Source organism: Panthera uncia, chromosome E3, assembly GCF_023721935.1.
Source record: "Panthera uncia isolate 11264 chromosome E3, Puncia_PCG_1.0, whole genome shotgun sequence".
In the NCBI taxonomy this organism is placed as follows: Eukaryota; Metazoa; Chordata; class Mammalia; order Carnivora; family Felidae; genus Panthera; species Panthera uncia.
Window position 1 is genome coordinate 9,231,384 of NC_064815.1, and position 71,435 is coordinate 9,302,818.

A 71,435-nucleotide genomic window follows, 5' to 3' on the forward strand; every position below is an offset into this window, starting at 1 on the left:
GATTTTTTCAAATTGCAGGTTGCAATCCATTAGTGGGTGGGGAAATAAATTAAGTGGGTTGTAACCATTTATTTATTTTTAAAAATTTTTTAAAGGTTTATTCATTTTTCAGAGACAGAGCGTGAGCAGGGGAGGGGCAGAGAGACTGACACACAGAATCCGAAACAGGCTCCAGGCTCCGAGCTGTCAGCACAGAGCCCGACGTGGGGCCTGAACTCACAGACGGTGAGATCATGACCTAAGCTGAAGTCAGACGCTCAACCGACTGAGCCGCCCAGGCGCCCTGGGGTTGTAACAATTTAAAAAAATAATTAGGGGGCACCTGGCTGGCTCAAACAGTGGAGCACGTGACTCTTGATCTCCGGAATGTGAGTTCAAGCCCCACACTGGGCATGGAGATTACTTAAAAATAAATAAATAAAAAGTAAAATAGAAGAGAATAGAAAATGTCAAAGTGCATCACATGTAATAAGAATAAGTTTTGGAGGTACCTGGGTGGCTCAGTCATTTGGGCAACCAACTCTTGATTTTGGCTCAGGTCATGATCTCACAGTTCGTGAGTTCGAGCCCCACATCGGGCCCCCTTTGGGTCCTCCCCACTCATGCTCTCTCTCTCAAAAACAAATAAACATTTAAAGTGTATTTCTTCCTGAGAGTCACAGTCTAACTTGGTCACACTTGGCCAAACTTAGCGATTCTGTGTGCAGTTTCTGGAATCAGATGCCGGTGGATCTGAATCCCACTTCTCCTATTTATTGACTGTGTGACCTTGGGCAAGTTACTTAACCTCTCAGTGGCTTCCAACTATGAACAAAGTTGTTATAAACATCCATGTGCAGGGTTTTGTGTGGACATAAGTTTTCAAACCCTTTGGATAAATACCAACAAGTGTGATTGCTAGATTATATGGTAAGAGTATGCTTAGTTTTAGGGTTTTTTTTTTTTTTTAAGTTTTTATTTAAAGTCCAAGTAGTTAACACACAGTGTTATATTAGTTTCAGGTGTACAATATATTGATTCCACAATTCTGTACAACATCCAGTGCTCATCACAACAAGTGCCCTCCCTAATCCCTATCACTTATTTCACCTATCTCTGCCCCCAACGCCCTCAACCAACCTCCCCTCTGGTAACCATCCATGTGTTCTCTATAGTTAAGATTCTGTTTCTTGGTTTGCCCGTCCCTCTCTCTTTTTCCCCTTTGCTCGTCTGTGTTGTTTCTTAAATTCCACATATGAGTGAAATCATCTGGTATCTGTCTTTCTCTGACTTATTTCGCTTAGCATTATACAGTCTAGCTCCATCCATGTCGTTGCAAATGGCATAAATATGCTTAGTTTTGTAAGAAACTACCCAACTGGCTTCCAAAGAGTCTGTACAATATATTTTGCATTCCCACCAGCAATTAATGAGAGTTCCTGTTGCTTCACATCCTCGCCAGCATACATTACCGTCAGCATTCTGGATTTTGGCAATTCTAATAGGAATGTGGTGATATCTTACTGTTATTTTTTTGTCATTCCCTCATGACTTCTGATGCAGAGCAAGCATAATGTTTTCAAGGTTCATCCACGTTGTAACATGTCAGAACTTCATTCCTTTTTATAGCTGAATAATATTCTCAATTATAGTAGAAGAAATAAAGGGAGTAGGTCCTGGGTTTGGTTTTTTTTTGTTTTTTTTTTTTTTTAACTGCTTCAATAACCAAATGGGGGGAAAAAAAGTCACTTGTGTATAATTTTCATGAGGGTGACATCACCTCCCCCGTACAAAGAACTATCCCTAACCAAGCTGTTTTATGGCCCTAATATGCTTCCAGTTAAATTGGCTTTGCTGGAAAGAAGTTCTTTGGGTTTTGTCCCCACTTTCATTGGGCTGGTAACTTGGAGCTGACAAACTGTGTTGAATTTGCGTTATATCAACTTAGCTACGGTGGAACCACCTTTCTCGAACTCCCTTCCTCACAGAGTTCCCTGTCGGCACGGGTTGCAGAAATATTTGTGCAAGATTTGGAAGTCAGAAGTGGACTGGCAGTCATGTTGCTGTCCACACTATGGAGATTTTACTATGTTTTCGCTGTCGTTCTTCCGGTGTAGTTGTGTCCTTTGCTCTCCAAACAACTGATCACTCTAGTCCAGGGAAAAGAGTCAGATTTTATAGAATCTGTTTGAAAATATGTTTTGATGAATGTAAAACTATAACAAAACATATGGATATTCTTTCCAAATTTGAAAATAAACAATAAAGAGAACAAATTGGAAATGTATGAATCACCAGATGAAAGGATTAATTATTCATCTTCCCGTATGAATTCTTCCTGTGAACACTCCCTCAATAAGTCACTTGTTCATATGTCCTTGTCTTAGGTTCTGCTTCTAGAAAATGTGACCTAAGAGATCAGGAATTTCTGGATACCTCGAATGTGTACCTCCTAAGTGCCAGTCTGGGGGTCCTGAATAGACTGGAGATGATAACGGCTCTCACCCACCTCTTCAGGAATAGGTGCTTGTGTTTCCCAAATGCCAAATTCCAACATGTCTATTTCATAAACCCCAAACGTCTCCATGGCCCTTAGATGTTTCTATACTATAAGGTATAGGAAGGCAAGGGAAACAAAGTGAGGGGTGTTATGGCACCTTATAGCGATGTCATCCCCTACCCCTCACCTTAGAATTGTATCAAGAACATGGTGGGGAGGCGGTGGGAGTTGGAAGCAGGAGAAACATCATGGACTTGCATGAATATTTCAGTGCACTGGAATTCTGATTTTGGGACTTGGGATTTGTCCTGCATGCTGGCAGCAAATTGTGAAATCCCTGGGTAGGCAATGCTTCTCTGATATATTGATATGTTTAAGCTCCTGACTCACCTATAGTTAAACAAAAACAAAAACAGCCCACTTGACCTACGGCTGGGGAGTTAGGGGTGATGGCCAAGGGGCGTGTGTTTCCTTTGGGGGGTAATTAAAATATTCTAAAAGTGATTATGGTAATGGGTGCACAAATCTCTGAATGATCTAAAAGCCATTAAACTATACACTTTAAATGAATGACTGTTATGGTGTGTGCTATAGACTGAACACTTGCGTCCTTCCCTGGCTCCCATTCGTGTATTGAAACTTATCCCCGGTGGGATGGTATCTGGAGGTGGGGTCTTTGGGAGGTGGTTAGGTCATGAGGTGGAACCCTCATGAATGGAATTAGGGAAGATAATAAAAGAGACCCTTGAGAGTTCCTTCATCCTTTCCACCATGTGAAGACACAGTGGAAAGTTGGCTGTCTATGAACCAGGAAGCAGGTTCTCACCAGGCACTAAATCTTTTGGTGACTTGATCTTAGAATTCACCTCTAGTACTGTGAGGAAGAAACTTCTGTTGTTCACAAACTACCCAGTCTATGGTACTCCGTTATAGCATTGTGGACTAAGAAAGTGAGTGAATTATATTTCAGAAAGCTTTTTGAAAAAGAAACCCTCCCAGATTTCTTTCCGGCATATTCTAGTCATGACGGCAGCGCTGGGGTGTAGTGTGGGCCACTTGAATGTATGTGGTTAGCGGTCTCTCCCTAATCTATTGGAGAGTGACTACTAAGTCTTGGGAAGTCCTTTACACCAATAATAACCAAAATACCACCCAATTCCCAACATACTCCAAAGCCCTCTTGGCTGTCACATTGGTCTTTGCCCCTCTCCACCCCATTCCGTCTAGGCCAACATATATCAACCTTCAAGGTAGACCAGCAGGCCAGCTTTCCCCCAGCCCCTCCTACCACCACTAGATCTTGGTTTCCTCTATCTGCTAGAGCGAGAGTCCTCCTCATTCCCTGAGCTTTGTGAAAGAGCTTTCAGATCTTCAATTCTGAGAACTCCTGAGAAGAAAGTGGCTTCTAGACCATGAATTGTAGATCATTATAGATCACTGAGTCTCTATTGCCTAACTATCTTTTGGTTCCAAGTGTTAAGAACAATTATCCATGAGTTTGAAAAAGAGTAAAAAGATGGCTGTATAACTTTTCAAACTTAAATCAGAACACTATCTGCTTAAAGGCTATCTGATTTTCTAGGGGATGTAACTGTTTGACTTTGTTATTGATTAGGCCCCAGTTCTATAAAGGTAGGTGTTAACTTGTAGAAAATTGACAAGTTGCAAATGATTTTTGTCCTGTGGAGAAGGTAATCTCAAAGATCATTGACATAATATTAGAGCAGGGCTCAGCAAACTTCTTCCATAAAGGGCCAGATGATAAATAGACTTTGTGGGCCATACATTCTCTGTTGCAACTATTCCACTCTGCCATAGTAGTGTGAAAGCAGCCACAGACTGCTATGAATGAGCAGGGCTGCGTTCCCATAAAACTTTATTTATAGACGTTGAATTTGAATCTCATGTCACTTTCACATTATGAAATACTGTTCATTCTTTTTCCAGCTGTGTAAAAAAATGTAAAACAAAAACAAAACTCTACAAAAATAGGTGGTGGGTTTGGTTTGATCATCAAGTCATAGTTTGCCAATCCTTGGCCTAAAGGTTTTATTGTCCCGCAGGTCTTTAGCTAGTTTCATATTTAACTTGGAAACTTATTCCAGAATTCTTTTTTTTTTTTTAAAGATTTTATTTTTTAAAGTAATCTCTACACCCAATACGGGCCTCAAACCCACAACCCCGAGATCAAGAGCAGCACGTTCCATTGAATGAGGCAGCCAGGTGTCCCAGCATCCTTTTTTTTTTTTTTTTAACTTTATTTATTTTTGAAAGAGAGAGACAGTGCAAGCAGGGAAGGAACAGAGAAAAAGAGAGACACAGAATCCGAAGCAGGCTCCAGGCTCTGAGCTGTCAGCACAGAGCCCGACACGGGGCTCGAACTCGTGAACCGAGAGATCATGACCTGAGCCGAAGTAGGACACTTACCCAACTGAGCCACCCAGGTGCCCCAGCGTTCTTTTTTCCTATGAAATGTATGTGAGTGTGGATGTGGGTGTATATTGGTGGCAGCATGTATATATTAGTTACTTCTATTCTCTGAACCAGTTTTGCCATCTAGCTGGTTCCTTCATTAATGAATTAAATACATCTTTGACACATGTTCGCCATATATTTTCAGTTCATTTTGAATGTGGAGTCATTCGGCTATCTCTTCTCTTACCTGGGCTCCTCTCCTCTCCACCAAGTGTTTATCAAGATGTTTCCCTAAATAAAGTCAGGTCTATGAGAAATTCTGATGCCTACAACTTCCTCCACACCTCTATTATTACTATGAGGCCCTTTTTCCAACAATATCCTTCTTCATGAGGCCAGCTGCTGGGGCTGGCAATGGGCTGGCCTGTATGGATGAAAGATACTGAGTTAATGACACTGATAGTGGCTGATGCGCAGTGGGGCTTGGCAATGAGTTGGCAGTGAACTTCAAGCTGCCAGGGCCCACGTGGAGGAGAGCGGGGCGTGTGGAGCCTCTGAAGGCTCCAACAGGGCTTCCCCCAGCTCCCCCTGCATCCATGCTTGCAGCACAGCTGGAGACTCATTCCTGAGGTATCATTACTATGAGCCAGGGCTCCCTAGAAGACTGGCTCTGACAGGCCAGCGTTATCGCTGGGGACTTTCTATTGTAAGACAAATAGTAATGACTCCAGCTGGGCGTGGGGAGAATCATAGGCTTCTTCCCAGGGGAAGTTCCCGGAGTGCCTGGTTGTTGTTTGGTTGGGGGGGGGGCGGGTAGGGGAGGCAGGTGTTAATTACACAGTCCCTGGGTGGTGGGAGGGAGCCATTTCCCAGCTGAGGAGGACTGGAAAATCTGGCACCTTCCTCCCAAGTCAAGATTGCCGAGACCACTATGATCAAATGCTCGTCCTCAGTGGGTGGTAATCAAAGGATTATTTATTTGGAAAGTCAATACCAGCCATGAGTGTTATTATTTTTGTCATCTTTGCATAGATTGGGGTGGAAATTGGTATTACCTTCTTGAAAGTATTTGACAATAAATATATTAAACATATCAAAGTTTTGTCCCAATTACTGCAGCTGGGCCTGGGTCTGTGGCCAAGTCAAACCAACCCTAGGGGTTATGAGAGAGAATAGGCTGAACTTAGCATAGTTTAGAAGCATCTACATATTTTTAACTACACAAATGATGCGCGTGTATATGATCACTGTGTGAAATCAAACATTACAGATAAAGCTGACATTCTCCCACGGGACCATCGCTCTAATCTCTGAGGTCCACAATTTTATCAGTTTTGTGTGTATCTTTCCAGCTTTTTTCTGCCATATTTACAGATACACGTGTCTATAGAAATATGAGGTATAATTCCATGGGGGAGATTGTGGATATATAAATGATATAGTATTTTATCCATTTTTCTACAACTTGCCTTTATCACTCAACAATATGCCTTAGACATGTTTTGTGTCTGTACATAAAGGCTACATAGTGTTCTAGTGCATAGTTTATTTAACTGACGGTTTCTTTGAGGGCAATGATTCTCACCCTTGTGTACTGCCCATCTCCCCATTCCATAGATGATGAAAAATGTTCACATTCATAACACGCTGCTCAAGAGATGCATATTAATTTGTAATAGTCTGGGAACCTCTGTCCTCACTCTGTCCCTTCCTTTCTCTTTTGAGAATGCATATAGGAACGCAAGCCAAGAGTTAGTGTCATTATAATTGGAGTAATCTTGAACTCAGTCTTAAAAAATGAGTAAATCACTGTCAGACCTTCCATTTTAATTATTGTTACTATTAAACAACTTGGAACATCTGACAACTGGTCTCCGTGTGCTTCCTTAGTCCCATCCAGCTGGAAAGAGAGAAAACCCACTCCGTCCACCATGAAATTGAGTGCTTCCTTACATAATAGGCCACTGCGTTATTCTCACATAGGACCCTAGGCTCCCTTTGCATAGAAGAAAAAATAGCTTTTCCAGGGGCCCATCCTAGCTTATGGAAGAGTATAAGGGTGAGCCTTAGGAGTGAGGGAGTGAGGGGTAATTCTGCTTTTGGTGTCTGCAAATTAAGAGAGAGGACAGGGGGACAAATAATAAACTTGACACTGAAGGCCAAATAAAAAAAGAGAGAGAGAGAGGGGACAGGGGGTGTTCCAGGCACAGGAAGTGGCCAAGACTGACGAACACCTCAGGACCCAACCACTCTGGCCCGTGTCCCAAGTCGAAATGCAGAAATGAGTCCACACCATGTGTGGCTGAGTTCCGAGAAGACAGCATGACTGAGCAGGCCTTGCGTGGGCAAAGTGCTTACTCTCATTCACTGCAGAAAGCACCTGCCCAGGGGGCTCTGTCTCAGGTGAGCAGACAGCTGCCTTGGTGCCAGGTTCCAGCAGAGGTGTGTGCCTGGGTCCCCACCAGTGGTCTGGCAGTGGGGAAAGAGGTCAGCTCAGGATCACTAGTGTTGCAGCAGTGACATTAACACGAGCCAAAAGGACCAGGACCCGAGGGCTGCCCATATGCCTTGAAAGGTTTCTTCTTTTGCGGAGATAAACAGGAATGAACATCCCCTAGGGATCACAAATTGTCACAGAAGGAAGGTCTGTGGCAACAAAGACAGTCTCAGGTACTCACAATAGGTGCAAAGTCATCCAGGTTGAATACTAAATGGCGGTGTCCTGTCCTTGTCCTAGCTGATGAAGCAGGAATGCCAATCACCATAATGACAGCGAATGTTTATTAACTGTCTACTATGTGCCAGCCACTGTGTGAGCACTTTTCGTGGAGGGTCTCACTCCATCCTCACAGCGTCACAGGAATGTTGGCATTTCCATCTGCATTTCCAAATGGAAGCCTGGCGAGGCGAAGCAGCTTGGCCAAGGTTACACGTTGCTGCAGTGGAGGATTGAGCCACGCATCTGACCCAGACCCACGATCCTCTCACCTTGAGGCTCAGCAGAGCCCCTGTTGTGGCGTTGTTGGGAGGACTGCATCGGCTTCCACGGCTGAGGTCCCTGACAATCGGTGGATGTTAGGAAGAAGTGCTGTGCGGCCAGCCCTGGGTTGGAAAAGAAAGCCGTGGAATCTTCTAACATGGCATGTTTGTGAAGACTGGCTTCCTCAAGAGAATTCCCCAGCTGGTCAGAGTCGCCTTAAAAAAGATGGACACTGGGCTGTTGGCTTCGAAATTTTCTTCAAAATAACAGGGGCCTGTTTTTTTCTTTTTTTAGTATATGTGCTGCTGAAGCGAGCACTGTTTTTTTTTTTTTTAATGTTATTACTATTATCCTTCAAATTGGGCAAACCACTTAACTATGCCCCATGTGTTTATTTTGACAGCTGATACACCTCCTGATTCTCTTTTGCAGCACCACAGGGAATATCCTACTTCTTCTTCTTTTTTTTTAAGGAATAACATTTAACAATTTTTTTAAAGTATTGTGTTGTCTCCTTTTTAAATTATTTTTTTAATTAATTTTTTTTTTTAATTTACATCCAAGTTAGTTAGCATGTAGTGCAACAATGATTTCAGGAGTAGATTCCCTAATGCCCCCTACCCATTTAGCCCAGCCCCCCTCCCACAACCCCTGCAGGAACCCTCAGTTTGTTCTCTGTATTTATGAGTCTCTTCTGTTTTGTCCCCCTCCCTGTTTTTATCTTATTTTTGCTTCCCTTCCCTTATGTTCATCTGTTTTGTATCTTTTTTTTTCTTTTTTAAAATTTTAATGTTTATTTATTTTTGAGAGAGACAGAGACAGAATGTGAGTGCGTTAGGGGCAGAGAGAGAGGGAGACACAGAATCTGAAGCAGGCTCCAGGCTCTGAGCTGCCAGCACAGAGCCTGACACGGGGCTCAAACTCACCAGCTGTGAGATCATGACCTGAGCCGAAGTCGGACGCTCAACCGACTGAGCCACCCAGGCACCCCGCATCTGTTTTGTATCTTAAAGTCCTCATAGGAGTGATGTCATATGATATTTGTCTTTCTCTGACTAATTTCACTTAGCATAATATACTCTAGTTCCATCCACGTAGTGGCAAATGGCAAGATTTCATTCTTTTTATTGCTGAGTAATAGTCCATTGTATATAGATACCACATCTTCTTCATCCATTCATCCATCGATGGACATTTGGGCTCTTTCCATACTTTGGCTATTGTCGATAGTGCTGCTATAAACATGGGGGTGCACGTGTCCCTGTGAATCAGCATTCCTGTATCCCTTGGATAAATGCCTGGTAGTGCCATTGCTGGGTCGTAGGGTAGTTCTGTTGTTAGTTTTTTGAGGAACCTCCATACTGTTTTCCAGAGTGGCTGCACCAGCTTGCATTCCCAGGGAATATCCTATTTCTTATAAGCTGAGAATAGGAAACAAAAACTACTTCCTCCAAAGGCTCTTCATGGGAGTGAGCTCTGGTCTTGCTCTTCGGTGAGAAGACTGCCCTGAGGCTGCAGTTAGCTTTCTGTTTTCAACCTTCTTCCCAGTTTGAAATTTGGAGTTGGTTCCTCATGACCCTCTTGAACTAGAGATTTTTCGTTGTATCATTAGTGCTTCCACCAGCTCTTTTTTGATAAAACACACCTTCAATTCCTGCTGGAAAGCCATGCCTCTGCAGTTCTCAAAGGCTTGATTGCACAGACCATGATTGGCTGCAGCAATCAAGTTCCTTTACCTCCTGGCCACAGTGATCGGTTGAATTGGCCAAATAACCCACGTACAACCAATGATATGAAAGGAGATGGTTGCTGGGGCTTCTGGGAAAGAGACACCCCTCCTGCTCTTGAAGGATGTAACTGTAGAATTACACTGGCCATTTCTGCTTTCCTAAGTGGGGAGACTGGAGCTTCAGGATCAAGCCAATGCCATGGAGGTAGAGCAGGGAGGCAGACATCTTTGGCAATATCATTTAAGTCCCTGGATCAAGCTGAGCCTGAAGCTAGATACCTCAGGACTTTGCAGCTCAATCAGTAAACCAAAGTCTTTTTGTGTTTAAGGCAGTTTGGGTTGGGTTTTCTGTCACTAGCAATCACAACAGCCTCGATGGCGCACTTGCCTCTGAGGACTGGCAAGGGAGCGGAAGGAGTATCCACCTGCTTGGAGGCTCAGTCTGAAGGTGGGGATCAATGTGCTGGCAAGAGTGCGGGTGAAGAGGGGCTCTCATACACTGCAGGTATGAGTATAAATTAGTACAGACTTTTGGGGGGGGCTGTCTCATTATACTACAGGTATAAGTGTTAATCTGGGTCCTCTGAGAAGCGGGCACCAGGATGGATTAAGTGTGCAAGGATTTTAAGAGAAAATTGCCTTTGTGAAAGAAAATATGGGGGGAGCAGAGAGGGCTGGGAGAGGTGTCAGTCTGTGACACAAGTCTGCCCCCCCCCCATCCCCCCAGTGAAGGACAGACAGTGGAGGCATCCTAGACTGGCCTGTAGTCTAAGGCAAGTTCAGCAAGGCCATCAAGGTGTCCCTGAGCCAAAATCCACCAACAAGGGAATGCTCTCCCCCAGAAACAGGGCTGTCTCAGGACCCTGCCTCACTTAGTCATTGCCTGGGAACGGCCTATGGAAAGTGAGGCCTCCAAGCAAACAAAATGATGGATTTCTTTCTTTTTTTTTTTTTTTTTCAAAATGATGGATTTCAACAGGAGGCCCCAAGGTGCGTTCTCATGGTGGTCGCAGGACACATACCCAGAAACCACTATTAAAAGTCAGCAGTGGTTAACTCTGGCTGGTGCGATTATGGGAGACACACACAACCTAAGACACCTTTCTCTATATACGGTTTTACAGTCCATGTCCGTATTTTTATAAAAAAAAAAGTAATCCTATTTTAACATGGGCACACACTTTGAACAGGTAATTCCACTTCTAGCAATATATCCCCAAGAAAATAATTGAACATGCATACAGAGATGCTTATCACTGTGTTATTTGTAAGAGTGGAAAATTAGATGGTACCTAAAAGGCTAACAATAGGAGTGTTAAATACTTTTTGCTACATCCACATGCTGGGATGGTATGCTTCATTTGCAATGATCCTATGGGTGATATATATTAATTGCCATGAGCTCCAGCATCCCTGTCTGTCTGTCCATCTATCTATCCTCTAGGTGTCTCTAAAAATCTCTCTTGATTGTTTCCACCCCTCCCTCTATCCATCCATCCACTCATCCATCCATCCACTTACCCATCCATCCATCCATCGATCATTGATCTATTTCCCCCTCTCCACCCCCCCCCCCCCAGCCCCAGATTATTCTCGGGCTTGGTTGCCTGGCTTCCCTGCCCGCAGCATCTCAGCAGCAACAGTCTAGAAAAGATGGGAGATTCTGTGGGCTGTCAGAGACTGGCACAGTGACTCCCAGATAAGACAGGTGACAAAAATTACCTGAAGTAGACAAAGCACATATGACCCTGAATCGTCAAGGAAAGGCTAATCTTGTTGGATATCATCTGTTTGAGGAAGCAGGAAAATGTATAACGTGGTTAAGAAAGATTCCCATCCAAAGTAGAAAAAACAGAGGTATTTGTGACGCCTGTGGAATGAGTTTTAGTTTTCTGGAAAAGTCACCTCAGCCGAGCTCCTCATTCCAGAAAGCTGCCTGATAAATCACAGAGCTGAAGGGGAGTGTATCTCTATTATATAAAGGAGAAAACTGAAATTCAGGGAGGTTAAGCCACTTAGATGAGGTCACACAGTAAGCCGAAGTGGTGGGATCTGAATCTATGTCTTTTTGATTCCAGTTGTGATATCATAGAGATGTGCCACCCAGATCCCTCCTTCAAGGATGAGGACAGAGAGGTTTCAGCTGTCAGCTCCATCAGGGTCAGCTGCAGCCACAGAGAGGTCACATCCTTTCTGGGGAAGCCTGCATCACTGAGTGAAGTATGGGTCTAAAGTCCTGGCCACTTCAGCCCTATGTGGTCCACTCTGATGGTCAGGATTTCTCCCGGATCTCCTGGCCAGGTTGGCTGTTAATTTGCCAGACTGCACCCCAGTTCCACTCCTTCCTCTGCTTTCTCTTCCCAGGTATTGGTTCCTAATAAACAATCTCTACTCCAAACTCTGTCTCAGCAACCACTGCCAGAAAACCCAGTCTAGAACCAGTGATGCTGGGAGCAGTCTGAAAAAGCCACAAGACGGGGCTTAGGACCTGGATTGCTCCCCTGCCCCCCTCTAGGTTGGCAATCAATAGCGGTGGGTGGAACACAGCCTCTGGCACAAGGTGGTCCAAACCTCCATAGACTGAGCTGGGAGGGTGTACCAGGGGGAGGGAATGTCCTAGCAGAAGCCATGTATCAGGTAGTTGATGAACAAAGAAAACAGTAGCCCTAAGCATAATTAGGTTGGATGGCTATTGCTACAAGGCTTTGCAGGATACCAAACAGCCAAGGACAAGTAACAGGCCCTTACTCTAGGAGTGAAAACCAGAGAGCCTCTTGGGTTGCAGACAAGGAAGTTGGCAGGAGGGCAGACCAAGCCCGAGATTCAGAGTGACCGAACTTCAAAGGCAGTTAAGCTCCCAAGGAAAGCAGTGTTACACTATGGTCAGGGCCCCGACTGGGACCCTGACACATGGGATGAGGTTATCTGGGTGGTGCCCCCAAAGACGTTTCCACTTGAGGGGCCATTATGAATAATGCTGCTATGACCCCTCATGTTTGAATACCTGTGTTCAGTACTACTGGGTATATACCCAGAATTGGAATCACTGGGTCCTTTGGTAATTCTATATTTAACTTTTTGGGGAAGCACCATACTCTTTTCCAGAATGGCTTCACCATTTTATATTGCCACCAGCAATGTATAAATTTGTTGATATTTTTGGGTTTTGGGGGGAACGACTCTCCTCTTTGGGCCCACATGGTTCAGATGATATTAATTCCCACCACTCTCTGCCCCAGAGATGGGCATCTAAACAACCAGAATTTGCTAAAGTGGAATAGGCGTGTGACTGAGCCAGGCCCGTGAAATTCAACTCTGAATCTCAAACAACCTTGGATTTGTGTTGCTTACCTATATCCACCACCCTTGTTTCTTAATTAAGCCAGTTTCAGTGTGACCAAGTCACCACTCTGTATCATTAAGACTTGCTTGTTTAAAACCTCTGCCTGGGGCGGCACCTGGGTGGCTCTGTCGGTTAAGCATCTGACTCTTGATTTAGGCTCAGGTCATGATCTCATGGTTCGTGAGATTGAGCCCCATGTTGGACTCCGTGCTGACAACGTAGAGTCTGCTTGGGATTCTCTCTCTCTCTCTCTCTCTCTCTCTCTCTCTCCCTCTCTCTCTCTCTCTGCCTCTCCTCTTCCCTCTCAAAATAAATAAAAATACACATTAAAAAATTAAAAACAAAAATCTCTGCCCAGGAGCTTTATCTCTTCTGTGGCTTATATTTATTGAGTGTCAGATTTACACTAGATATACCTACATGATGTGCTGGAGTTGGGCTCACTTTTGACGGGGCAAGACCGGCTCAGTGAATGGTCAGAGACGCGATCTTGCAGACAAAGGGGAACTTGCGGCTGCATGTGTTATCATTCCATGACCTCAGAGCTGCAGTGAGAAGAAGCACAGAATCCGGGTGAGGGTCCACCTACCACAGTAAAAGTAACCTTACCGCCCCACTGGAGTAAAAGCCCTCTCCCGTGGCCTCATGCCTGCACTGGCACCCCTTTCTGGCTGGTGCTTGATGAGGCTGCTGTCCGGCCCTTCTCTCTCCAAGGCTGGTCCTGACTTGCTGCTGTGGAGGGGCAGGACACCCTTTACCCAGGGGCTTGGCCCAGCTCTGACTCCCAGGCTCCAGACTGGCTCCCAGGATAGCAAGTCCTTGTTCCCTACCTCCCTATTCGAATCAGGAAAAGAAAAAGGGGCGCAGAAGGAGCAGGAGTTGGGTGCTTGAATCTGGACTTTGGTAGATCCAGGTTTGAAACCCATTTCACTACTTGCTGTGTGACCAAGAACAAATTGTTTAACATCTCTGAGCTTCCATTTCTTCATCTGCAAAATGAGAATATGAATCATTTTCACTTTTCCAGATCGGGTTGAGGAGTGATGATGTTGCTCATGCTGATGGCGGTGATTGCTAATACCACATGCAAATCGTTGTGGCCACATTATGTACATTAGCTTCTTTCCTCTTCACAGCAACCTTGTGCGTTAAGTATCATTAGCCCATTTTGCAGATGCAGACTCCGAGCCAGGAGGTTAAGGCATTCACTTTGGACCACGCGATTAATAAGGGGTGGAGCTGGGGTTCCGAGAACAGCTGGATCAGCTGTGCCTCCTATAATCCTCACGTCTGCCCCATGGGTAGAACGGTTACTAAATCCATTTTACAGAAGAGGAAGCGGAATCTCAGAGTGAATAAGTGATTCCCTGCAAGGACACAGAGCTAGAAAGCAGCAAGGCAAGGGCTTGGACCCAGGTGTATATCCTTTTCACTACTTCCACCTCGGTGCTTCTCCAGGCATACCTCTGCTCTGATAGTGAGGAGCACGAGCCTGGGGTCGGGGCTGGCACTCCAGCGCACTGGGGAGCTGACACAGAAGCACCATCTTTTGACTACGGTCTTTGCGACCCCGCCCCCCCAATGTGCCCCATGCTTCTGCCTCTGATATCTTTTTAATCCAAGCACGGTCTGCAGGTCAACAATGCCCCGCTACCTACTGTTTAAACTGTATCCACGGCGGAGAAGGGCCCGGCCCCCCAACCCCGCCCACTCCGCCCCCACCAGCCCCCTAACGCCCAGGAAAAGGCGGGGGGCAGGCAGTCTCTCTGCCATCCCCGGCTCCTCCCCAGCACCCCTGCAAAAGCCCTGATCTCGTGGGCACTCACCGCTGGTCGGCCGGTACCATATCTGCACGCAGTCCTCTTCTGGGTCCTTGTGGACGCCGTCGTCCGGCTGGCTTCCGTCCCAGTAGCTGTAGTCATAGGAGGAGCCGTCGGTCCATTCAAACTGCCCTTCCTGGGCAGTCCCATCCAGAGTGGAGGAAGCCAGTCCGTAAGAGAAAGATCTGGCATCAGAGCCAGCCCCAGCTCAGGGCTGACATTCTAACGCCTCCATATGGAACAGTGCAGAAGTCCTCACTTTGGGGGCACCTAGGGGCTCAGTCCGTTAACCCCTGGACTCCTGATTTGGGCTCAGGTCATGATCTCACAGCTTGTGGGATCGAGCCCTGCCTTCTCCGGATTCTCTCTCTCCCTCTCTCTCTCTGCCCCGCCCCCACTCGTGGGCACGCGCATGAGCCTGCATGCTCCTGAGCTCTCTCTCTCAAAAAAAAAAACCTTAACAAACAAACAAACAAACAAACTTTTTAAAAAGTCCTGGGGCGCCTGGGGGGCTCACTCAACTGAGCTTCCCACTTCGGCTCAGGTTATGATCTCAAGGTTCCTGAGTTTGAGCTCTGAGTTGGGCTCTGTGCTGACAGTATGGAGCCTGTTTGGGATTCTCTCTCTCTCTCTCTCTCTCTCTCTCTCTCTCTCTCATCTCGCCCAGTCTCTCTCTCTCTCAAAATAAATTTATAGGGGCGCCTGGGTAGCTCGGCCAGTTAAGCCTCCGACTTCGGCTCAGGTCATGATCTCCTGGTTGATGGGTTTGAGCCCCACATGGGGCTCTGTGCTGATAGCTCAGAGCCTGGAGCCTGCTTCGGAGTCTGTGTCTCACATTCTCTCTCTCTCTCAAAAATAAATACTAAAATATTCTTAAAAAGGCCTCAGTTTGATGTGAGATACTGCTATTATACCATCACTGCTAGCTGCTGTTTATTGAAGCCTCATTAGTTGCCATCAGGTGCTCTACTTATTTTCTCCCCCCCCCCACCCCGTCGTCCAAGCAGGCATCGTCATGTCTATTGCACAGATGAGAAAACTCAGACTCAGATTGGCCTAGCCAAATTCACATAGCTAATAAAGCATTGGTGCTGGCATTCAAACCCAGGTCTGTGAGACTCCGTGCCCAAGATTTAACTACTACACTTTTTTTTTTTTTTTTAATTCAATTTACCAGCAGACCGGAGTCACCCTTCATTTCTTTCCTTTTGTCCCTGTACTGTGTATTTTTCTTGCCTGATGTGAGACTTCTCTGTCCAATTACAAGAAAACTCCTGTTGGGAATTTGATTGGTGTTAAAATAAATGTGCAAATTAACTGTGGAAAGAACTATATCCTTGCCATGTTCTGGAACACGAGCCATTTCTGCATTTATTCAAGTCCTTAGAAAAGTCTCCCCCGAAAGACTGATGATTACGGAGGTGGCATCAGATAATGGAAACAGCATGCTGCTTCTGAGAGAGAGGCTAGAGCTAGATGCTACCCACCTCCTCACTGCCATCTGGACAGGTTACTTAACCTCCCCAGCCTCAGTTTCCACACCTTTACAATGGAGCTAGTCTCTCCCTCAGAAACCTGTTGTGAGCAGTGATGAAGTAAAGGGCACAAAGGACTTAGCTAGTGCCCTGCAAGGAAGATTTTAAAAAACAAGGAGCGCCTGGGTGGCGCAGTCGGTTAAGCGTCCGACTTCAGCCAGGTCACGATCTCGCGGTCCGTGAGTTTGAGCCCCGTGTCGGGCTCTGGGCTGATGGCTCGGAGCCTGGAGCCTGTTTCCGATTCTGTGTCTCCCTCTCTCTCTGCCCCTCCCCCGTTCATGCTCTGTCTCTCTCTGTCCCAAAAATAAATAAAAAATGTTGAAAAAAAAAATTTAAAAAAAAGATTTTAAAAAACAAGATCTTTTACTGTATTGTTTGTTATTACTACACTTAATTATTGTAATACAAGTTCCTTAAACCCTAAGTGTATTCACAATCCTTTTTTTCTCTAAGTTTATTTATTTAAGTAATTTCTATACCCAACGTGGGACTCACACTCATGACCTTGAGATCAAGAGTCACATGCTCTTCTGACTGAGCCAGCCAGGCGCCCCTATAATCCCATTTTAAAAATTTATTTATTTATTTATTCATTCATTTATGTATTTATTTTTGAGAGAGAGTGAGTGGGGGAGGGGCAGAGAGAGAGAAGGAGAGAGAGGAGCCCAAGCAGCCTCTGCGCTGACAGCAGCAAGCCTGATGTGGGGCTTGAACTCATGAACCGTGAGATCATGACCTGAGCCCAAGTGGGATGTTTAATTGACTGAACCACCCAGGTGTTCCTATAATCCCATTTGAAAGTCACTATTATGAATAGAAATTTTGCGGTTCTTTTTTTTTAATGTCTATTTATTTTTGAGAGAGAGAGCATGAGCGGGGGAAGTCCAGAGAGAGAGGGGGACAGAGGATCCAAGAAGCCTCTGTGCTGATGGCAGTGAGCCCGATGAGGGGCTCGAACTCATGAACCATGAGATCACAGCCTGAGCCGAAGTAGGACACTTAACTGACTGGGCCACCCAGGTGCCCCTTGTGGGGTTGTTGTTTTTTTTTTTTTTTTTTCAATTACAACTTCTATGTAGGTTCTCGCAAGATGAATTCTGTTGATTTAAAAAAATATATATCCATCTCTGTTGAGTCTGGCTACTACTGTTGCTTCTGCTATTTGACAGTGACTTCTACCAGCCCTAGTGAGCTCTTAGAGCGTCCCAAGTGCCAGGCTAAGCTCATTGACTTTTCATAACAAGGCACTGTTATCATTACCCCCATTTTATAGCTGAGGAAACTGAAGCTCAGAGAGGTCAACAAAAAAAAATTGCCCAAAGTCACCTACCAGCCAGTAAGAGGCAGGACGGGGGCTGGAACCGGAGCCCTATTCCCTGCAGTACTCTGGGGGCAGGGCTGGTAGCATACATGCAAAACAGAGACAGTATTCAGCTCACCCAGGGAAAGTCTGGGGACAGAATTCCCAGGGGGACTCTGCTGCGATGTCGCCAGGTATGAGATCTGGCCTTGCTCTTCACCATTATTCCATCGACCCCTGCCCCATTTTGCATCCCAGACCCACTTGTCTTTCAGGTCCTCGAATAGGTCATGATCTCTCACACCTCAGGACCTTTGCTCATGCTATTCCCTCTACCTGGAATGCGCTTCCTCTGGCTGACTCCTATTTATCCATTAGATACTAGCTTAAATGTCTTTAACTTAGGGAGGCTGTGGCAACCACGGAAGGGCACTGCTTGGAACTCCCTCAGGAGGACCAGCTACAGGGAGCGCGGCTGACCCACAGCCTCAGCTCCCCTGCCCCTTCGGATTCACCGCTGCGTTCACAGCCAGACCAGGTTTCCTCCAGGCTGTGCCCAGTCAGTCAGTGACTCAGCAGGTACTCAGGGGTGCTGGTGCCGGCCCATTCCTGCCCCAGGCGGGGTTCCTCTAGTGGCCATCCTTTGCCTGAGGACTCCCCACTGGCCTAGCCAAGTCTTTCTCAGAACTGTGCTATCATCACACTTATGTCCCCTCCTCTTTTTTCCCTCACAGATCTTTCCCCCTCAGAAATATTTTACACATCTAGTCACATTTTTGTGTCCGCTGTTTTGGGAACTCACACCCAAAGAAAGGCCTTCCCTGATCCTACTATGTCCCCGTCACATACTCTTTCACAACACTATCTTCTACCTGGGGCATCCCGGTGTCTGGTTTTTCTCCACGTGCTGGGCACGCCGCAGTGACCTGCCGTATGGGCCCCAGGTGAAAGGTCAGCTAAGTCAAAATGGCATCCTGGCTGCAGCTGCCAAGAGGGCCTGATGGCCCCTGCTTCCTTACCTGTCTGTGATCGTGAAGCCCCGTCCAGATGTCAGCTGGGATCCCAGGCACACAGCTGTTCACAAGGTCATACACAAAGACATTCTCTTCCCAGCTGCAAACGTAAGAAACGCAGTAGTGTTACTCGTTGTCTCTGTTCTTAGGACAGAGTCAAAAACTGAAAGCAATCCTTGTTAATCTCCCTGGTTCAAAGTAAATCGAGGGTATGATGCAATCCTGTCTTTTCCTTCGTTTTCTTTTTTTTAACATTTATTTATTTTTGAGAGAGAGAGAGCTCACTCTAGTGGGGGAGGGGCAGAGAAAGGGGAGGGGAGACAGAGACTCTGAATCAGGCTCCACGCTCTGAGTGCAGAGCCCCATGCGGGGCTCAAACCCATGAACCATGAGATCCTGACTTGGGCCGAAATCAAGAGTCGGCCACTTAACTGACTGAGCCACCCAGGTGCCCCTCCTTCTTTTTCTTTTTTTCTTTTCTTTATTTATTTTTTAATTTTTTTTAACACTTATTTATTTTTGAGAGATAGAGAGAGACAGAGCTGTCAGCACAGAGCCAGACATGGGGCTCGAACCCACAAACTGTGAGATCATGGCCTGGGCCAAAGTCGGGTGCTTAACCGACTGAGCCACCCAGGCGTCCCTCTTTTTCTTTCTTTAATTACACCACCCATATGTGACTTCTTTTCATGGCCACCTCCGGATCAGATCCATGCCAGTTCAAAGCAGATCTCAGCTCCACTATTCATCCTAAAATTTTACATCTGTCTCAAACATACCAGCAAATGAGGTGGATTATATTGACAATATCATGAAGAGACAGAGAAAGGGGTTTCTCATGCGCTCTGCACATCAAATAACTTAATGGAAATCTCCACTAGACACTTTCGTTTTCTCTCAGAAGCCCTCCTATGCTGCCAGTCCTTACATATCCTACCAGGTTTTTGTTCACATACCGCCTCCAAAATCTTTTGCCTCCCTGGAAAATTCGGCTCTGGGCTTGAACTTGCATAGCCCACTCAGCAACACCAAAGCCCTTTGGTTAACAGGCCACCCCCGCTTAGAAAGTGTCAGCCTTTTCAGGCTGCAGTAACAAAATATCATAGACTGGATGGCTTTCAAACAACAGAAATCTATTTTTCACAGTTCTAGAGGCTAGAAGTCCAAGTTCAGGAGGCCAGCATGGTCAGGTGAGGGCCTTCTGGGTCACAGACTTCTCGCTGTGTCCTCACACGGAGGAGGAAGGGGCAAGACAGCAATGTGGGGCGTCTTGTATAGGGGCACTAATTCCAGGGCGCCTGGGTGCCTCAGTCGGTTAAGCATCTGGCTCCTGATTTCGGCTCAGGTCATGATCCCACAGTCATGGGATTGAGCCCCGTGTCAGGCTCCATGCTGAGCCTGCTTGAGACTCTCTCTCTCTCTCTCTCTCTCTCTTTCTCTTGCCCTCAAAATAAGTAAAGAAACATTAAAAGAAAAAGGGTGCTAATCTCATTCATGAGGGCTTCACCTCATGACCTAATCACCTACAAATGTCCAACCTCCGAATATGGTCACGTTGGGCATTAGGATTTCAACCTATGAATTTGGGGGGTAGGACACAAATATTCAAACCATAGCAGAAGGCATTGGTGTCTTCTTGGGGGACCCTCACCTCCTATTTCAAAGAACTCAGAAAATACTTCACCTAACAAAAGGCATCGGTGGAGGACACTGAAAGCAGTCTGCTGCCCAGAGCGACAAAGAAATAGAGATGGATGGATGGATAGAGAGATAGACACATAGAGATTTTCCTTGGATCATTAAAATGTTTCCTGAGTGCTGACTTCCTGACAGGTACTGTGTTGCATGTTTTGCATATGTGAAGTCACCGCATTGCCTTCTTTTTGCATTGTCATATCAATGGGACACTGGGATGGACACCCCTGGTTGCTTACTCCACAGCCATCTCTGGTCTCTTTGCCTGTTGCCTACATAAGGAGTTAGGAGAGGAAGGGCACCTGGGTGGCTTGGTCAGTTGAGCATCTGACTCTTGATTTCGGCTCAGGTCATGATCCTAGGTTCGTGGGATTGAGCCCCAAGTCAGGCTCTGCGCTGAGCAGGGAGCCTGCTAGAGATATTCTCTCTCTCTCTCTCTCTCGATCTCTCTCTCTCTCTCTCTCTCTCTCTCCCTCTCTCCCCCCATCCTCTGCCCCTCTGTCCTGCTTGAGCATGCCCACATGCTTTCTCTCTCTCTCTCTCTCTCTCTCTAAAATAAAAACACCACCCAAAAAGAAGTTAGGAAAGCTAGGTTTCACTTTCTGGCCTCCTCTTCAGCCACCACTGGCCATCAACCCCAGGTGGGCCAACTGGATGTAAGCAGACTTCCGTAAGTGGCGTCTGGAAAATACTGCCCTCCCTGATAAATGGAGACAGGTGTGTGGAAAAGGCTGCAGGGTCTATCGCGGCCTTTCCTTCTTGGGTTATAGTTGAGGGTGGACCTGATGTTTGAAGCTGCTGCACTGAAGAGCCTGGGGAAGGGAACAGCTCACCCAGCGCCCTGCTACCAGAGAGCCTGGAGAACGCCATCGGCAGAGGCCAGAGGGCAGGTAAGGGAGGTGAGGGCAATGGACACACAATAGACTCGGCTCAAGGAGCTCACAGACCCAGAGGGGCAGATCCCACCAGACCAGGGGTCCCATTTTCGGCTTCCACGTGGCATTAAGGTAGACTTCAGTATGTTCAAGAAATCTTTATCAAGTCATACTTAGCAGCCTCAGACCGAATAACTAGCAAATAACTCACTTTAAAACGGGACTCTGGTGAGGTGCCCTTTATGCTGCAACAAAGTGTATCTGCTGTCATCAGCTTCACTGGATGGCCACTCTCCACGGGCTGCCACCTTGTCTAAAATGCCCCCTATTAAATTCCCTTTGTCCTGAGGCCCTGGTAGCAAATCAGAACACCCATGTTTATTCTGCTTCATTCTGTGTTTGTGGAAGACATTGCCAATCCGTTCCAGAAGCACTCAGAATCTTTCTCAATACCGTGCTGCAGGCAATCACATTCAGGGAGTTGCAGATACAGTTGGGAACTCAATCTTTGGGTCTCCCCCAAATTCATTTGTTGAAACCCCATATTCATATGTTGGGAATATATGAACCCAAATTCCTATGTTAATACCAGTGTGATGGTATTAGAGGGTGGGGGACTCTGGGAGGTGATTAGGTCATGGGGGTGGAGCTCTCATGAATGGGATTAGTGCCCTGAAAAGATGCCAGAGAGCTCTCACCCCTTCCCCGGTGAGGATGCAGCTCGAAGATGGCCATCGTGGACCAGGGAGCAGGCTCTCCCACTATGAACCTGACCAAGCTGGCACCCTAGCTTGGACTTCTCACCACCAAACTGGGAGAAATACATTTCTGTTGTTTGTAAGCCACCCCGTCTGTCGTGTTTTTGTAACAGCAGCCTGAATGGACTAAGAACCGAGATACCATTGGAGGAAATGGAAGGGAAAAAGGGTGAGTGGGGCAGGGCTTGCTGGCCCTCAGAAAGACGATCTGACATGGGAACCCTAAGTAAGAACTGGCCCCCTTGAGATGCCTAGAATTATAATGAACGAAACTATTAATGGCTCCCTCTCTTGAGCACTCAGTGATGAGCTAACTTTGTAAGAACTTCAGATGCTTGGTCTCCTTGGTCGGATGCTTGGTCTCCTTGGTGTAGGGAGGAAGTGGCAGAGCTGGGACTAGTCCAGGACTGTCTGAGTCTAGTGTCCTTGCTTCTTCCTTTGGAACATCTGCTGTTTCCATTCTTTAGGCTTCCTCATCCTTGAATATCCTGATCCAAGATGGTCCTTCCAGGAAACCTTCCCTGAATACCCCCTATCCACTCCGGACCACTTGGAGCACACATTTCTGACTTCCCAGAGGCAGGCTGGTTGGTTTATTTCTCTATTTCTTAAGGTCTGGTGTCCTCAAATGAGCCACAAGGACCACATAAACCAACACCAAACCTTACTTCTACTTGACATCAGCAGGGCTCTCTTCAACATTGATGTTCCAAGAGTATGTGTTCCGCAGTGTGAGGGAATCCACTTTCTGGGGACAGGGTGTTCTTCACCCTAGTGGGTCCTTGAGCTTGGTCCTGCCCCGCTGCATAAGCACTGGCATCCCCACACGCCTCTCTCACGCACAATTTGGGGTCTCCTACATTGACTGCTGAGCATACACGTTGAGCAGTCATCGGGTAGAGTGGCCGCCTAGCCATTTTAGCACTTTGTCATCTTTGTTCAACAGCACCTGCTTGGGAAAAAATTTCCATATTTCATTGCATTTTCCCCATAACTGGTCAAAATAACTGGAACATAGAGAAGCCCAAGGTGCTACTGCAAGTAATAAGGAGCATAGAGCAGTTGAACTTAATTCACCTCAACAGCCTCTTGAAACAAAGGTGGAAATGATTAGGTAAGCAGAAAGTATGAGGATCTTAAATTTCAATCAGATGCTCCACAGACAGACATAAGCTGATTGTGTGTTTAATTATGAAAGAAAAAAAAAAAGCATGAAGAAAACACCAGAAATATAGAATTGGATTGTGTCTCAAAGACAAGATGTAATTAGGGATTTTATAATAGCGTCTAGCTTTCTGTGAACTGAACTTCACATACAACAGGTTAAGGAGTTGATCAGATCCAACTTTCCAAAATGTTTTCATAAAAGTATCATAGACCAGGATGCCCAGGGGGGCTCAGTCGGTTAAGTCTCTGACTCATGATCTCTGCTCAGGTCATGATCTCATGGTTCATGAGTTTGAGCCCCGCGTTGGGCTCTGCACTGACAGAGTTTGGGATTCCCTCTCTCCCTCTCTCTGCCCCTTACCCACTTGCTCTCTCTCTCTCTCAAAATAAGTAAATAAACTTAAAAAAAAAGTATTAATACCAAAATGGAAAACTACCTGTAAAAGAGAGGAAAGGGAGAGAATGTTAGTAGTACAAGAAGGAAAAAGAGGGGGCATTCGGAGCTGAGAAGACAGGAAGAAGGTAGGTTGAGGCAGCAAAGGGCCAGAATTGGGTCAAGAATTGCCTGGAAACTCCCCACATTTGCCCAGAATCTTTGCTGATGCCTAGCTAAGGTTGAGGTTATAAGCACCATGAGTGGCTGCACTGTCCTGCCTGTGGGCTGGCTAAAGAGAAATTTTCACTTGGAATCATTTTAAAATGTACTCTTTATTCCGAGTATCTCATTTTCCTCTACAGCCTTGAAAGTTTTGACAAATTCTTTGATCCACCGGTGTGCGGGCCGGTCCTATGCTCTGCCTGTATCACAGCGGATTTGCCCTGAAGACTGCCTTTCCCACGTTTTCTTGTCAGCTTCCCCGCAAGCAGCGGGAAGGGCCAGAAGAGGAAGGGGGCAGAGAGAAGCCGAGAGAAGCCCGGTATTTCTCTCCCTGCCTCGGGAGTCGCTGGCGGGGGCTGCCTCGCCTTGGTGGCTCCAGCTCTATGAGACTGGTTTGCCTTCCCATTAGGGGTGGAATTGGCTTCCTGCTGTTGTGAATCTCTAGACTGCCTCATTACTGCCTCTTTACGATCTTAGATTCCATCACTCATGCGTACTAAATTCTGTTCTGCATGTCTGAAGTGGTTCCCATTCTCCTAATAGACCATGACTGCCTCTCCTCTTCTTCAGCATCACTGAGAATACAGTGGGAGCTCTATGTATCTGTTGGCTGAATACATGGAGGATTCATTTAAAAACTAAGACGGGGGCGCCTGGGTGGCTCAGTCTGTTGAGTGTCCAACTTCGGCTCAGGTCATGATCTCATGGTTCAAGAGTTCGAGCCCCATGTCGGGCTTATAGTGCAGAGCCTGCTTCTCTGTCTCCCTCTCTCTGCCCCTCCGCCACTCACACTCTCTATCTCTTTCTGTCAAAAACAAACATTAAAAACAAAAACTAAGATATAGGACCCCTTCTCTGTTCTTAACAAAAGTCATGACTCTAAAGCATAAAGAACCAACTGTCTTTCTGACTTCAAGTCTCTGAGATCCTTGAAAAGAAGCCATACATCGGCAAGGCCGTCGGGTGTGAAAGCAAGTCAGAGGTGATGAAGGGGCACCAGGGTGGCTCAGTTGGTTAAGCGTCTCACTCTTGATTTTGGCTCAGGTCACGATCTCACGGTTCGTGAGATCGAGCCCAATGTCAGAGCATGCTTGAGATTCTCCCTTTCCCTCTCTGCCCCTCCCCAGCTCGTGCTTGTTCCTTCTCAAAATAAATAAATAAATATAACAAACAAATAAATAAAAGGTGATGAAAAATGAGCTCCAGGAAAGGTGGGCAATGAGTGCAATTACGGTGCCACGGAGTTAGGGTGACTTCAGTGAAGAGATGGAGGAGAAGGGGATGGGAATTCCCAGCAGAGGGAACAGAATGTGCAAAGGTCTGGAGGAGTAAAACGGTTGCACCAGACCGTAAAACTTTGAGACGGTCAATGTGGCTGGGGCTTAGGAGACACAGAGGAATGCTGAAGGTGGCCTTGGTGGGTGGTAATTCGACTATTCAGGTTCAAATCCCAGCTCCACCACTTTAAAGCTATGTAACTTTGAGCAAGTTACCTTCTTGGAGGATCGGGTTCGGTGTCTGTGAAAAGGAAGATACCTACCCAATATGGTTTGAGAGAGCTTCAAAATGATGCTGTATACAAATACTCAGCAAATAGACGTCAGTTATTATTCCTCGTATTATATTCTTGGTATATATATTATGTGCATTGTATCGCAGGGTCAAGCCCCGTGTTGTCATGTGGGGCACAGCACAAAATCAGCACATGTGAAGGTGGATCCTGTAGCAGCTCTTAGCTTCCCATGCTACATGCTTCGCCTTCAACTGTTTCAATGAGAAATTGGGCTGGATTGGTTTGTTTCTTTCTTCTTCTTTTTTTAATGTTTATTTAATTTTGAGAGAGAGGGAGAGAGAGAGAGACAAAGCAGGAGTGGGGGAGGGGCAGAGAGAGAGGGAGACAGAATCTGAGGCAGGCCCCAGGCTCTGAGCCGTCAGCACTGAGCCCAACGCAGGGCTTGAACCCATGAACTACGAGATCATGACCTGAGCCGAAGTTGGACGCCTAACCGACCGAGCCACCCAGGCCGGATCAGTTTCAATGAGAAATTGGGCTAGATCAAAGTTAGCTTGAATTACCAAAGAGAAACACCAGTGAGAAATGCCAGTTTTCACTCTCTGTTCCAAAGGGGGTGCTTGGTTGGGCTATGGGGGACGGATGTCCACTCACCTGTGGATGGAGGCCAGTTTCGCAGACTTCCTGCCAATGGAGAACTCAGAACAGTAGAAGTCAGCCTCGGCCCAAGTCTTATTGAGAGGGAAAAATCGGTAGCAGTGGCCTTTGAACTCCATCCAGAATAGTGGGCACAGAGAAGCCGGGGGCAGCTCGGGCATGGCTGTGGGCAGAGAAAGAGACTGGCGGGAGGGCTGGTAGCGTGGAAACATTGTTCCTACAGCTTATGACACCTTTTCAAGAGTGAAAGTAAAACATGTCCCATTGTGATTAGTAACATTCTATGCTTGAGGTCCAAAAAATACATGCGTACCTAAAATTTACCAAATGACAAAAGTAATATATGCTCATTATAGAACACTTGAAAAATGTTACTGCTTTGGTGTGTTTTTCTTCGTATCATGCTTGAACGCAGAGATTTGTAAAAATTCTATTATTATATTGTACTATACATACCTGTCAATATTCAGAGTTCCAAAAATTAGAATATATTCCCCTCCTGTTATTATAAATTTTCATAAACATTGTTTTAAATAGCTCTTGAATACTCCACGGAGTGGTCCCCCTAGAGTTTATTTAATCATTCCCCTATTTGTGGATAATTAGACTGGTTCCCTTTTTTTAAAAATAAATAGACATAATGCTGAGATGAACAGCCTCGTACATCAAGCTTTTTTCAACATTTCTGAAGATTTTCCAAGGAGAGATTTTTAAGGCTTTGATACAACTTGCTAAATTGCCTCCTGAAAGCAATTTATCCTCCCACAGTAATGTCTGAGAGTGCCCATCTCACAGTGCCCTCGCCAGTGCCGGGTGTTGTCACTTTAATGGCAATCTTTGCAAATTTTATAAGCAAAAAAAAGGTGCCTTGTTTCAATGTGCAACTCTGGGCTCTGTGGTGAGGGCAGACATTTCTCCACGTGTTTACTGACAAACTATAGCCAAGACTATTTATATCTGTAGCCCATCGAACTACTGGGGTTCAGGAAGCATCCTTAATTCTGAAAAAGCACAGATGGAAATCCACTTTTGAGACAATAAAGTTCCTCCAAGCCTCGACCCCCTTGAAGGCCTCTTAGGAGATATCTTTTTTTTTGGAAACCACAACTCAAGATGACTGGTTTCGAGGAAGAAGGCGCACTGAGAACCTGCCTTGAGCTATGTTAGGTAGCTCACCCACGGTGGGGGGCAGGGCTAACATCTGTTGGACTGGGACTCTGGAGGTCTGTGTCCCAGCTGCCAGCTCTGTGCCTAACATGTCAGGTGACAACGGCACATTCAGCTGTCAAACTGGTTGATCTCTGGGGCCCCTTTTGTGGACCCCCAAGGGTGTGGGATCTTTGCCTTTCAAGCCACTGTAACAGCTGGCTGAGCTCTTGAAAAATAAAGTAGTGGACAACATTTATGAAGCATTTGTAATGTGTCACACACCTACAGGGAAACTGAGGCTTGGACAGGTTAAGTGACTTGCCCAAGGTCATCCTGCTCGCAAGTGGCAGGTAGGGATTTGAACCGAACCTCCTGACACCAGAGTCTTTGATCTGAAAGTCCACGTGATGCCTCATCATGGGACATCAACGGGGCTGAGAATGGTTCACTGTCTTTTAGCACCTTACTTCATAGAAGTTCGCCAAATGCTTGGCGTCCATGGATTGCTCTGTAATAGTATGATTATTAATGATTAGCTCAGGGTTTCATAGCCGGGGTTGATGGGGTTTCAGGGATCCACTGTGTCCCCTGAAATGAAGTGCAAAATCAAGAGTGTGTACGTGTGCATGCGCATTTATCTGGGGGAAAGAGTCAGATGTCTTAATCCAGAGAGCTACGCTAAGCAGACAGGTTCCATGTCTCCCATCACTGACCAGAGCCACTGGGCTTTCTCATTTGACCAGAACTGCCCTTCCTACCCCCCTCCCCTGCCCCAGACAGCCACACCGTCAGTCCTGCTTTGTTCCACCTCTTGAAACCGTGGATGTTGCTGAGCTCTTTGTAGGAACTTTGTGGCACTACCTTTGAAGATGCAGAGAGACTTTAATAATTAAATGAAAGGGGCTGGAAGGGGAAAGGAGGCAGCCAGGGTTCCTACTCCCCTCTCCCCAAGGTCCAAAGGCTTCTCCTGGGTCCTAAAGCCTGGTGGATATTTCCAAAGCAGGTCTCCCTGTGGAAAACAAGCTCCCTCCTTCACCCTCCTGGTTCCTTTGATTTTGTCTACTGAACAAATGGTGGTTATGGATGCCTGGGGTGAAACATACCAGAAAATGGGGCTGTGACAGGTCACTGCTCAATTATTCCCTTTTCCACCTGGGCAGGCAAAGGCCTTTAATTGGAAGGATCTGGGAGGCAAAAAGCCACGTGTTTGGACATGGGATAATGAACTCCACCCTGCCTGGTATCCCACACCCCCCTTCCCTCTGGGATTTCTAGAAACTGAGACTAGAAGGATCTTAGAGGCCTTTTATCAGCCTGAACCCCAAAGTAGCCTTTGCTAATCCGTGTCTCTCTCATGAAGGGATTTCTATAGGTTTACAGCTTGATGAGTCAGGTAATGATGGCACTGTAACAAACAGGACCAACCCCAATGGGCTGTCACCTGAACCAGGCATGGTGTCAGGCTCTTTGTACATATCAGCTCAGTTAGTTTTCACACATCCTACAAGGTAGATACCACAATCACTCTCGTTTTACAGAGGAAGGAACCAAGGACAGAGAGGTTGAGTAACATGCCCAATATCACACAGCAGCTGAGTGGCGGAGGTGGTTGTTAAAGCCAGGCTGTATGGCTCCAGACCTAATTTAGAGATTCCTGTCGGATTTAAGCCCATTTCCTTTTGACTCAGTCTTGACGGTCTGGACATTCATTCATTTCCTTTTTCATTCAACAAATTCTATTTGAGCACCCACTTGGGCTCAGGCAGTTAGCTGGAGATACTGTGGCCAGCTACACAGAGGGGGTTTCTGATCGCTTGGGTTTTACAAGATTGACATAAAGAAAAATAAGAATGGAGGTGTCTGGGTGGCTCAGTTAAGCGTCCAACTTTGGCTCAGGTCATGGTCTCATGGTTCGTGGTCTCCCCGCATCTGGCTCTGGGCTGACAGCTCAGAGCCTGGAGCCTGCTTCCGATTCTGTGTCTCCCTCTCTCTCTGCCCCTCCCCTGCTTGCACTCAGTCTCTGTCTCTCAAAAATAAGTAAAACGTTAAAAAACTTTTTAAGAAAAATAAGCACAGAAATAAATTATTATGTCATTTGTGGATGTGGGTCATGCTGGCAAAAACTTGAGGGAGCACCCCCAAATTATTTTTGGAGGCTGGTTATTTGTTTACTCGCTTTGTCTCCCTAGTTGAACTGGTGGCCGCTCCAACTGTCTCCTCAAGGAGCTCATGGGTGATTAGGACAGGACACCAGAGCCCCCTTCCCAGATGGGGAAATTTCAGGGTGTTGCCACAGGAGCACCCAAAAGTGGCACCTAGGATTTGGAGATCTGGGAAGCTTCTGGGAGGGGATGATGTCTCAACTGAGACCTCAAAGATAAGAGTCTGGGAACATGTTTCCGGTGAGGACACAGCAGGTGCAAAGTCCTGGGGGTATGAGAGCATATGGAACATTTGGAGAAATGCAAATGGTTCAGCCAAGCTGGGAATGGGAGAGGGTGAGAAGGTAAGAGATGAGGCCAGAGGTGACAGAGGGAGGGTGGAGGGGAAGGGAGGGGAGGGGATGCACAAAAGGGGTCGTTGCTCTGGAAACCGGGAGCCTGCAGTGGTCTTTTCCTTCAATTAGCAGCACTAAAGGCCACCAAGGTCTCCCAGCTGGGGTGGGAGTCAAAGTCCTTGGGAGCTCTGAGCTTGTGAAGAAAAAAGAACACACCAGTGGAGTTCAGGCCTCATTTTTTCTCTCTCTCTCTCTCTTTTTAAAAGAAGAAATTGTCACCTTCCCACTCAATCTGGCTGCTCGCTCCCCTGGCACCAATCCAGCCGCCCACAGTGCACTACCACGCTGCCTCCCGCCCAGATCCGCCTTGGGAGCCAGCCAGGAGGGGCGGTGAGGGAGGCTCTGGGGGCCACGTCCCAACCCCCAGCCCCACCCCCACCCCCACTCCTGGGCCCCAGATGTCCCGGGAGACCGGGAAGGTGGCCTCTGGGAGGGCTGCCTCACTTCCCGCTGCCTCCCTGGTTCACACAGCCCGCTGTCAGACCGTCCTCCTCACTAGTGAGTCCTGGATCCGCACTGGTGGTCCTGGGCTTCTCATGCCCGAGTTTTGCTCTCCCTTCTCTGGGCCACTCTCGTGGCCACAAGATAGAGAGGAAAGAGCACTGGGAAATGTCTTATATTGTTAATAACAGCAGCCATTCATCGGGTGGTGAGTGTATAACTGCTCAGATCAGGCTAAGAGGGGTATCGGTATCATGCCCGTTTTACAGCTGAGCAAACTGAGGCCAGAGAGCTGAAGTCACTTGCCCCTACAGCTAGCAAATGGTGGTGGTATCAGGATGGACTCAGACATCCCTAAACACTAAGTGCCTCCAGGAAACCTCTTTTTTTTTTTTTTTTCTGGTCTTGGTTTTCTCATTTGTAAGACAAATATATCAAACACCAAATTTAACAGTTCATATGCTGAAGCCCTAACTCCTCAATGTCTTTGGACATGGGACACTTGGGAGGTGATTAGGGTTAGATAAGTTCATGGGGGGGGACCTATGATAAGTGCCCTTATAGGAAGAGAGAGAACAGAGCCCCCGACCCTCACCCCCCTCTCTCCACTGTGGGGGGAGACAGCATCTGGAAAAGAGTACTCGCCAGGAACCAAATTGCTCAAGATCTTGATTTTGAACTTCCCAGGCTCCCAAACTGAGAGAAATAAACTCCTATTATTTCAGCCTCCCAGTGTATGGTGTTTTCACCATAGGTTACAGCAGCCTGAGCTAAGACCAAAAGTTAATTAAGCAAATAATTCAATGTTTCCTGGGTGCCTACTGGGCTTTGAGGTCTGTGACCTCAAGTCGCTCAGTATGGAGAGAGGAACACACACATGGCAATGAGATGCACTTCAGAAATATGCAGAGGGCTCCGTGACCGTGGAGGAGGGGTGGGGAATGGGCCAGAGCGTACATGCGGCACTCTGGGATCTGACTCTATGATCCAGGCTCTGAGATGTCTTCAAGGAAGTAGGGACGTCCAGTTGCTCAGACCTCCATGCTCCAGCGTGGACTCTGGAGTCCAACGGCCCCAGCTGGACACTCAGTGCATTGTGCCTCTGTTTTCTCATCTAAAAATGGACATGACGATAATGCCGACTTCACAGGGAAGCCATGGCCTGGCTCATGGTTGGCATCCGAGTAAGCATTAGATATTACTACTACAGAGACAGCTTGGGCCCCGAAACCTGCCTGGAGCTGGGAGTACAGTGCCAGCTTCCTGGAGGAAAGAGAAGACAGATTCCCCCTTGCCCACCCCCGGGGGCCTGCGGAAGCAGCCAGTGAGCTTCGGACTTCAAACGCTTTGCTGGAATGTCCTTTGCTGTGAAGAGTACTTGGCCTCAGGAGCCAGGAAATGAAACTTGTTGGTAACGGTTGAAGAATCATAATGGCAAATATTTATGTAGCTTTTACTAGGTGCCAGGCTCCCTTCTAAGCACTTTACACTCATTAATCCACTTAAACAATGTGATCAAAGCCAGGTTCGGAGAAAAGGTTTTACGGAAAGGCTGTAGTCTGGCTAAAGCCTCCCAAGCCTTCCAGAAGTGTCTAAAGTGACCTCAAGCAAATCTAGAGGTGTGGCTCCGATGCACTGTGTGCATATATCTTCACGTGCATGGAAGGTTAGGAGCGCTGGGATCAGTAATAATATGACCAATGCTCTTTTCTGCAAGGAAAAGTTGGGAGTATCCAGGGGAGGATAAACTAGGCCCATTCTCAATAAGGAGGGCTTTGATTGTGCCCTCAGCTTCATGGTCTGCAGGGGCCCCCTGACACCCTAAGATGAGCCCTCCCTAGTCACACATCAACATGCACACTCATATACACACACCTGCACACACGCGTTCTCTTCTGACTTGAAGTCACTTTCCTCTAGAAGATCTGTCTGCCCAGGCCCCAACTAGACTTTCTGCTGGGCTGGGAACCTGGAGAGAAGGAGAACTACCACTTGGACGGATGATGACCGTGGCAGGGTCACTGGCCTCTGTAGGCCTCGACTTCTACACCTGTAATATCGAAGGGTTGGGCTCCATGGATTCCCCAGCCCTTCCTGCCAACTTCAGTTCTGAGCTTTCCAAGGTTGCCGGGGTTTGAAGTGATCTCAGTGCCCCTCTCAGCTGAGCTGGGGGTGAGCTGGGGGAGAGATGTCTGGAAGTTCCTTTCTCCAATGGAGGTTTTTGTCACAGCAGAAAACCGTCTCTGGCCATTTCTATCATCTCATCAACAACTGCAGTAACAGAAGAACTAGCGGTAAGAACTCAGTTTTTAAGCACTTACTGTGTGTTAAGCACTTCACGTCATGACCTCACTGAAGATCCCCCAATTGTTTGGTAGGCACCGCTAATTATCCCCACTTTCTAGAGGAGGAAACTTGACGCCCAGAGATGTCAGGAGCATAAGCAGTAAGAGAGAGAGAGAGAGAGAGAGAGGAGACTCCCCAGTTGTTTCCACTTGCAAACTCAGCCTCGGGCCCTTTCCACACACTGGATACAAAGGAAAGACTGGAATATACAAGGCAGACTTCAAGGATATTTTGTCCGTCTTCTCTCCTGCTCGCCCATTGCATGGATGCGGAAACTAAGCCATAAGAGCAAGGATGAAAGACATTATTATGCATTGAATGTTTGTGTCCCCCTGTTCCCCCCCATTCATATGTTGGAGCCTTACCCCCCAATATAATGGTTAAGTGGGGTCTTTGGGGGGGGGTAATGAGGGTTCAATGAAGTCAGGAGGGTGGGACCCCCATGATGGGACTAGTGTCCTTATAAGAAAAGGAAGAGAGGGGTGCGTGGGAGGCTCAGTCGGTTGAGCATCCGACTTCAGCTCAGGTCATGATCTTCTCGCTTGTGAGTTCGAACCCTGCATCGGGCTCTGTGCTGACAGCTTGGAGCTTGGAGCCTGCTTCTGATTCTGTGTCTCCCTCTCTCTCTGCCCCTCCCCCGCTTGCACTCTGTCTCTGTCTCAAAAATAAACATTAAACAAATTAATACAAATAAATAAATAAAAATAAAAAAGAAGAGGAAGAGGGACCAGAGTGTGCACATGCTCTTTCTCTCTCTGCCATGGGAAGACATAACAAGAGGGTGGTCATCTGCAAACCGGGAAGAGGGCCCTCACCAGGGAACTGAATCAGGCAGCACCTTGACCTCCCAGCCTCGGAACTTCGAGAAACAGATTCCTGTTGTCGAAGCCACCCAGTCCATCGTACTTTGTGATGGCAGCCAGAGCTGACTGAGACAGATGCTCAGAGATTTTATGACAGAACTGGAGCCCCTGACACTTGCCCGAATGAACTCATCTCCCACCATCAGGGTGGCCAGATTAAGAAGGAGGCCCAGGTAAATCTGAATTTCAGATAAACAACTAATTTTAAGCCTATGTCCCACGTAATTTTTTTAAAAAATGTTTTTATTTATTTTTGAGAGAGAGAGAGAGCACGATCAGGGGAGGGGTAGAGAGAGAATTGCACAGAGGATCCGAAGCGGGCTCTGCGCTGACAGCAGAGAGCCTGAAGCAGGGTTCGAACTCACAGACTGTGAGATCATGATTTGAGCCAAGATCAAGAGTCACTCAACCGATTGAGCATTCCAGGCCCCTGTCCCACGTAATATTTGAGACATGTTTATGCTGAAAGATGACTGTTTACCTGAAATACAAATTTACACGGGCACCAGGCATTTTCTCTGGTAACCCTATCACCCCACTGTTTAAGTTGGTCCCAACACTGTAACAGCCCAATAATGTGCTCTTATGGGAGTCTTACAAGTAGTTCATTAGTCGTACTTCAATGGGGATCAAAACAGTATCTCTGCCATAAAGTTATTGTGAAGGTTAAATAAATCTATACACAAAAAAAAAGTGCTTAAAACAATGCCCGGCATATAGTAAGGGCTGTGTAAATCTTAATTGGTTATAGGTACTATTTAATTAATTAATTTATTTATTGAGAGAGAAACAGAGTGCAAGCGGGGGAGGGGCAGAGGGAGACAGAGAATCCAAAGCAGGCTCCAAGCTGTCGGCATAGAGCCTGACACGGGGCTCGAACTCACAAAAAGCAAGATCATGACCTGAGCCGAAGTCGGACACTTAACAGACTGAGCCACCCTGGCACCCCATTAATAATAATAATTATTATTATTTTCATATATTTTAAACAACATTTGGAAATAACCTTCGTGGCAGAGGTGACAGGCAAGATCCTCAGCCCTGAGCAGGCTGCAGGATTCAGGAATCTTCCCACCCGGACGGGTCCCTCAGAACGAGCCCCCAGCCTCCGCATTGCCAAGAGGAGAAACTGAGCTCATTTGAAGCCCTGAGACTTTCAAGCTGGAGACTGGGACGCCACACGTCAGAGGCCGGTAGGTCCCAATTCCCAGGGACACAGAAAACCCTCAGAAGTGGGCCACAGAGCAGTGACCTCCAGGGAGGTCACGAGAGGGACAACTGGGTCCCCTCAGCCTGCCCAACGGTGGTGGTGCAGCAGCAGCAGGTCCGAAAGCTCCCTGGGGGCAGCTGCCACAGCCAGGGTGGGGGTGGGGAGCCCAGGTGCCAAATCCCTAACAGAAACAGCCTTTCCAGATCTTCCTACGGTGCCAGGTACCAAGCATGAAGTACTCCCCCACTTTAAACGACTTCCCTTGCAGAGCAGCCCCAGAGGGTGCCACTCTCACCCCCATTGTCCAAAGGAAGCTGAGCTCAGAGAGGTTGAGAAACTTGGGCAAGGTCACACAGTTTTTAAGGTGCAAAACTGGGATTTAAAATCAGGACTTTTGGGGTGTGACCCTAGCGCAATGCCCCTGGGGCCCGGGGAGGGGAGATGGAAGGGCTGTGGGGGAGAGGGGGGCAGCTCAGCTCCCGCCACACCGTGGGTCAGGCAGGCCTGCAGCCCAGGCAGCCAGGCCTCACGGATACAACCTCAAGCATCTGTGAGGTGTCCTTCTCTCCGCCTGCTCCGGCCCTGGCCCCTATGCTCACCTGGGCTGATATTGATGTCCGTCTGTGGAAAAGCCTGTGCAGAAAGGAGGGTCAGTGAGGCCGCGGCCCACAACCCCCACCTTTGCATCCTGAGCCCCGAGGAAGCCACCTCCAGGCCTGAGTGGAGGAGAGAAGCCTTTCTGGGAGCTCTTCTGGGCGCAGGCGAGAATTGCTGGGAGCTCCGGACTCACTGGGTAGACCCCAGTCTCCTCCTCCTCCCCTCCCTTCTCTCCTCCCTCCTCCCGGCACTGGCACTGCTGGAGACAGCTCCCAGTGACAGCTTGAAGGCTGCCGGGGTCAGCCCACTCCGGGGAACTAAGAGAAACCCGCAGCCCTGCTTCTGAGCCACTGCGTGGCCTTGGGCATGTGCTCACTTCTGTGAGACTCAGTTTTCTCCTCTGCAAGATGGGATAATAACAGAGTTTGTATCTGGGCCTGTCACAGGAAAGAAAGTATCTTGGATCCCATAGAGGAAATACATACATACCAGAAGATAAAAATGCAAGTTGGAGCCCAGTGCGGAAGGAAGTCGGAAGTCGGAAGTCCACAGCGGGCGGGAGGCTTGCTTCGGTTCAGCTGTCCCTCCACCCCGGCCCTGCAGGCATTAGAACTAGCTGCTTGAGGGGCCTGGGTGGCTGGGCAACCGACTTCCGCTCAGGTCATGATCTCATGCCTCAGGAGTTCGAGCCCTTCACCGGGCTCAGGCTCGTTGCTGTCAGTGGAGAACCCACTTTGGATCCTCTGTCTCACTCTCTTTACCTCTCCCCTGCTTGCGTGCAGTCATTCTCTCAAAACTAAATAAACATTAAAAAAAAAAAAAAAAAAAGAACTAGCTGCTTGCCTAGGAAGACCTAAGTGAGTTAACCTCCTCCCCATCCCTCCACCTTTCAGGGTTTCTTAGGGGTTAAAGGAGGTGCCTGTAGAAGGTTCTTGACACAGAATAAGTGCTCAACAAAGAGAAGCAAAAGTTATCATTCATGCATAGTTCTAGTGTGTGGTTTGCCCGGACTTAAGTGTTTTTTTTACAAAAGCAGAAATGAACTACTGGGACCTCATCAAAATAAAAAGCTTCTGCACAGCGAAGGAAACAATCAGCAAAACTAAAAGGCAACGGACAGAATGGGAGACAATATTTACAAATGAAGTATCAGATAAAGGGTTAGTATCCAATATCTATAAAAAGCGTATCAAACTCAACACCAGAAAATAAATACTCCAGTGAAGAAATGGGCAAAAGACATGACTAGACACTTCTCCAAAGAAGACATCCAGATGGCTAACAGACACATGAAAAAATGCTCAACATCGCTCATCATCAGGGAAATTACAAATCAAAACCACAATGAGATACCACCTCACACCTGTCAGAATGTCTAACAGTAACAACTCAGGCAACAACAGATGTTGGCGAGGATGCGGAGAAAGAGGATCTCTTTTGCATTGTTGGTGGGAATGCAAGCGGGTGCAGCCACTCTGGAAAACAGTATGGAGGTTCCTCAAAAAACTAAAAATAGAACTGCCCTACGACCCAGCAATGGCACTACTAGGCATTTATCCACGGGATACAGGTGTGATGTTTTGAAGGGACACATGCACCCCCGTGTTTATAGCAGCACTATCCACAATAGCCAAAGTATGGAAAGAGCCCAAAAGTCCCTTGATGGATGAATGGATAAAGAAGATGTGGTATATATATAACGGAGTATTACTCAGCAATCAAAAAGAATGAAATCTTGCCATTTGCAACAACATGGATGGAACTAGAGGTATTATGTTAAGCGAAATTAGTCAGAGAAAGACAAATATATGACTTCACTCATATGTGGAATTTAAGATACAAAACAGATGAACATAAGGGAAGGGAAGCAAAAATAATATAAAAACAAGGAGGGGGCCAAAACATAAGAAAGTCTTACAGAGAACCAACTGAGGGCTGCTGGAGGGGTTGTGGGTACAGGGATGGGCTAAATAGGCAAGGGGCATTTATTTAGGAGGACACTTGGGATGGGCACTGGGTGTTATATGTAGGGGATGAATTACTGGATTCTACTCCTGAAATCATTATTGAACTTTATACTAACTTGGATGCAAATTTAAAAAGTGGCTAACAATTATGTTTGTTCACTAAATAGGTCCAATAAATTAATAAATATTTATTTCCTAAAAAAAAATACATGTTAAAAAAATTTTTGTAATGTTTATTTATTTTCGTGATAGAGACAGAGCGTGAGTGGGAAAGGGGCAGAGAGAGAGGGAGACACAGAATCTGAAGCAGCCTCCATCCAGGCTCTGAGCTGTCAGCACAGAGCCTAACGCGGGGCTTGAACTCACGAACTGTGAGATCATCACCTGAGCCTAAGTCAGGCGCTTAACCGACTGAGTCACCCAGGTGCCCCTAAAATAAATGTTTTCACATCCACTGGTGTTTTCACTGGGAATGTCATTGCGTTTAGGAATTAATGTCTCTAAAAACTGGAGTCTTTCACTCCTTCACTTTGTGTATTGTCAGGCAAGTCACTTTGCCCTTCTGAGGCCTCAGCTTCCCCCTTAATAAAATAGGGGACACCAGCAGAACCTACCCCACAAAGATTGAATGAAATTATTTGTTCGTTAAAACTTAGCATAGATGCTGGCAAGTAGTAGATGTTCAATAAATGATAGCAAATGTTGCTAGGATTATCACTGAGCCAGTGCCAGCCCTTTCCTGGCAGGGGACCCTGCATACTCCCCACTCCCCACTCCCCACTTCCTCTCCTGAGATGCTCCATCAGGTACTCTGACACTTTGTGTGGCTGGCACTCACAGGAGGGAGTCAAACCCGTCCCAGTCGCTGGTTTTCTCTCTGGAACACCCTCGGCTGTGCCTGTGAGGCATAACTTCTAACTTAGCTTGTGCCCACGCAGCATGCGTGAGTTGCCCTGCTGGCTCTGGGCCGGGGGGGAGGGGGGCGCGGGGGGCCTGTCAAAGCCTGACTCAGGCTCCGAGCACAGCTTAGGCTCAGTTTCAGCCTACAGCATGCCTCATATCTACCAGTTGCCTCATAACCGGGTGCTGGTGCACATCCCAGCGCAGGCACATGTATTTATTTAGGAATGACATACATTTATTATATAAGTGATGTGTGTGGATTACTTACTGTGCTAATATATCAGATCTTACAGAATACTCTGCCCCCAAATTGAGAATTTTAAAAAAAGTATTTTTATTTTTGAGAGAGAGACAGAGACAGAGAGAGACAGAGATAGAGCATGAGCAGGGGAGGGGAAGAGAGAGCTGGAGAGTGAGAATCCAAAGCAGGTTCCAGGCTCCTAGCTGTCAGCACAGAGCTTGACGTGGGGCTCGAACTCAAGAGCAGTGAGATCATGACCTGAGCCGAAGTCGGACGCTTAACATACTGAGCCACCTAGTCACTCCAACAATTTTTTTTTTTTTTTTAAGATTGATAACAAAACATAAAGTTTGGATAATTTCTCCTTACTCTCCGTCATCGGGTGCACTGCACTTCGGGGCCCCTGCTGTCACGGAAATCAAGCACGTTCAGAGTGCGAACCCACTAGGTGGGGAGGAGGGTGTTCAGACACAGGCCACTGGAAATTCTTTTGAAACATGAAAGATACTGGGGCTCCTGGGTGGCTCAGTCGGTTAACCATCCGACTTCGGCTCAGGTCATGATCTCACAGTCCGTGAGTTCGAGCCCCGCGTCGGGCTCTGTGCTGACAGCTCAGAGCCTGGAGCCTGCTTCAGATTCTGGGTCTCCCTCTCTCTCTGCCCCTCCCCTGCTCATGCTCTCTCTCTCTGTCAAAAATGAACATTAAAACAATTTTTTTTAAAACTTGTATGTATTTAAGGTATGCAATGTGATGACCTGATACACACATACACAGTGAAATGATACTACAGTCAAACTAATTATCATCTCCTCACATAGTTACCTTCTTTTTGGTGATGAGAGCACCTGAAATCTACTCTCTTAGCAAATTTCGGTATTCGGTGCAGTGTTATTTACCTATATGCATCATGCTGTACGTTAGCTCTCTAGACCTACTCATCCTACATTACTATAACTTCAACTTCTGTAAAGAGCCACAGGGCAAGTATTTCAGGCTTTGCAGGCCACGGGGACCCTGTCACAACTACTCACCTGTACCAAAGACTAGGAATGGGCCTGGTCGGATGCCAATAAAACTTCATTTACGAAAATGAGCAGTGGGCTTGTTTGCCAAACAGTAGTTTGCCAACCTCTGCTTTAGACCTCAATATACTGACCAGAAAGTAGGTAATTTCCTTAACAAATACGATCTTTGCTGTCATTTGGAGGTTGTAATAGAGATCTCATCATAACATAGTATATATATTTTGTCTTCCTAAAGCTGTATTTATTGTGTGATGGCATTACTGCCCCATCCCCGCCCCGGCCACTCATACACACATTCACACACACTGTGCTCATGGTGACCTGAGGACTCAGTGAAGATTGTCCCCTCCCCTCCCCTCCCCTGCCCTCCCCTGCCCTCCCCTCGCCTCCCCTCCCCTCCTTCCTTCCTTCCCTCCCTCTTTCCTTCCTATCTACCTACCTACCTATCATCTATCAACCATCTCCTTTAGTTTCTTAGCTTTTATTTATTTAAAAATATTTTTTAGTGTTTATTTTTGAGACAGAGAGAGACAGAGAGAGAGGGGAGAGAGAACAAATGGGGGAGGGGCAGAGAGAGGGAGACACAGAATCCGAAGCAGGCTCCAGGCTCTGAGCTGTCAGCACAGAGTCTGACGTGGGGCTCAAACCTGTGAACTGTGAGATCGTGACCTGAGCTGAAGTCGGACGCTTAACCGACAGAGCCACCCAGGTGCCCCTATTTTTTTTAAAAGATTTTATTTTTAGGTAATCTCTACACCCACGGTGGGGTCAAACCTACAACTCCAAGATCAAGAGTTGCATGCTCTACCTACTGAGCCAGCCAGGCACCCCAATTCCTGAGTTATTTTAAATGGTCTTTTTGAACAGGAAAAAGGGCAGGTACCCCACTGGCAGTAGAAGACAGGTCACCCAGAAAGGAAAGGAATCCTTTTCTTCATTCCCCTGCAGTGATCCCAGCTTTCTAGAAAAAAATCCCCTATCAGTGCTCCAAATAGACCTTCCTGGCGCCCCGGGACTCATCATGTCTGAGCAGGGCTGGCACAGGTCACAGCACATGTCAAGTCCCAGGGGGTGGGCTGAAATCCTAAGAGGCTCTGGGTCCCAAGAACAGAGAGGACTCAAGGACCGGGGGTGGGAAAACAGACTCGGCTTCTAAACTTCACAGCACTGCTCCTGCCCTACCTCCTCCCCTTGAACTTGGGTCCCCAGGCCCCAAAGAGGGTGTGTAGGTGGCCCATGAATCTCCTTTCCCACCTTCTCGCTGAGGAGGAGGAAGATGCTAACGAAAACAAATGGGGAGCCCCGGCCAGGGCACCTGGGGCTCAAGTTTTATAGAAACCAAGTCATTCCTTCACCTTCCAACACATTTCCCTCATCCCTGACAAACTCTCTCCTCGGAGACGTGGACGGCTCTGACATCCGTCCTACAACCGTCCCCTCCGGTCAACCAGCAAACGTCGTCTGACGCATGCCTCCTGGGAAGAGCCAGCACGCACCGCATGCTTAGGCTGTGCGAGCATCGTCCAGGCAGATCCTCGCATGAGCCCTACTGGGGGGGAACTGTCACCCTATTTCAGACAGGACAGCTGGTGGTGCCCGTAGGCCACACACCCGGCTGATCACATGCCCCTCATTCTCTCTGCCTGAGGATTTCTTGGTGCTACTGAAGCTTTCTGAGCCCACACGGGACCGTCCTAAAGTGCCAAACGTTTAAGGTCTCCAGCGACAACCCTCGGGCCCTGAGGGATGAGGGTCAGTAGTTAACTATTCCAGTTTCCCTATCGCGATTGTTCTCAAGTGTGTTCTGTGGGGTCCCCAGCATGACTGAGCCCCAGCTGCCCGCAGTGCCGGTCGATGCAGCCTTCATCAGCTTTTCTCCTCTTACTCTTCCACTTAGGCTTCCGGGGCGGTCACCACCCCAGCGCCCAAGCTGCATCCAAGCCCTTGCTTCGAGGTCTGCCTTTGAGGTGATCTCAACTAAGACAATGAGGAGACCGAAGCCCAGAGAAGTCGTGAGGCTTGTAGGACATGTGGCTAGGGAATGGTGGGCCCACGATTTGAACCGTGGCTTCTATGGCTCCAAAGCCCAGGGGCCCGAACACGGTTATCACCTCATCTCTAGTGCCGAACGCCTGCTGTGTACCCACCTTCCCTCACTCCCTGTTTCTCTCATGCTTTTACCCTCTTCTGGACAACCATGGGAAGAAAGCCATTTCACTTCATTTCTCCAATGCATTTTTAAAATGTTTATTTATTTATTTTGAGAAAGAGACGTAGACAACGAGCAGGGGAGGGGCAGAGAGAGAGAGAGAGAGAGAGAGAGAGAGGGCACGGAGTCTGACACAGGGCTCACACCCATAAACCGTGAAATCCTGACCTGAGCCGAAACCAAGAGTCAGACATTTAACCGACTGAGCCACCCAGGCGCCCCAAGGAAGTCATTTAATAGAGAAGGAAAGTGCTCTTTTTTCCTCCTAAGAAACTTAACCTAGCCCTCCTGCCTTTTGTCCTTGACCTCCAGGCCATACCAGTGCTCTGAATTGCTGGGATGGTTTGTTACACAGCAGTAGTAACCAAAACACCCTCGCACGCTTTATGCCCCGTGTTCATGAAGAAAGAGAACTCAAATGCATGGCACAAATAAATAATCTTTAATTTCAATAAATAGCTCCCCATTATGCCAGACAATAGGCTGTGGGAAAGATACAGAAGCATCCAACGGGGAGAGATCTAGCCTAACTACACTAACTCCTTAGCATGAGAAAAATGACTTTGGTTCACACACAAATACAGAGAGATCCTCAGAGTATGACAAGGAAGAAGTCATCTTGGATGGGGGTGCGGTGGCCATTTTAATCCACGTAACTGTCCTTTGCAGGTCTTCTGTGTGTCACTGTTACCAGGATTCGGTCAAAGAAGGTTACTTTTGCTCTATCATATTCTATTTACTTGACATACGCACATGCTGTTACTGAAGGTGGGGTCTTGACAGACGGGAGGACACTGGGTGAAATTTCACAGGGAGAGGCAGAGAGAAGGGAGAGCTCAGGACAGAGGTGCTCACCAAGAGGACACATGGGGACACACACACACGTTCACCTGTGAGGGCACCCACGTGAGAACATCCACACACGTACCCACAGGGGGTCCCCAGGAATAAGCTAACACAAGGACAAATTCAGTTAAGCCAGGGAAGTTTCTTACACTGGAATATTTTTTGTTGCCATTTGTTTTCTCCAAATAGTCTAATCTATCACGTCCACTAAAGAGAAGGCAAAGTACTTACACTTTGGGGGAAAGGTATCAGGTTGGAAGAACCCCAGGGATCAGCGGCCTGCTCAGAAATCACCCAGTCAGCGAGTGTGCATTTTGGACATGGGGGTCGGGCCTCCCACACAGTGGCCATGCTCTTGCAGAATTTCGTCTCAAAGGAGGCTGGCGCCCTTGAGGAGGCCCTTTCTCTGGCCTGAGGGTTGAAAGTGCATTTTGAGGCAGGGGTATCAACAGGAACAAACACTGCCAATGAGTCTCACGGCAGAGCCCAGTCAGCTTGTGACATATAGATGGGGTTTCCAGAAAGTTCTCAGGCCTTGCTCATTGAGGGCAGCCATTTTGTGTTCAGTAGTCAGCTTCCTCTCTGTTCTGAGAGGATTTAGGGTGTGGGTGTGTGTGTGTGTGTGTGTGTGTGTGTGTGTGTGTTGTGAGTGTATAAGTGTGGATGTAACAGGCATGTGACATTTTTTTTTCTGTTTTATTTTTTTTTTTTTTTTTTTTTTTTTTTTTTTAAACAAACGAAAGCTGCTTTTCCCGCAGCCCTCAGGTCACCTCCAGCGAGGCAGGGGACACACGGTCACACTCAGCCCGGGACCTCAGGCTGTGCCACTGCTCCACGGCAGTGCGGTGAGTGTTGAGCATCCGTCGCCAGTGGTTGGACTCGGAGGGGCCCGAAGAATACTGGCCGATGACAATTCTTCCGATGAAGTCGTTGCTGCTCTTCATGTTGTGGCCGAACACTGGGGAGCCAGAGGGGCGGGGGTGGCAGGGGGGAGGTTGCGAGGAAGGAGGAGAACGGAACAAGGGGGCAAGAACAAGACACAGGTCGTTAGTCTACACGGTCCTCCGCTGCAGACACGGGCTCCTGCTTTCGGGCACCGTCTGTTTCTCTTATCGGTGACAACTCCCCACGTCCCTCATCTCCTCTTCTCATGGTCCCTTCACTCCCACGGCACCAGGTGGCCCTCACCACACCAGGCATGTTCCCGCCACTCAGCCTTTGTCGTGGCTCCACCAGACAGCCGCATACCCTCCAACGTGCAGCTTCAAACTTACGGCCGTCGCCCCACCCCACCGTCTGCAGAGCACTACGGCTGGGGACTTCTAGCGGGACAGTCAGCCATCACTGGAGGCTGGCCGCGGAGTTAACCCGGGGCTTCTCATTCGTGGCATTGCTGACATTTGGGGTCGGGTAATTCTTTGTCATGGGGGCTGTCCTGTGCCCAGCAGGATGGTTAGCAGCGCCTCAGGCCTCTACACACTACATGCCAGGAGCTGTCACAACCCAACGTGTCTCCAGGCGGGGCCAATGTCCCCTGGGGGGCCAGTTCATGCTGGATGAACCACTGCGGGCCACGGGGCCAGACACTCTGGGCGATCATTTGACAGCTCTAGGACCCTGGGACAAATGCAGACTGAGACTCGGTTTCCTCCTAGATGAGACAGGAACCTTTTCTTTTTTTTTTTTTGGTAAAGAATTTTTTAATGTTTATTTATTTATTTCGAAAGTGAGAAAGGGAGTGAGCAGGAGGGAGGGGCAGAGAGAGGGAGAAAGAGAATCCCAAGCAGGCTCTACGCTCTTAGCACAGAGCCCGACCTGGGGCTCAAACTCACGAAGTGTGAGATCTTGACCTGAGCCAAAATCACGAGTCGGACGCTTAACCACCTGGGCTGCCCAGGTGCCCCGCAACAGTAATCGTGATAGTACCTGAACTCACAAGTCACTGTGAGGTTTCAGTGAGATAATGTGTGGAATGCTCTCAGCACACAGTACCTAGATAAGCACTTGATGAATGTTATCCTGCTATTTTGATCCCAGATTTCTGTCTGTAGACCTTTAAAAAAAATTTTTTTTTAATGTTTATTTATTTTTGAGATAGAGAGAGACACAGCATGAGTGGGAGAGGGGCAGAGAGACAGGGAATCCGAAGCAGACTCCAGGCTCTGAGCTGTCAGCACAGAGCCAGACGTGGGGCTTGAACTCATCAACCACGAGACCACTACCTGAGCCGAAGTTGCACGCTCAACTGACTGAGCCACCCAGGCGCCCCTGTCTGTGGACCTTTTATAAAAGAGATTTTATGTTTCCTCTGTTCCAGGCCATGAAGGCAAGTTTCCTGAGAGAAACGGCCATGGCAATGTCTTCTACCCCTTGTTGTAATGTGTGTCTCTTTGGAAGGCTTCCCTGTTAATTCTAATGCAAGCTTAATTTGTGTCTTTCAAGCCTAATGAGATAGTTAGCTTGATTTATCTTCTCGGCCAAGTTCCGCCTAATTCTTTATCTGCGTGTGGGTAGTCCGGGCATGCCATCTCGCTAACGGGAAAGCAGGCTGTGTCTGTGTTATAAATGAAGGACTGCAGAATGGGAAATATCACAGATTCACCCAGCATGAGCCGAGCAAAAGCGGGCTGGATCCCAGGAGGGATGCCGATTATCAAATAAACCAGCTAAAATATGCAGCCAAAAACAGAACTTGAATGCTAATGAGCCTCTGTTCTCCCCTGTGAGGTTCATACCAAGAATTCTAAATGATGAAAATTGGGGAGGGGGGGAATGGGAAGAAAAAAAGAAAAGTGGAAAAACAAAACCCCAAAACCCCATCCATTGTCTAAACACCAAAAAGGCCCAGGATGAACGAGGCTAGCCTGTACCAATCAGGTCTAGCACCAGTCAAGTGTCCAGCACCTGTCAGTAACGTGGACGAAAATTGGACCACGTATATTTTTTGTAACTTGGTAAAGTGTTCAGTATGCGTGGGTAATCTTGTTTACGTGAAGATCCCTTACAGAAGGGAGAAATCAGGACTGGAATCTTTGCTTAATAAGACATTACTAAGGAGTTCTCTGATGCATTTATGCTTTTTTTTTTTTTTTGAAAAGGTAACACTCAGGATTGTTTTGAACCATGCTTCGTGGGCAGTGTAAGGTTTGATCTCACCAAACAAAAACAAGTTACCAGAGTGCCCTTCTCTGTGGGCCTTGGTAAAGCAAGATAACTACCATGAGGCCACTCCAGGCATTCCTTGCGGGCAGAATGTTCTACCTTCCTCTGCCTCTCCAAAGCTCAAGAAGGAAAATGCAGATACACCCTAGTAAATGGAATGTAGGTTTTCCTTGGGAAAGGGGTTTTAATAAAGAAAGGAAATCTCAAACACTCCCATACACTGTTGGTGAAAGAGGAAGTTGGTTCAACTTTTGGGAGAGGTTCACAGTATCTACTCAAAATAAAAATGTTGTAACTTGTGATCCAGCAGTTCTATTTCTACGAATTTATCTCATAGATTTATCTGCACAGACAGACAAAGATATACATACAAGGGTATATTCTGGATATTAGATATTGGATAATGTCTGGATATCAGAGCCTTTAAGCCAAATCTGGCCTAATACCTGTTTTTGTAAATAAAATTTTTATTTATTTTTTTGAGAGAGCGAGCATGTGCCAGTGCATGCAAGCAGGGGAGGGGCAGAGGGAGAGAGAGAATCTTAGGCAGGCTCCACACCCTGCAAGGAACCCGATGCAGGGCTTGATCTCATGACTGTGAGATCCTGACCTGCATGAAATCAAGAGTCAGACACTAAACCGACTGAGTCAGCAGGTGCCCCTGTAAATAAAGTTTTATCGGAACCCAGTCAAATCCATTTGTTTACATAATGTCTGTGGCTGCCATTACACTACAGTAGCAGAGCTGAGGACCTGCAAAAAAGATTGTGTGGCCCAGAAAGCTGAAAGTAGTTTGTCTCATGCCCTTTCTGGAAAAGTTTGCTGACTCTTGCTCTAGAGCATTGTAAGAATGGAAAATGGAGGGGCATCTGGGTGGCTCAGTCGGTTGAGCATCAGACTCTCGATTTCGGCCCAGGTTGGGATCCTAGGGTCGTGGGATCACGCCCCATGTTGGGCTCTGTGCTGAGCATGGAGCCTGCTTGGAATTCATTCATTCATTCATTCACTCATTCATTCATTCTCTCTCCCTCCCACCCCCCATCCCCTGCTCCCGCACTCTCTCTAAAATAAAATAAATAAATACATTTTAAAAAGAATGAAAAATGCAAATAATCAAAATGTCCATGAAGAAACGTAGCTGAGGCTGTGGTCCTCTGTCCACCCCCTCGGCCCACCCTAGAGGCCACCCAAAGCCTCTGTGGGTCGTGTCCTACCTCAAGCACCCAGAGCCCTCTGCCTGGGCCATGCCAGTCTGTGCTAACTATGATTTCTTGTGGAATACTTGGGCCACTCAACAGCAGGGGCTGGAGACTAGGGTCAGCCAGCCACTGGGATGTCTATGTGACTGATCCCCTAATCAGTATCCCAGACATCAAGGCTTGAGTGAAATTCTCTGGTTGACAACCCTCCAAGTGTGTTTCCACTTAACTGGGACAATTAAGTGCTGTCCTTACAACTCCACTGGGAGAGGGCGACTGGAAACTCTGGTCTGGTCTCTCCTGCACTCTGCCCTGTGTGCCTCTTTCCTTTGCTGACTTGAGTCTGTTTCCTTTTTCTGTAATAAACCATAACCGTGAGTATAATAGCTTTTCTAGGGCCACCTCAGTGGCTCAGTAGTCCAAGCATCCGACTTCGGCTCAGGTCATGATCTCATGAGTTCGAGCCCCACATCGGGCTCACTGTTGCCAGCACAGCCCGCTTCAGATCTTCTGTTTCCCTCCCTCTCTGCCCCTTCCCCGCTCACACTCTTTCTCTCTCAAAAATAAATAAACATAAAAAAATAATGGTAATAGCTTTTCTAAGTTGGTGAATGCTTCCAGCCAATCACTTCATGGTCTTAGGGACCTTCCAGGCTGCAGTTATCCACTTACCAAATGTCCCGATTGGCGTGCCTCCCTTTTCTGCCTCACTTCCTCACTTTCCTGTCAATACTTCCTGGGATCACCTCCTTAGTAGTTTACCTGAACCCAAGTCATTGTCTTCGGATCAGCTTTGGGAGGCATCCAGAGTAGGATTGGAGGAGACTAATTAAATCATTCCTGATGTAATAATGCCATGGAAACCAATGTCACTGTTAAAAATGAGATAGACCTATATATATATGAGATGGAAAAATCTCCAAGGCATATTGCTAGGAGACAAAAGAAGATGCAAAATAGTATACATAAACACACTCTTTTTTTGTTAAAAAAGTGTTAATATATAGAATAGAAAACAATCTGGAGGAATTTCACCAAACTGTTGAGAGTGGCTCTCTCTAGAGAGGGAAAACAGGGAACTTTTTGCCTTCTGTATTATATAAGTATGTACAGTTTGCACTTCTTCCAAGTACATATTGCTTTGGAAAGAAAACAAGAGAAAAACAAGTTGCCATTAGAGAATCCACATCTAAATCGCCAGAAGGGGAAGAAGACTAAAAGGAAGTCTAATATCCTACGCTCCTTATCCCACTTTGCAAAGTAACTTGGCTCCGTGAATCATTTGGCCCTCGAAAGGCAGGCGCTCCTCAGTGATTCAGCCTTTCTGACGGGGAAACAGTAGCTGCCGTGACCATCTGAGTTAACTGGCAGGCTTCAGCACTCGCACACCATTGGGTAAAGTTATGGCAATCTTAACAGTCTTTTAGAAATCGAACATTTAAAATGCAAATGACAGTAAGCCAGAGTGGAATAAAACTAATGACTTCGATTATAAAAAAGTGGCCTGGGAGAGTATCAAGATTTGCTACCAATGTAAATTCTAGGGAGCGTGTTGTTGGAGAAACGGGGACTTAAGACCAGATACACGTAGAATCCAGAAAGGGGCCCAGAGACAGTGGGCTGGATACCCCAACCCCTCCATTTTACAGATAAGGAAACCAAGTCACTGAGCTCGTTGTGACAAAACTTGAATATTTGCAGCAAATACCCCGTGAAGGGAGCCAGTTCTTCATAACTAGATCCCTACTTTCTTCCTCTTTAGGAATAATCACAATTGGCAATGTTGTTGTAAGGCATCCCCAAATATTCCTACTGGTTGTTCTGGGGACTCATTCTACTACAGTCACTAGTATTAGTGGACGATGTACCCTAGTCATCTGAAAGCAACTTTCCAATGACCTGCACGGTGGTAGCACAAAGGCATCACAATAGTCAGAACAGATTCCAAGCCCGTGCGTCAAACCCATAGAGAGGGCTCCTCACATATTCTCTAAGAATCTACTTCCTCTTCGTGGATTTAGACATACTCCGAATAAGCTTGGTCATCTGATTTCCCGATGTGCAGTAATTTAAATTAATTTAGTGGATTGGACTAGCAGACAGATACAAGAACTTTAAAAAGTACAGCAGAGGGGCACCTGGGTGGCTCAGTCAGTTAAGCGACCGCCCCTAGACACGGCCTCAGGTTGTGGTCTCGCAGTCGTGAGATTGAGCCCGGCATTGGGCTCTGCACTGAGCATGGAACTTGCTTGGGATTCTCTCTCTGTGCTCTCTGCCCCTCCCCCACTCGCTCACACACACTCTGTCCCAAAATAAACAAATAAACATTTAAAAAAAAAAGTACAGGAGGGGCACCTGGGTGGCTCAGCCTTGGTTAAGAGCCTGGGTGGCTCTTGGTTTTGGATCAGGTCATGGTTTCGTGAGTTCGAGCTCTGCGCTGGGCTCTGCTTGGGATTCTTTTTCTCTCTCTCTCTGCCCCTTCCCCATTCACACTGTGTTTCTCAAATAAATACACAAACTTAAAAAAAAAGTTATAAAAAAAAAAGGTACAGGAGAAGGGGGCCACTTGGTAAAGGGGCAAACAACCCTGTACGCCTTCATCCAGCCAAGGGATATTCACTTTGTAACCATTTATTTTTACAGCTATGACTCCGAATCAGTCAGAAAGTTCAGTTTTCCAGTTAGCGGGTCAAAGAAAGTATGAAAAGTTTTCTATCAAGCACAGTTAAAATTTTAAAGCCTTTTTTAAAGTCAAAGGGGAGAGGGTCCAGTCAGTGGAAGATTTACTCACACAAAACCCCTTCAGTGCCCTTTTCCCCCATGGTTATAGAGTAGAGCCACCACCTTGCCCAGCAACATGCTGCCACCTGTCAGTCACACTGTGTTCTCTCCCTAGCCTTGACAAATCTCAAGCACCCTGATGCTTCTGTCTCTGGGGACGGTCCTCTGTGCAGACAGATGAGCCACCAAAGTCCAGTTCCATCCTCAGACAGGGCTTGGGTACACCTGGCACGTTCCACATCCTAGAATTTTAGGCTCAACTTATCTCTAAAGAATTATCAACAAATCTGTCTGCCTCTGTGGCACCACTCACCATGGCAATTCAGGCGAGGGAAAGAACTCTGGCAAAGCCAAAGCATGATGAGAGGCACCCACTGGGCTCAAGGACCAGGCTTCGAAGGAGCATGGAGAGTAACGCCCCTTTATTAAGCACCTACCATACGCATGGTCCAGGGCTAAGCACATCATGTGGATTAACTTGTGAAATCTCCTATCACCCCTCTAGAGTGAGGCTTCTCACCCTTACCACTAGTGACATTTGGGACCAGATCTTTCTGTCTTGTGGGGCTGTTCTGAGCATTGCGGGATGCTCAGAAGCACCTCTGAGCACTGGATGCCATTAGCAAGCAGTCCCCTCCCCAGTTGTGACAACCCAAAGTTATCTCCAGACACTGTCACACATCCCCCAGCAGCAGCATCCAACCCTTCTCCATTGAGAACCACGGCTCTGAGGCAGTTGCTATCACTGGCCCACTTTACAGCTGGGGAGACTGAGGTGCAGGGAGGTGCAGGGAGATCGCCCACCGCTCCAGTCAAAATCTGGGTGCCCTGAGTGAGTCAGGAGCAAGCTAAGGCTTTCACATGTTGATATTTGCTGTGAAAATGAAGCTGTTCTACCCCCCCAAGAGCTAAACTCTTTGGGTTGTTAACTGAGTTTGCCAAGGCAGCCGGTCTGGAAGGGAAGCTGGATGACTTAGCGTGTGGGTGTCATAAACACTGCAAATTAAAAGGAAAAAAAAAAATCTCAACAGCTCCCCATTTTGCATGTATGGTTCCCAAGGTGATACCCCATGTGCAGCCTCAAGGCTGACAGCACAGTGCAGGGGTGCTCTCAGGTCACGGTCAGAGCCCCACCTCGTCACAGACCCTGTAGTCCACCTGTTGGGTGCTGAGTTGAGCTGTTCCCCCACTTCTGGAAAAAAAAAAAATGCGTGAAGCCAGCAAAACCCATTCTGGGCTGTTTTCCAGTCCTCCCTAATTCCTCAGCACGGAGGGATCCCCAGACTTTGTCTAGATGTTCAAGAGTTACCTCAACCCTCAGAGAAGCCCCAAAGCAGTCACCCTGGCCCTGTTTCCTCCTGTCTCTCCTCCCCACTGGCCAGCTCTGACGCACCCCAACAAAGATGGTGCCCATTCTCTTGTCAACCTTTGCAAAACTTCCTCAAACTATAGCACTCCCTTTTGTTTCTTTTTCTCTCTGAATGTTTCAGATGTTTCTTCAAAACTAGGTAAATCATATCCCTTCCCTGGGCCTCAGTTTTCCCATTTTTACAATGGGTATGTCTATTTAGGTTTTAAGACCCTTTTCAACTGTAACATTCCTTTGGTTCTAAGAAGTTTCATCCATGACTTAAGGGTGAGGTTTCATTTTGTGATTCATAGCAGCTATTCAAACAGCACGTTCTTCTCCATGTTTTTCCTTCCGACAGTCACAAGGACAATTTAGATAACAATGTTATTGTAATTAAAAATCAGCAATACCAAATCCTGAGTCCTGTAGCTAGGCACTGAGAAAAGTAGTTTATATACATTTTTTGACTCAATCCCCACCACAATCCTATCAGAGAAGGTACTGTTTATATCCCCATTTTGCAGACAGAGAATTAGAGGCTCAGAGGGGTTAGGAGGTTGAGCGCCCAAGGTCACAGAGCCTGCCTGTGGCAAAAAGGACGGACATTCAGAGCTCAGCATCACTTCTTCTCTTAGAAGGAAAAGTCTCACCCATTCCCCCTTCCACGGACCCTGATATATGACAACAAGATTGGGAGTAGAAATATTTTGCATGTGAATGTGTTTGTAGGGGAGTTAGGCCCTCCAGCTGGTGTGTGAGGAGCCATGTTGGAGACCTTCCCATCATCTCTCTGGGCTTCAGCAGGTCTGCCTCCAGCATCTGAATGGCTACTTCTTTAGGGAGGCAGCAGACAAGGAAGTTGTCTTATGTCTACCGACTATCGATTCGAAAAACAGTGCATATGGTGTGTCAGCCCCCGTTCTATGGATTTGTGATGACACTAAATGATTTCATCCCCGCAACGCTATTTACAAGGTGAGTACTATTATTGTCTCCTCGGGCCCACACACTACCGTCATGGCCTGCTTTCCTGAGGATGCGCTAGAGAGAGCCCTGAGCGTGCGGTGGGCATGTTACCTTGACTCCTTGGACTTGCCTTCAGACCTCTCACCCCACTGAAAGTGCAAGGACCAGGGGCACCTGGGTGGCTCAGTCGGTTGAGCATCCGACTTCGGCTCCGAGTCTTGCAGTTCGTGAGTTTGAGCCCCGTGTCGGGCTCTGTGCTGACAGCTTAGAGCCTGGAGCTGGCTTTGGATTCTGTGTCTCCCCCGACTTTCTCTGCCCCTCCCCCACTCATGCTCTGTTTTTCTCTCTCTCAAAAAGAAATAAACATTAAAAAAAATAAAAAAAAAAAGCACAAGCCCCAGGGTGGAAGTCCCTTTTGGCCAGGTCTACAGGATATATACAAGCTTAACGAGTTGTTCAATTCCTTTCATGCAGTGGTTCTCAGCTGGGCCTGTTCTGTTGCCCAAATTTGGCAAAGTTAGGAGACATCTGGCCTGTCACAACCAGAGGGGGAATACAGCTCAACACCCTACTGTACTCAGGACAGCCTCACAACAAAGGATCATCTGGCCCCAAACGCCCGCAAGCACTGAGAATGAGCAACCCTGCCTTAAGGGAAAAGCATGTGGCCTGGGGTTTCCCTTCATTAATCCGCAAACCTGGGAGTGGAGGAAGAGGCTCTGAGAACTGTCACTGTGGCCTTGGAATTAGGTCTTTTCCACCTTCCTCAAGACATAGGACTCAAGACTGAAATTCCCTTTGAAATTCCTTTGGACCACAGCTGGTCCACTTTTTCACTCCTCTGTGCGGAAACTGAGCCATGTGGAGCCTGCGTTTATAAAGATGGCATATGGGTGGAAGAATCACTTTCAGTTCTGCGTGTGAATCACACCGTCTAGGAGGAAGCATTTAAAGGTGTGACTATAATATAATGTGCTTGTTTTTTACACGAACAACCACAATGTATGTATCTGAAAGAGGATCATCTTTGTACACTTGTTTCTGAGCTGCTGGCATCCCTCTGGGGGAAATGTTCGCTACAAACTGGCTTCAGAGCTATTTGCAAAACACCTGCTGAACCTCCAAGGGGGTAATTAATCGAATCTTCCCCTCCCAGTCTTCAGAAATAATTGAGAAACAATTGAGAAAATAAAGGAGAAATATGGCAGACATGTGAGTCACTTGGAAGGCTTTGAAAAAGCCTAGTGCCCAGAAACTCAGTCCAAGAGATTCTGTTGATTGGTTTGGGGTCAGGGGCTAGATTCCAGGGTTTTTCAAATGCTCCCCTGGCGATTCTCATGGGGCCGGGTTAGATACACTGTGTTAGATGCAGAACAAAACAGTGGTTGGATTGGTAGTTCAGCTGGACCGTGGGAGGAGGCCTGGCCCTATTAGTTGTTCTGGAATTAAACTTCTCTGACCAAAACCAGTGGAGGCCTTGGCCCTGCAGGGCCAAGCCTGAACAGCAGGTGCCCTGAAGGAGCTACAGAGAATCCCACCCCTCCCCGCCCATGGTAGGCAGGTAGGTCCCAGCGAGAGGAGGGCTGGGACCCACCTTAATCCCATCCAGCAGAAGGCTGTGGACCTCCAGAGGAAAACTGTTCCCAGTCAGGTAAGTCAACTCTTCCCTGGGAGGAGTGGATACAAAATAACAGAGAATAAATCAAATAATAAGATGAATGAAAGAGAGCCCAGAGGTGTTACATCAGGGGAAGGGTAGGCAGACTTTTTCCATAAAGAGCCAGACAGTAAATATTTTAGGCTTCAAGGGCCAACTGTAGTCTCTGTTGCAACTACCCCACCATTGCAGCAGAAAGCAGCCACAGGGGCGCCTGGGTGGCTCAGCTGGTTACGTGTCCAACTCTTGATTTTGGCTCAGGTCACGGTCTCACAGTTCATGAGATCGAGCCCCACGCTGGACCCTGGGCTGCCAGCACAGAGCCTGCTTAGGATTCTCTCTCTTCCTCTCTCTGCCCCTCCCCTACTCTCTCTCTCTCTCTCTGTAAACAAACATTAAAAGAAAGGAGTCACAGACAATATGTAAATGAATGCACACGAAGTGACATAATAAAACATACATATTTGGTCTCTGCCGCCACTTCCTGACACAGAGCTCCTAAAACCCTTGTAATTTCCAAGTGAAACGGATGATAGGAGCATCTTTGATTATAATATTTGGTCTTAGTCCCTGGTTCACGACACAAGAGCTTCTAAGACCCATGGAATCTTCAACTGGTGAGTGTCTTCTTGTATACTAATGATATGGCTGAGGTCTCCAGATGGTTTCAGGATGGGATCTAGCTGCCAGAAAGCCCAAGGCATGATTAGAAGGTTGGACCTTTCAGCCCATCCCAACCGCCCAACCTCTGGAGAGAGGAAAGGGGCAGAAGACTCACTTAATCACCAATGGCCAGTGATTTCTTCATAAGTCACGCCTGTGTAACGATTTTCTGTATGTCAAGCTTCAGCAAAAAGTCAACTTTAAACAACAAATGAATGGGAACTAAAGTTTGCCACTGGTCTCGAAAGGCATGGAAACAACATGAATTGAGAGATACACAGAGAGATGGTTAGACGTGTGACAAAGCAAACAGCAAAATAGTCATTGTAAAATCTAGGTGATGGGGATACAGGTGTTGACTGAATAATTCTTCCAATATTTTCTTAAAGGGTCTCAATAAAATGTTGAGACAGTAAAAGACAAACACACAAACTCAACCGTTTTACTTTCATAGCCGTTAACTTGCTTCTTTCTGCCCCAGAAATCTGTTTCCGGGTCTGTGCGGCTACTCTGTTCACAGGCTGGTCACAGGAGGGAAAAAGGCCACAGTCCCCGGAGAGAGGCCGAGGAGCTCCCGGTGGGTCCCGCCAGGTTATCCCAGTGACCACAACAACCAGACCACACATGGCCAGAAACACCATCCTGGGCCTGAACAGAAGGGTCCAGCACCCTGATGTGCTGTCTAATCACAACAGCAAATGAAAGATTCAAGTCTACTTTTGACCCATGAGCATGCTGGATCCTGTTCAAGGCGCATCCCTGCCTTAAATGCCTTTCCCCTTCCACAGGAAAAGCTCATGACAGATGTTCCATGCCACGAGACTCCCAAGAAATGCAAATTAAAATCACGTCCACATATTTTATTTAAAAAAACAAAACAAAACACTGGGGCGCCTGGGTGGCTCAGTCGGTTAAGCGGCCGACTTCACGATCTCTCGGTCTGTGAGTTCGAGCCCCACGTTGGGCTCTGTGCTGACAGCTCAGAGCCTGGAGCCTGCTTCAGATTCTGTGTCTTCCTCTCTCTCTGACCCTCCCCTGTTCATGCTCTGTCTCTCCCTGTCTCAAAAATAAATAAAACGTTAAAAAAAGAAAAATTAAAAAAAAACAAACAAAACACTTATGGGGCTCCTGGGTGGCTCAGTCAGTTAAGCATCCGACTCTTAGTTTCAGCTCAGGTCACAATCTCCCGGTTCATGAGTTTGAGTCCCATGTCTGGCTCTGCACTGACAGTAGACAGCCTGCTTGGGATTGTCTCTCTCTCCCTCTCTCTCTGCCCCTCCCTCGATTGTGCTCTCTCTCTCTCTCTCAAAACAAATAAATAAACTTAAAAAATAAAGAAGTCACTAAAACTAAAAAAATAAATAAGATAAAATTAAAAATTAAAAAAAAATTCTCTTCGGTTTTATTTACTAAAGTATTATTTTCACAGAATAAAATCCATCCATTTTAAGAACACAATTGGATGTATATTGATTATTGTATACGAACACGTAACTACCACTATAATCAAGATACATAGTTCTCTCTCTCCAACAAAGTTCCTTCTTTTCCCTTTCCCTTCCATCCTTTTCCCTGACCCAAGTGGGCTAAGTTTTGCTTACGCCAGAATTTCATAAAAATGGAATCACACAGTATATAGTCATTTGCATTATACCATAATGTTTTTGGGATTCATCCATGTGTATGTGTATTAGTATCTTTTCCTTTTTTATTGCTGGGTAGTAGTCTAATGTATGATGTATCATAATTGGTTTATCCATCCACAAGTTGATGGACATTTGGGTTGTTTCCAGGTTTTTGGCTGTTAACAAATAATGCCATTAGGAACATCTGTGTGCATGACTTTTTGTGGATGTATGTTTTCGTTTCTCTTCCACTCCTAGTGGAATGCTGGTCTGTATGGTAAATGTGTATTTAACTTTAGAAGGCCATGCATACTGTTTTCCAAAGTGGTTACAGCATCTTGCATTCCCACCGGAAATGCAGGAAAGTTCTAGTTGCCCCACATCCTCGCCAACCCTTGGTATTTTCAGCCCTTATTTTTAAATTAAAAAAAAAAAAATTATTTATTTTTGGGACAGTGTAAGTGGGGGAGGGAAAGAGAGGAGGACAGAGGATCCAAAGCAGGCTCTGTGCTGACAGGCTGACAGCAGTGAGCCCGATGTGGGGCTCAAACCCACGAACTGCGAGATCATGACCTGAGCAGAAGACGGAGGGACACTCAACCAACGGAGCCACCCAGGCGCCCCAGTATTTTCGGCATTAGCTGTGCTAGTGGATGTGCAGTGGATCTTACGGTGGTTTTACTTTGCATTTCTGATGACTAAGGAGGTAGAGCATCTTTTCTGGTGGTGCTTTCCCCTTCCTGTGTCTTCTTGCGAAGGGCGTCTGTTCAAACCTTGGCCCGCTTTTTACTGAATTGTGGACTGTTGTCTTGTTACTGAGCTACTAGAATTCTTTATGTATTCTGGATACAGGTTCTTTATTGGTTATGTTTTGCAAAAAATTCCTTTTTTTTAAATTTATTTTTGAGAGAGAGGAGACAGAGCGAGTGGGGAAGGGGCAGAGAGAGAGGCAGACACAGAATCCGAAGCAGGCTCCAGGCTCAGAACTGTCAGCACAGAGCCCGACGCGGGGCTCGAACCCACAAACCGCGAGATCATGACCTGAGCTGAAGCCGGATGCTGTACGGACTGAGCCACCCAGGTGCCCCCAAAAAATTCCTCGAGGTGTGCCTTGCTCTTTTGTTTTCTTAACTCTTTCAAAGAGCAAAAGTTTTAAACCTTGATTAAGTCCATGTATCCCTTTTTCACACAGTTCACTTCAAAATAAAATAATTGCACACCCTGGGTTCTGGAAGCCAGCAACCAGTGTGGAATTGCTTTGCCGAGGGCAACTAAGAAATGAAAAATTAATCTGAGGCAGATCGGGGTGGGGGGGCGGGGAGGGTGGTGCTGATTGCCTGTGATTATTTTTCTGTACTTTTCCATATATTTGAATTATTATATAATATATATTAAAAATCAAAATGCTTTTTAAAGGTAAAAAAAAAAAATCACCTCGTAGCTGTTCAGCACTTCAGAATCTTCAAAACTTGTTTATTTCAGCCTTACAAGAATCCTTTTTTGGGCAGCCAGGAGTTGGGGCCTCCCTGGGCCACAAAGGTGCAAAAATATTTGCCAAAACCATCTGTTTCGTTTGCAAGGAGACAGAAAAGAATAAAACTGTGCCACTTTTTTTTTGGGGGGGGGGGGGGTTTGCAGATTTTGACACTAGCTATCAAAACAGACAAACATCTATGCTTCGACCAAGCAATCCCATGGCTGGGTTTTAGTTCATGGTATATTTGGACACATCAGCAGAGACGCGTTGAGGATGCCAACCCCAATGATTCTTCTAACTGCAAAAAAAAACCTGGCATTAGTCCCAATGGTACCAACAGGGGACTAATTAAATAACTTCTTCAACTCCTGGACTTAATGAAATATCACGTGGTTGGTACAAATAATTAGGGGAATCTGTGTTCCGTGTCAGCCATGCTGGTCTGCCTGCTATCTCTCCCATGTAAAGGCTTCTACACTTGCTATCCTTTTTGGCTGCAATGCTCTTCCCACACTCACTCACATCCACGTGGCACATCTCCGATCTCCTCTCTGATTGCCTTCACATCCTGGCTCAAATGTCCCCTTCTCCATGAGGCCTTCCCCGGCTACCTTGGAAAAACTTGCAATCCTCACTCCAAAACTCACTATTCTCTTTCCTTCCTTCTGTTCCTCCTTAGCACCGAACATCATCTCTACATGGCATCATATGGATTTGTTTTGTTTGCTACTTGTCTTCCCATGTTCAAGTAGCCATCTAATGAAACTGGGACTTTTTTTTAACATATATTTATTTAATTTGAGAGAGAGAGAGAGAGAGAGAGCAGGGGAGGGGCACAGAGAGAGAGGGAGAGAGAGAGAATCACAAGCAGGCTTGGAATTGTCAGCATGGAGCCTGATCCGGGGCTCGAACTCACAAACTGTGAGATCATGACCTGAGCTGAAATCAAGAGTCAGACGCTTAACCGACTGAGCATCCCCCAGGTGCCCCAAAACCAGGATTTTTGTCTAATTTGTTCACTAATGTATCCACGGCGCCTGGCTCTCCTATATATAAGTACGCTAATATGAAAAAATGCCCAAGAACCATTATGTGAAAAGAGCAAGTTGCAGAAAAGCATATATATTTTGGATACTCACAATAGCAGGTGGAGATACACACACACACACACACACACACACACACACACACACACTCATGTACATCTGCCAGATATATAGGCACATACATGTGCACATACACATAAATGCATATATTCCTAGAAAGAAGACTTGTTAGGAGTAACCACCTTTAAGCAGGGAGAATTTTTACTTTTTATTCTACTCTCTCCTAATGGTTGTATTATATACACATACATGTCTGTATAAATATATATCCTTTATAATTACAATACTGAAAAGCCATCAGAACTCCTCTTCCCTTGTGAACCCTGCACATCACCACATGCAAGTGACACGTACCCATAAACCACAAGGTGGGGAGGAGCAGAGACTGGATTTAAAAATACCCTGCTCCTCTTCCTGAGAGGGCCCCCCACCTCCTCGCCCGCAGAGCCAGGCTGCACTCCATCTGTCCAGGTCATACCACCTGGGAAGGCGGCTTGTTTGCAGAGCATGCTTCTGTCTGCCCACATTTTTATGGGTGGAAGCAAGGAAGCCATTTGAAAAATCTGCACAGATGAGCACACATTCACCCAAGAGTTTCTACCCCTGAATTCTTCACATTCAGGCAGCCAAAGAAAAACCACTAAGAATGAAGAGAGCTTAAAATGCCATAAGGAGAAGAAACATGCCTCTAACAGGCACCTAACTGGAACAGACTGGCTCTGAGCCGGCACCCGCCTGCCCTTCACAGAGGTCACCACCTCACCCTGCAAACTCCAAGACCAGCAGATCCACCGCTCTGGTTCGGGGGTGTCTCCACCTCAGCACTATCGTGGGGGGCTGTCAGTGCACTGTGGGATGCCAGCAGCATCCCCAAGCCCTACTCACCAAATGCCAGTGGCACCCCTGGAGTTGCGACAACCAGAAACACCTCCAGACCCTGCCAAATGTCCGCTGGGAGACAACATCAGCCCAGCTGAGAACCAGTGGTCAACTCCTTTCGTACGTCAGCAGGTGTCCAGGGCTTGCCAGCCAAAAGGTATCTGGCGAATTCACTACAGTAACTGCTCTCGTTGGGCTGAATTCCCCGAGCCTGGGGTTCGGTGAGGTGGGATCCCCCCAACACTGACACTCATGGGGAGCTCAGAGGCAGCAGGTGCTCGGGGAGGCAGGGGAGCAAGCTTGTTCAGGGCCCAGGTTGGCTTTTATTTGCCCACTTGGGCCCCTTTGGCAGAGACGGCCGTGAGGTCACCAAAGCCTTTTCTTCCTGGACGAGCAGCAGGACTGTTATCTCAGCCTCCCCCTCGCAGGGAGCTGGAGCCAACGGAGTCTGAATGGAAGTGAAAGTGATATTCGTAACTTCCAGGCTTGGCCTATTAAAACTTCCCACACAATCCTCAACACTTTCTCTTTCCCAACCACCAGCTAAAGGTGAAACCCTCCACGGCCTGAGGAGACGGCAGAGCCACAAAACGGAAGGGGCCTGGGTCGCTGAATCCTTGCACAGAAGGCTACTCATGAAAGAGCCCACAAACACCAGTGTGCAAGCAAGAAAGAAGCTTCTACCGTGCTAAGCCCCACACAGCGTGGCTGGTCTACTACAGCAGCCTTCCCCTCCCTTAGTTCATACAGTGACTTTAAGCAAATCATCCGAGCTCTTCCTCCTCTATAAAATGGGGATAACAGTAGTACCTCCCTCGTCTGGTTGTTGTGAGGGCCAACTCAGATAGTCCTTGGGGCGGTGCCTGGAATCCACTAAGCCTTAATGAAGGTTGCCTCTTATTAAGAGTGGGAAGAGGGGCGCCTGGGTGGCTCAGTCGGTTAAGCGGTCAACTTCGGCTCAGGTCATGACCTCGCGGTCCGTGAGTTCAAGCCCCGCGTCGGGCTCTGTGCTGACAGCTCAGAGCCTGGAGCCTGTTTCAGATTCTGTGTCTCCCTCTCTCTCTGCCCCTCCCCCGTTCATGCTCTGTCTCTCTCTGTCTCAAAAACAAATAAACGTTAAAAAAAATTAAAAAAAAAAAAAAAGAGTGGGAAGAGAGCTACCACTGAGTTCCTGCCCTTCCCATTATCCCCTCTGTGACTTCTCTTGTGAGGCACCCTCAATAACCTGGGAAAGAATGATTTGCCCCAGTCCTCAAATGCCTCAGGAATACCCTGGGCTTTACAGAAGCTTCTTGTAGTAAGGCTGGGGACCCTCATTTGATCACAGAGTTGTCCATGCCCCCCCTGAAGTGTCCTGACCCCTCCTGACCCAAGACACCACTGAGAGGGCCAAGATGACCCTGAACCAGGATGGAAGAGGATCCCACCCACGAATCATCCATAGGCTGCCTCTCTTCTGCTTCTCCAGCCCTGATAAAATTAGGCAGAATAGAATCTAAAAGCAGACACGTAATGAGAAGTTTGGTGCCCAGCCAGCAGACACCTTCCTGGGCCTGTGTAACTCAGGATCACAAAGAAAGCAGCCGTGAGGTAAGCCGCAAAGACCCTCCCTCCCCCGGCCGGAGTGGGGCACCAGCGCCTAAAGACAGAGGGAAGGCCTACCCCTTGTGCCCGCTCTGCTCATTCTTCACCCACCTGTTGGCGGGTGAAGAATGCCCTTGCCTAAGGCTGTCTCCAGAAACGATTGCCATTATAAGCCAACTACATCCTGCTTTCCTGTGGGGGCTGGGGGTTAGGCAGAAACCTAGGGGAGCAGCTTTCATGTCAGCTTACACACATGGAAAGAGAAAATTACACCCACTGAGCATCTGTTATGTGCTAAGTATCCCTACACGCACATCATCTCACTCCTTCGGGAAGGCAGAAGCCACATCTGTCACGTTCGCCAGTTTTCTCAGTGCCTAACAGTCTCGGGGGGGCGGTTTGTGAGATCAGGCCCCGCACTGGGCTCTGCACTGGCGGCACAAAGCCTCCTTGGGATTCTCTCTCTCCTTCTCTCTCTGCCCTTCCCCTGCTCTCGCTCTCTCAAAACAAATAAACTTAAATAAAAGAGAAAGAAATACTTGTCATCTAAGCTTAACAAGTAAGCTTAAGCTACTTTTACTCTGACCTCTCGTGTAACTCACTCCCCTCATTAACTATGCTCTGGCCACTTTCACCTTCTTGCTCATTCTTGCCTCGGGGCCTTTGCACTTGCCATTTCCTCTGCCTAGACTGTTCTCCCTGATCTTTGCATAGCCAGCCCTTTCTAAGCTTATATTACCCAGTTTAAAGTGATGCTCTGGCCCCTGTCACCATACTCTGTAATTATTTAGGTGTTTCTTTGTCTCACTCCAGCTAGCATACCAGTCTCATGAAAGGATTAATTATTTCTGTCTCTCTGCTATTTCTCCGGCAACTAGCACAGCACCTCAATATAGTAGGGGCTTGATAAATATTTGAGGCTGTGTAACTCAGTGACCGAGAGTCCAGATTCTGGACCCAGAAGACCTTGAGCACAGTACTTCCCCAATCAGTGCCTCAGTTCCTCCTTCATAACATAATTGCAATTCCTATGTCACAGTGCCATGAAGATTAAATGAGTTAATTCACGTGAAGCACTCAGAGCAGTGCTGGGCACACAGGAAGTGCCATGAATGTGTTTGCTATCATTGCTAAAGACGGAATGAGCTACCTCGAGGCAGACCTATGTTTTTGTATTTTCATTTTATTTATTTTATTTTATTTTAGGCGCAAGCGAGCAAGGGGCAGAGAGAGGGGGAGAGAGAAGTGGGGCTCACCCAAAGTGAGGCTCGAGCTCACCCAATGTGGGACTCAAACTCACGAACTGTGATATAGTGACCTGAGCTGAAGTCAGGCGCTTAACTGAGCCACCCAGATGCCCCCTCCAGGTAGATCTTATTTAAATCTGACAGGTGGAAAATGGAGGTTCAACAACATGAAAAGGTCCTACTTGAGATGACTCAGTTACCACGCTCTTTGGATCTGGTTCTCGGACTTCTAAGCCAAAGCTTGATCCACAAGGTCTCCCCGAGATGCAGGCAGATAAGGGACACTCAGCCTGTGCCCCACAGTCCCTAGTGTTTTAAAGGTTAAGCCTTCTCCCGCACGAGCAGCTCTGGGTTGGTGCAGTCAAGACAAAGAATGGACAGAAGGACTCTCCGGAAAGGATATTCATGGTGTCTGGTTTATTCCACCAGCAAGCCTTCGTCTTACAGCCACCAGGTGCTGGCCTTGGCTGCTGAGCCCGGCGGCCTCTCGCCAGCACTGAAGCACAAGGCAAGGCTGAATCTGGCCTTCACTGGCTCTCCTTTCCCACTTCTTGCTGAGGCTCTGCAGGGACACGTGTGGTTGAATAAATCCCCAGCCCCCTGATGCTTTCCCCCATGGAGATTTGCCTGGAATGAGGTTCCCTCCAAAGGCACCAAACACATTAAACAACCATGCAAATGGAGTAAAAATCCCCAGGAGCCCTGGCAGCTGGCCTGGTCTTTAAAGGCTGCCACCAGAACCCAAAATGAATGTTTAAGATCCAGCCAAGTTTTACCACCTGGGTGGATGGACTCTGGCAGCCTCAAGGAGCTCTCCGGAGGAGAAGTGAGGTGGGAGTGCTCTGCCAGGAGAGCCAGGCGTCTGCTTCCATCTGCTGACTGCCTATGCTCACATCCAGGCTCAATGTCACATCCACCGAGCCCTCACTAAGGGCCAACTGCTGTGCTAATAACATTACGTACATCATTTCCTTTTGTCCCCATGGCACTCTAAGAGTTGGGAGACTGAAATCTACAGACAAGGAAATGTTCATTCAGAGTAACGAGTTAAGGAGCTTGCCAAGATAGAGGAGTGTCCTTTACATCTACACCATGAGCACTTTCTGTTGACTCTGCCTCCTACCTTAGATCTCACTGTTAATTTTTTGAACCCCCTTTTGCCACCTCCGTGGTCCAAGCCACCATCACCTGTCCCTTTGATCAGCACTGTAGCCTTCCAGAAGGTCTCTTGGCTCCCCCTCTTGCCTTCTGACAACACCATCCTCCATTCAACAGCTGGAGTGATAGTTTATTAATTCTTTTAAATGTTCATTTATTACTTAGAGAGAGAGAGAGAGAGAGAGTGCACACAAGGGAGGGGCAGAGAGAGAGGGAGACAGAATACCAACCAGGCTCTGCCATCAACACAGATGTGGGGCTTGAACCCACAAACCACTGTGATCATGACCTGAGCTGGACTCAAGAGTCGGACGCTTAAGTGACTGGGCCACCCAGGCGCCCCTGGACTGATACTTTAAAACATGATCATAGCACTTCCCTGGCCAAATACCCTCCAAGGGCTTCTCAAGGCACTTAGGAAAAAAAAGTGAGCTTCTCATCCTACAGCCTCTACTTGACCTGCCCTGTGGTACTTTTTCCAAACTCACACTGCCTTCTGTGCCCTGGACATAATGGGGTAAGCTGGGAGAACAGGTGAAGTGTCTTCCTACTATTCAAAGCGTGGTCTTCAGGCCAGCATCGGTGTTACGTGGAGCTTATTAGAAACACAGAGGCTCAGGTCTCTCTCAGACTTACTGACTCAGGATCTGCATTTTAACAAGATCGCCAGGAGATTCACACAGTCATCAAAGTGTACTTGGTTAAGAGCGAGGAAGACTTGGGAACCAAACAACTTGGGCTGGAAGCCTGGCCCAACCATTCACCAGCTGGATGACCTCGTGCCCCAAGTGACCAGTTATTTCCTACGTAGTAAAGAATTCATTGTGTCCACAGAGTGATCTGGTCTATGTCCTTGGCTCCTGGGAGGTGATCTCCGGGCTTCTGGAATATCCTGCAGGGGCTGTGTTTGCCTCAGGGCCCCGGGCACTGGACAATGTGATTTATGGGGAGAGCTTTGGGTCTCCTGGAGGAACTGATGATGAGAGGTATTAGCTGGACCTCTGGGAGGTGCTGGAGGCTGAAGTTCAGCTGTCAGAGAGTGCAAGATGGAGCTCCAGTACAAGTTCTGGACACCAAAGGCTCGGTGAACTCCCCTAATCGGTAACATTCTATGCACAGTGCACACCTAGTGACCAGGAAGAGGCAGCGCCATCCAGGACTCCTTGCGGAGAAAATGACCAGAGGCTCCGCATCTGGACCCCTTCTGGACTCTGCCCTGTGTGTCTCCTTCCTGGGCCGATTTTCATTTGTGTCCTTCTGCCACCATGAGACTGTAGTCTTAAGTAGCACTTTCTGGAGTCCTGTGAGTCATTCTTGTGCATCATTGAAACTGCACGGTCACAGGGACCCTGACTTTCTAGCCGGCTGGTCTGAAGTGAGAACAGGGCAGTCTTGTGGGGACCATTCTCGCAGACTTTGCAGTTGGCTCGACTCACTGCAATCCCTTTCTCTGAGCTTCAGTTTCCCCAATGAATAATGGCCACCTTATAAGTTTATTGAAAGACCAAATGAGACAATGAACTCACAGGGGTTTCACGATAAATATAATGTCCCCACTGTTCAGTCAAGGCAACTGAGCCTCACCAAGGCAAAGCCACTTGCCCACAGTCATGGTCTGAGGCCAGGGCTGGCTGAATTCAACCACAGCGCGATACTGCCTCCTCGTGACTTGCTAATGCTTTCTGGGATGGGAAGGACAGTCATGGGGCCCCTGAGCTAGTGGTCCAGCAACCTGGTAAGGAACTCATGGGACGTCTGGGGGGTAAGTCCCCCACTCCCATCCTGATGGTCGCCACCATACTTCTCTCTTTTCCCCTTCTGTTCCTCTTTCCCTCTAATCGTTTTACTCTGCTGATCACAGTACATCATTTCTCTTGATCTGTCTGTAAGTTCACTCTTTCCTCCATCATCTCCATTCTGCCTTTGCGCCCAGCCAGTGAATATCTGATTTGTCATTCTACTTTGCCGTGCAAAAATTTCCACTTGGTTCTTTTTTCTGTTTCTCTACTAACCTGCTACATTCTCTACTATACCATTCTTTCCAAGAGGATTCAGGCTTACTTCTTGGAGCATGGTTGTAAGAACTTCTCTAAAGTCTCTGTGTGATCATTCCAATATCTGGGTCATCTTGCAGTGGGTGCCTGCTGATTATATTTCCTCTGACAATTTGCCAGACTTTGCTGGTTCTTTGTGAACCAGGTCATTCTGGAGTGTATCCTGGACATTTTGAATATTATATCATGAGACTCTAGGTCTTGTTTAAATCCTTCTAAATAGGGGCGCCTGGGTGGCTCAATTGATTAAGCGTCCAACTTCAGCTCAGGTCATGATCTCGTGGTTTGTGAGTTTAAGCCCTGCATCAGGCTCTGCAGCCTGCATCCAATCTTCTGTCTCCCTTTCTCCCTGCCCCTACCCTACTCCCACTCTCTTTCTCTCTCAAAAATAAAAATAATAAAAAATTATTTTAAAATACATACATAAATAAATAAATAAATAAATAAATAAATCCTTCTAAATATATTGGTTTTTCAGTTGCATCAGGCAACTGGCTAGGTTAGGTTCAGACCACATGTTCTAACCCGCCTTCTATATGCTGTTCTTCCAATGTCAGTTAGTTTTCAAGGTCTTTTCAGTGTTATTCCTATCTGTCCCCAAGGAGCCAGCTCCAAACCCGGGTGGTAGTCTACACTTTGTAGTTCGGTTCTCAACATCTCCCATGTACTGCTTAGGGTCATATTCACTCACGAGCAGCTCGGGGTGAGCCCAGGAATTCATATGTAAGTTCATGGGCTTCCTTCTGGGGCTGCCTTCCTCTCTGCAATCTTCCCCACACTCTGGCCCACAGGGGCCCACTTTCATTACCCTCTGTCCAGAAAGCAGAGGCTTTGGTCTCCACGCTCGGCCGCTCACTTCCTGTGACCGGATCTGGGTCTTGGCTGGAGCCAAGCGCCTACCGCCGGGTCCTCCCACACACTGCCAACCCCAGGGCACTTCAGGGAGCACAAGCCGGTCTGGTTCTATGGCTGAGTTGGCACAGCTTTCGTGTCAATCCCTGGCTCGTGGACACTGTACCAGCTGGCAGCTTTGGGGTGACGACGATTAGGTGAGGGAGCTAGGCTAGGGAGACAGCCACAGGCAGCCGGGCCGAGCCGTTAACCTCAAAAGCGCCAGCATTTCAACTCTTACACACTGGAATTATTCAAATGACAGGCATGATTTTCCAAGGGGCTATTTCTGGGGTGGACAAGGCCACATGCTGATTTGCCTTTACTTCCCATCATAGGAATAATTTGCTACATTTTACACAAGAGAAAGTCCAGACTCAGAGGGGTGGAGTCCTCTGCTTGAAGTCACACAGCTGGCTAACAGTGGGGCCAAGATTCAAGTCCAAGTCTGTATAACTCCAGAGTCCGTCTGCTCCTCTATGGCAACATCTGTCATCATCACCGTCACCATCACATTGGTGTTCACGGAGCACGAACTGTGTACAAGGCACCGTGTAAAGCTTTTTATATGATGTACTGAGGTTGGAAGGGTGTAAGAGGAGGAAACTGAGGTTCGGGAAAGGGACGTCCCTGACCCAAGGTCACATGCACTTGCTACATGGTAAGGGTGTCATGTGAACCAAGCCGTATGTCACCCCGATCCATACTCTGAATGGCTGTGCACCCGTTTCTCTAGGAGGCAGAGCTACGCCTGGTGCCCAGTCAGCTGGGCAGGGAGAGGAGACAGAGGCTGTGGGGAGGCTGGAGAGGAGGCGTGGCAGAGGTGGGCTGAGGCCAGATGCTGGGGAACATCTGTGGCCCCGAACAAGCCCACAGCATCTCTCCATCTCGAGGGAGTTTCTGGCTCTCGCAGAAAGGCTCTGCCCCTCTCAGACTGGCCTCCTCTCCTCTCCTCGGCTGGAAGCCCTCGGCTTCTCCAATGTCCTGCTTCCCAAACCCCAACACTTTTTCCAGCGGGTCCTCCACTGCCCGATCAGCCCTGAAGTTTTCCCAGGCGCGAAGGTAGCAGCATCACTCCAGACCTTCTATCTCACCCTCCACCACGCGACCCCGCCCACCTCATCATACCAGCAGATTCAATGAACCAATTTGATGCTAGAGCTGCAGAAAGCCAAGCAATTATGGAAGCAGACCAGGTGCCTTGGAACTCACTCTCGAAGAGAGGCCTGGGAGGCCTCCAAGCAGACAGTGGGGTGAGGAGGGAGGCAGAACAGTGTGGGCGAATGCTGCTAACCCAGGCTGTGCAAGAGAATCACCTGGGGGGGGCGCCTGGGTGGCTCAGTCGGTTAAGCGTCCGACTTTGCTCAGGTCACGATCTCGCGGTACGCGGGTTCAAGCCCCGCGTCAGGCTCTGGGCTGATGGCTCAGAGCCTGGAGCCTGCTTCAGATTCTGTGTTTCCCTCTCTCTCTGCCCCTCCCCCGTTCATGCTGTGTCTCTCTCTGTCTGAAAAATAAACGTTAAAAAAAATTAAAAAAAAAAAAAAAAAGAGAGAATCACCTGGGGAACCGTGAAACACATACCCCCTTCTCCTTCCCCAAACACAGATGCTCTGGCTCATACAGTTGCTCTGGCCTGGGGCCTGGGCCTCAGGATTTTTTAAAGTCCCAACATAATATATGTAATTTTTTTTTTCAAAAAAAATTTTTTACATTTATTTATTTTTGAGAAACAGAGTGAGACAAAGTGTGACCGGGGAGGGGCAGAGAGAGAAGGAGACACAGAATCTGAAGCAGGCTCCAGGCTCTGAGCAAGCGGTCAGCACAGAGCCTGATGTGGGACTTGAACCCACGAACCGTGAGGTCATGACCTGAGCCAAAGTCGGATGCTCAACCGACTGAGCCACCCAGGCGCCCCAATATATGTATTTTTTTAAGTGTTTATTTTATTTTTGAGAGAGAGATAGAGCACCAGCAGCGGAGGGGCAGACAGAAGGAGACACAGAATCTGAAGCAGGCTCCAGGCTCTGAGCTGTCAGCACAGAGCCAAACGCAGGGCTTGAACCCATGAACCGGAAATCATGACTTGAGCAGAAGTCGGACACTTAATCGACTCAGCCACCCAGGCGCCCCTATAAAATAAGTTTTCCTTCCCTTTTTGGGTTTTCCACAGAAACTCTGACTTTAAGTTTAGCAAGTGGGTAGAAAATATTATTTATTTGTGTGTACTGCCCTGCTTTCTTTCAGAAAAGCCTTAAGGTGGACCTAGCTATATAAATATGGTGTCTTCTGAGTAATAATAATAATAGCTATACTGATGGGGCGCTTTCTCTGAGCCAAGCACCATTCTATGCCTTTGTGTACATTATTAACCCAGTTTGGACTTGACAACAATCTACTGATGTAGGAACCATTATCCCCATTTTACAGATGAGGAAGGTGAGGCAAAAAAGAGGTCAAGGCAAGCGCCAAGATCATAGAACGAACCCCTGGGCATCTGGCTCCAGGGCGTGGCCCCTAACAATGACATTTAGGTCCTTCAAGTGACAATGAAAGGGCAGGGACTTTTCTCAGGAAAACAGTCGGCAAGGGGCCAGCCTCAGCATCCACGTACTACTCTGAACCGCCTGCGTTCTGTGGAGCTCCAGCTGCATTTCTTGTTTTTGTTTTTTAAACTGTCATAAAATATGCGCAACATAAAATTTACACTTACACACTTTTAGGTATTCAATGCAGTGGCATCGAGATGATTCCGATTGTGGCAGAACCACCGCGCTATCCGTCTCCAGAAGCTTTTATCTTCCCAAACTAGAATTCCACACCCGCCAGCAAATTAGTCCCCATTCTCCTCCCCCCCCAGCCCCGGTTAAACCTCTATTCTATTTTCTGTCTCTATCGATTTGTCTACTCTAGGCATCTCACATAAATGGAATTATATAGCATTTGACCTTTCATATCTGCCTCATTTCATGTAGCAGGATGCGTTCAAGGTTCATCCGCTTTGTAGCACGTCACCATTTCCCTCCTTTGAAGGCTGGATAACAGTCCATTGAAGGGACAGGTCACATTTTGTTTATCCATGTAGCCATCTATTGATGGACACCTGGGCTGCTTCCACATTCTAGCTAATGGGAATCATATCGCTATGAGCGTGGATACGCCAATGTCTGTTTTGAGTCCCGTTTTCGATTCTTTTGGGGATATACCCAGAGCGCAATTGCTGGATCACATAGTAATTCTATTTTTAATTTTTTGCAGAGGCACCATCAATCTGCATTTCTATTTTTCCTTCTTTTCTTCCCCCACTTCCAATAATAGCCCACTAACCACAGTGGCCAAATCCACTTTACTTTCCCCAGAAGACTTTTGGGCTGCATGTTTCTCCCCCATGAGTTGAAAAGCCACCCCACACCCCCTTTTTAAACTTCAGCTGCAGAAGTCACCTGATTGAAAACTGCAGAAGAACCCTCATCCCACACAGGAAAGTAACTGCCAAGAAAGCCCCGCCCGCCAGCTAATTACAGGCTTTTACCAGGATTCTCCACAAATGCTCAAAATGCAGATCAACCTTACTTTGGTTGGGAAGTGTTTGGAAACAAGCTAATAGGTAGGTTTCAGATCTTTAGCCTGGAGGTGACAGCTCTTTCCCCTAGCTGATAAAGCAAGTTAGAACATTCTAGATTTGAATTCAGGACAATTCCTCAATTGCCTAGATAGATACTAGTTCAATCTGTATTTCTTTTATTATTGCAGCCAGGGCCCTTCATGAAAAATGCCATCCCAGCTGGGATTTCCACTCACAGCTATGGTTCTCAACCCTGACTGCGTTGCTTTAAACATCTGGGGTGCTTTAGAAATACACATACACATATACAGAGAGAGAGCTGAGACCCCAGACTCAGTCCAGTTGGTCAGAGTCTCTGGGAGTGGGGTCTGGCCATTGGTAGCACTTTAAAGCTCCTAGTCGATTCTGAAGTACATACAGCCAGAGTTAAGAATCCCTTAGTGAAGAAGGCAGGGAGACCTGAGATTCTTCCTTCTCTAGAAAGAATATTTTCAATGGGCTTTAAGCTGGCAAGAGGTGCCCTCGAGCTAGGAGCCTGAAACCCCAACATTTGTAAATTTTTGAAAAATGTTTATTTATTTTTGAGAGAGAAAGAGAGAGAAAACGAGCAGGGGATGAGCAGAAAGAGAAGGAGACACAGAATCAGAAGCAGGCTCCAGGCTCTGAGCTGTCAGCACAGAACCTGACGGGGCCTCGAACTCATGAACCGTGAGATCATGACCTGAGCCCAAGTCAGATACTCAACCGACTGAGCCACCCAGGCACCCCTCAAAAACCCCAACATTTAAACAAGAGAAGCAGGTCTTCCACAAATGGAGAGCACAGGCCTTGTCTGATACCTGTCACCATAAGTGCAGGGGGTGACTGAGAGATGTATGGGGGTGGGGGCGGGAGAGCTGCCCCAGTTTGAGGCTTCTGCTCTACGGTGTTCACATACGGGACTCAAGGCTTCAAAACACCTCTGAACGGATGTCAAAACTTTCTGTCCTTCTGGGTATTTTTCTGCTGCAAGGTTCTTACCACATTATCTCAAGCTCTGTCACATGCCCCTGACCTCCCCACACCCTCCCTTGCCCCCCACTATGTGTAATCTCTGCTGTTACTGTACTACACAAGAGGACGGCATATAATGCGATTATAAAAAATAAGGAGCTAGGCCCACTAACATTTGCATCGACCTGGAGGGACTGCACACCTTCGTTTGTTAATGAAACAAAAGCAAGTTTCAGAGTAGTGTCCACAGAACAGTCCCAAAAGCTCCATGAGAGCAGGAAGAGCAGGGGCTGTTTTGTTCACTGCTATATTCCCAGCCCTCGGAAACAGTGTCTGGGACATCGCACGTGCTCAATACATACTTCCTGAATTAATGAATAACTTCTTTTTTTTAAAGAAATGTTTATTTATTGATTTCGGCAGGGGGGAGGGGCAGAGAGAGAGGGAGAGAGAGAACCCCAAGCAGGCTCTACGCTGTCGGCACAGAGCTGGATGCCGGGCTCAAACTCACAAACCCTGAGATCATGACCTGAGCCGTAATCAAGAATCTGACACTAAACCGACTAGCCACCCAGATATCCCTAACGAATAACTTCTTAAAAGAGCTGAATTTTCTGTATGTGCATGATGTTTGTGTGAAGAAGGAAGAAAGTGTGAAATGATGCATACCAGGACACTCAAGGTGGTGACCGGTGACTTAAGGGAGAAGGGACTAGAAGGGGAATGAAGAAGAGAGTAAAACTGCCTTTTAATAATAATTAACAGGGGCGCCTGGGTGGCTCAGTGGTTTAAGCGTCCGACCTCGGCTCAGGTCATGATCTCACGGTCCATGAGTTTGAGCCCCGCGT

The 71,435-nt window shown here is 47.4% G+C and overlaps 2 protein-coding genes across 3 annotated transcripts in view; both read right to left on the minus strand.

The window, feature by feature from the left end:
• Window positions 1–13,289: 13,289 nt before the first annotated feature.
• Window positions 13,290–35,221, minus strand: CLEC19A (C-type lectin domain containing 19A). The gene is made up of 5 exons (XM_049638330.1): window positions 35,043–35,221; window positions 25,875–26,040; window positions 18,621–18,714; window positions 14,773–14,902; window positions 13,290–13,491 (listed from the first exon to the last, which is right to left on the minus strand). The coding sequence occupies exons 1-5, from the start codon at window positions 35,128–35,130 to the stop codon at window positions 13,412–13,414; spliced, it is 558 nt and encodes a 185-aa protein (XP_049494287.1). The 5' UTR covers window positions 35,131–35,221; the 3' UTR covers window positions 13,290–13,411.
• A 7,111-nt stretch (window positions 35,222–42,332) lies between these two features.
• The window catches only part of SYT17 (synaptotagmin 17), an 82,295-nt gene continuing 53,192 nt past the window's right edge, over window positions 42,333–71,435 (minus strand). For both annotated transcript variants that reach the window (XM_049638331.1, XM_049638332.1), the window contains exon 6: window positions 42,333–43,190. In XM_049638331.1, coding sequence (XP_049494288.1) covers window positions 42,994–43,190 — 197 coding nt within the window. In that variant the 3' untranslated portion in view covers window positions 42,333–42,993. The remainder of the gene's footprint in view (window positions 43,191–71,435) is intronic.

What these genes read in the sequence shown, in the direction of transcription:
- CLEC19A (XM_049638330.1), bottom strand. Translation starts at nt 35,130, where the DNA reads ATGCAAAGGTGGGGGTTGTGGGCCGCGGCCTCACTGACCCTCCTTTCT. An exon ending in GGACATCAATATCAGCCCAG is followed by an intron (nt 26,041 to 35,042) that starts GTGAGCATAGGG and finishes CTCTGCCCACAG; the next exon opens with CCATGCCCGAGCTGCCCCCG. An exon ending in ATGGTACCGGCCGACCAGCG is followed by an intron (nt 13,492 to 14,772) that starts GTGAGTGCCCAC and finishes TTCTCACTGCAG; the next exon opens with CTCTGAGGTCATGGAATGAT.